Source organism: Henckelia pumila, chromosome 3 (assembly GCF_033568475.1).
Source record: "Henckelia pumila isolate YLH828 chromosome 3, ASM3356847v2, whole genome shotgun sequence".
Classification (NCBI taxonomy): domain Eukaryota; kingdom Viridiplantae; phylum Streptophyta; class Magnoliopsida; order Lamiales; family Gesneriaceae; genus Henckelia; species Henckelia pumila.
The window spans coordinates 148,583,671-148,655,759 of record NC_133122.1 but is presented as its reverse complement, the minus strand read 5'-3'; the positions used below and the strand labels follow the sequence as shown (position 1 = coordinate 148,655,759).

At 34.1% G+C, this 72,089-nt stretch overlaps 3 protein-coding genes across 4 annotated transcripts; all 3 read right to left on the bottom strand.

Moving 5' to 3' along the window:
• Positions 1–18,648: 18,648 nt before the first annotated feature.
• On the bottom strand, positions 18,649–19,544 carry LOC140893046 (RING-H2 finger protein ATL79-like). Its single transcript, XM_073302119.1, has one exon. It carries the CDS (start codon positions 19,496–19,498, stop codon positions 18,968–18,970), a length of 531 nt encoding a protein of 176 aa, XP_073158220.1. The 5' UTR covers positions 19,499–19,544; the 3' UTR covers positions 18,649–18,967.
• Positions 19,545–39,523: 19,979 nt separating this feature from the next.
• Positions 39,524–53,338, bottom strand: LOC140886820 (protein SEMI-ROLLED LEAF 2). Of its 2 annotated transcripts, XM_073293688.1 has the most exons (20): positions 53,202–53,338; positions 52,367–52,751; positions 51,867–51,944; positions 49,566–49,681; positions 48,845–48,959; positions 48,593–48,721; positions 46,435–46,482; positions 45,235–45,413; positions 44,960–45,156; positions 44,560–44,837; positions 44,266–44,415; positions 43,746–44,162; positions 43,203–43,349; positions 42,784–42,859; positions 42,004–42,131; positions 41,699–41,899; positions 41,458–41,598; positions 41,259–41,387; positions 40,926–41,162; positions 39,524–40,118 (listed from the first exon to the last, which is right to left on the bottom strand). In XM_073293688.1, the coding sequence occupies exons 2-20, from the start codon at positions 52,511–52,513 to the stop codon at positions 39,972–39,974; spliced, it is 3,060 nt and encodes a 1,019-aa protein (XP_073149789.1). In that variant the 5' UTR covers positions 52,514–52,751; positions 53,202–53,338; the 3' UTR covers positions 39,524–39,971. The 2 variants fall into 2 exon arrangements, with proteins under 2 accessions (XP_073149789.1, XP_073149790.1); XM_073293689.1 differs by lacking the exon at positions 51,867–51,944.
• On the bottom strand, positions 52,655–58,590 carry LOC140889711 (uncharacterized mitochondrial protein AtMg00300-like). Its single transcript, XM_073297435.1, has 2 exons — positions 58,256–58,590; positions 52,655–52,751 (listed from the first exon to the last, which is right to left on the bottom strand). Exons 1-2 carry the CDS (start codon positions 58,588–58,590, stop codon positions 52,655–52,657), a joined length of 432 nt encoding a protein of 143 aa, XP_073153536.1.
• Positions 58,591–72,089: the final 13,499 nt, after the last annotated feature.

Below are 72,089 nucleotides of genomic sequence, written 5' to 3'. Positions count from 1 at the left end.
TTCAGGAGGGTGATTGTCGCATTCTTGTCTAAGTTCATAGATGAAGTGAACAAATCGGGACAGCGAGTGGTGACTCTAGCCCGACTTCTTAAGGGGGGTGTAGTGATGTTATGGGATATATCCCGAGATATCGTCTGATATCTCGGGATATATTTATTTTTTCACATGAACTTAGATCGGAATTTGTGACCATCAGACAGATTATTGGTGGTAATTGGTGTTTGATAATTATTATTGGATATGGACCTCTCAAATATTTACTATCTATATCTGGGAATGGACTTGTCAATATTATGGGATCATGGGTCATATCCCATTAGATCATGGGCCTTGCACTCTTAGTTATGGGCTGACATCGGTGATTACACGTCTGACACGATCTAAATCACAGGAAAGTTTTATGTATACTGTTTCTTCGTGATTATAGAGGGGAGGTGGGAAGAGGCACTTTCTTCCCCATGATGTTTTCTCTCAGTTTCTTTCATCTTTTCTCTCATGTTTCTCTGACTGACTTAGGAATCGGAGGGGTCACGCCGGGAGAAATCCTGACGCCCCCAAACCGGTTTATTCATAATTTTTAGGCAAGAACAGCCGGAGGATTCACAAAGATGACAAAGGAATTTTCGGGATGTCATCAATAGGTAAAATGGAAAAAAAAATAAAACTATTCAAATTATTAGAATAATGAATGAAAACTATAATAAACAAAATAAAACTAAATAAAATAACAATCAAGCGACAAAATAAAGTTAATAAACTATAATATGTTTAGACAAGGTTGAAGATTAATATTTGTATAGAGAAGTAGTCAATAGATTATGAAGAAAAAAAGAGGGGAAATTTTTTTGAAGAAGAGTTGAGAGCGAAGAGAGTGGAGGCGGCATATGATCGAATCTATTGTGTATAATGTATATACAATGTGCTATAAATATAACCCTAGCTAAATACCACTATACACGGCGGTGCGGTGCGGTGCGGGGCGATTTAGACCAAAAATTATAACCGAACCATGGCGGCGGGGCGGTTTTCATTTTTTTTAAAAACCGCGGTTATTTCAAAAAATGAAATACGACAGCGCAGGGCAGTACGGGGTGGTCGGTTCGGGCGGTTTTTGAAACTATGTGATCACCCCTATATAAAAGTATCGAGAAGAAAATATTGGATGAAGAAAATTCTAAAAAAATAAAATCGTAGGAAAGGAAAATTTAATGTGGCCATTGCGTCGATTGGGCTTCTACAAAGTAACGTGGGTCATTGAATGGGATAGGGAGGGATATTTACTGGAAGGCCCAAAAATAATATACTCGAGTCTTCCCATACCGTGTATCTTGCTTTCATCTATTGGATGCCAAAATTATTACGAAATAAGAATACGAGATATTTTTGTTGGTAGAATAGGTGAATATCTAATGATTTACAAGTTTGATTTCTTATCAACAATTATTTGGGTCAGCCTATTGGACATGATTTACCTGGTGGCAAGCATAGATTGTAGACTAGTGTGTTAGCTCATAGATTTACTCAGTACATGTTAGGGAGTGTTTTGGAGATCTTTTACTTATTTAAAAGTAATTCTAGTTGAGATTATTTTGAAGTTGGTGAGAAGCTAAAGTAGAGAGTGTTTGAAGATAGAAGTTGAAAGCTAATACAAGCTAAAATTTAGCGTTTGGAGACTAATTGCTCCCAAGCTTAATTTTTTAACTAAATGACAATCATACTCTTATTTGATTATTTAATTTTTGATATTCACACTAAAAAAAATAGTTTATATATTATTTTATATTATGAATTTTGTATCAAAAATATTTTAGTTTATATATTATTTTATATTATGAATTTTGTATCAAAAATATTTTATTTTTTAAAAGATGAATACTTGAAAAAATATATAAGACTAATAAAAATAAAAATATTAAAAATGAAAAAATTGTATAAATATACAAGATATGTACAAAAACGTATGAAAATTCAATATATATATATATATATATAAATGCTTGTAATAATAGAGTAAAATTATAAAAAATATTTTTTAAAAAATGCTTGTAATAATAACGTAAAATTTAAAAAAAAATTTAAAAAATACTTGTAATAATAATGTAAAATTAAAAATTATTTTAAAAAAAATAATAAAAGCATATGTAATATGATAAGTTTATTAAGAGTATATATGTCAACTTGTAATTTTATATCTTAAACAAAAAAACAGAAGCTAAAAAAACATTAAATTTTAGCTTCTTGCTTTTGGGTAAAATTTGTAGAAGTTAAAGCAGAATTTAGCATTCAAAAACACTCAAAAATACTTCTATGCAACTAAAAGCTAAGAAGCACTTTGTAGAAGCTCTATCAAACACTCCCTTAAATGATAGCGATTGTGGATTCCATCTTTATTAAAAAAATAAGATTACCATTTAATTCCTAGCTCAAAACCCATTAATTATAAATCGAGCTCAATTATATTAGGTACCGTTTGGTTTGAGTCATAACATAAATAATACATAGATAAATAATATAAAGCATTAAAACTAAATAAGAAATGATAGTTAATATATATAGTATTGGATTTGATGGATAAATTATAGTATACTTGATTTGATTGATTAAATTTTATATTAAAATAATAAATTATAATTTGTCCTTATAACAATAAATAAAATATAAAATAATATTATTTATAAGGTGTAAAATAGTAATTTAAATTCAATGATTTGATTGATGTAAGATAAATTATTAATGATTTGATTGGTGTAAAAATAATAATTAACAGATGGATAAATAATATGACGAGAAAAACGCGAGATTGAATGAAATAAGTTATACATAGATTAATAGTAATGCCTACCAAACGGTGCATTAGATTTTCTAGCTTATGTTTGCTATATTGATTAACATTTCTATGGAATCAAATTATGTATATTTTTCAATATACAATAAAATTTTACAAGAAAAATGCATATACACACACATACTATGTGTAATAGTTGAGCTCCTTTGAGAGAGATCAGGACGTCAACTTTTTTTTTCCTTTCAAAATTGCCCTTATACTAAATAAATATGTACATTTGATTCTATTTGTACATATTTTCATAATGTTCTCAACTAATAATTATAAATAAGATAAATAACTTCTAAATTTATTAAATTATATGGTTTTATGAAAACAAAAATATATTATTTACATATAAATTATATTGATAAATATATTATATTATTTTATACACATGTATCGCGTGTGAACGGTTATGCTAGTATATATTAAAGATTGGAGTCTGGAGAGTGTTATTTACACTGCAAAAAGTGTTAATAACAATTCACCTTGTCTGATTAATTAATTATGAGACAATATTGCCCTTCTAATATTGTTCCTTATATAATAAATTTTTAATTTCTAACACAATATTTTTGTATGTTAACAATTAAAATTTTTATTCACAAAAATAAAATTAAATATTTTCAAAGAAAAGTTCACGATAGTTAATTTAGTATATATAAAAAATACAAATAAAAACAAAATTTAATATTATTTATATTTTATCCCAAATTTTAGTATGTATATTCAAAATGTGGAAAATTGTTTTTCAAAGCATAAATTATTGGGATGCAAAAAATTTGATTTACCAAAATTTTATTAAGTTTGGGATAAAATACTAAATATCGTAATAGTTTAGATTAAAATTAATATTTTTGTATTTTATATTAAATATCGTAATAGTTAAATTAAAATACTAAATATCGTAATATTTTAGATTAAAATTAAGATTTTTGTTATTTTTTTATAAATATATATATATCTTCCAGTGAATATTAACATTATTTTTCTATGATATAAAGATATTATTTGAATCTATTTATATTATGTAGATAAACACACAAGAAAATAATTTTAATCTGTTTTTTTTAAATCAACTTAATACACAAATATATTAATTATAAATTTGATAGATTAAAAGAACAAATTTTTTGGCTAAAAAAAAGAACAATTTTTTTTAGTAGATGTCTCTTTCAATAAGATATTATGATTAATATAAAAAATTATAATTTTTAAGTTATGATAATAAAATTAAGAATACATGTAATAAAAAATTTTAAAAAAATAACAATGATAATGGGAAAGAAAACATAAATTAAGATGAACAAAATTATAAGTTATTTTTTAATATTATTTGGGTATCTTTCTATGATGTGAGTAAAAAATTACAAATTTAACTATATGTTTTGTAACAAATTTAAGAAATAAAAAGTTTATAAAAAATAAATACAATCAATTAAAGGGTATCATATTCATTGCCAATTTGAGTCCAAAACTTAAATACAATACGTGTTTAATTAATAAAAAGTAAACCGTAAAGACACTCTTCTCAAAGATTATTTTAATAGAGACAAAAATTTGGTAGGTTGGTAGAAACTAACATGGTGTATTCAATTCAAACTTTTAATAACTTTTAGTGATTTTTTAAAATGCACAGACTTTTGTGAAGTTGATAGATTTTTATTGACTTTTATAGAATGTCACAGAATTATAAAAAGAATTCTATGGATTCCTGCGGACTTTTTGACAGACTTTCATTGACATTTCTATAGATTTTATAACTTGAACGGTGTTAAAAATAGAGATAGTCAAGTATATGTACAAACAAGTACAAACTTTTTAAAATTATAGTGTATTGACAAAAAAATCTATCTATCATAATATGTTTATTTTAAATTATAATAATCGAGATATGTTTACGAAAATTATTTGGTATGAATCCTTCAAGCAAACATATCATAAATTTCAAGAAAATTCTTAACACATTTCTTGAAAACAAAAGATATTTTTATTTATAAACAAGCCAAAGTATATAAATATTAATTGGTAATACAGAACAACACGATTAAACTCCGGTGAAGTAATACCTTTTTATTACAAATTATTAGCATTTAACCGACTAAAAAAGCGATAAATAATATATTTTAAAATAAATTATAAAAAATTTAAAATAAATTACTGAACTTTTCCAATTTTATGTAATTAATATAATACTATACGTAAGTTTAGATAAAATAGAGAAAATATAATTGTTATTATTACTGTACGTAATGTAATTACTATTATGTATATAATACTGTACGTAAAATAATAGAGAATTTAGATTAGATAAAATAATAGCAATTAACGTAAGTTTATTTTATATGCTTTTCATGATTTTATTTTTATGTTTTTACATAATTTTAATAGAGATAGATCTGGTTTTTTTTTTTTTCATGTTTGGAGAAATTAAAAAAAATGATTTATAGATATTTATAATTAGAAATCTCTACAAATCTTTGGCATGAGTGGTGGAGAATTTTTAACTTTTCATAGTTGTACCTAAGGTTTCAAAATTTGTACTAAGGAATTTAATAGAAGTCAATGGAGATTTATTGACATTTTGGATACCTATAAACTTTTATATAGTTTTAAAAAGTCAAGTTTGAATATAATATGACTTTTTAAAACTCTATGAAATTCCATGTTGAATATCCATAAACTTTTGTAGAGTATATAAAAGTTTAAATTAAATATCTATAGACTTTACAAAAGTTATTAAGTTCATAAGTTGCAATAGGGCTCCTATTAATTTTTATAATTATAATATTACCTATTTTTAAAAATAAACCAAATTAATTATTAAAAAAAACTTTGTTCCGTGCAGCACTAATATATATTTATTTATTTGTTAGGTGGGATAAATTATATTGGATATATGTATGTGTACAAGTATTCTAAAAAGGCACTTAGGCGGTAGGCGGTTGCTTACCGCCTCGTTTTTTTTTTCTAGGCCATGCTTCTAAACGTTGCCCGCCTAATCTCCCGCCTAGGTGGGCAGAAATCTGCCTAGACAATTACTATTTTTTATAAAAAAAAATTAAAAATAAAAAAATAAAAGAGAGAGACGCGACGCGAGAAACAAAAACAATAGGAAAGAAGAAGCGCAGAAAAGAAAGTCAAGCAAAAAATTAAATCTCGTATTACATATGAAAAAATGATATCTATTAATATCGTTGTTGTTGTTGTTGTTGTTGTTGTTGTTATTATTATTATTATTATTATTATTAAAATTTATAAGAGTTTCGTACAAAAACTAAAAAACATAAGACATAAAAATTATATTTTATAGTAAAACTCATGAATATCTCAAGTTATTTATTATTTAGGTTTTTTTTTAAAAAAAACCGTCTAAGCCTCGCCTATACGACTAGGTGCTAGGCGGTGAATCGCCGTCCGCCTACCGCTTAGCATTTTTTAGAACATTGATATGTCCACATACGAATTGTTCAAATTCCAATTATTGGAATTTTTCGAAAAAAATCCAGAGAACCATAAATTTAAAACCTCTATTCATATTTTTGAAAGAGTGGGTGCACTGCTAGCCAACTTGTGGCTAAGGGCCTTTATGACTCTATTTGTAAACAATCTTTGTTTATAATTTACACTCTTTATTGGCATTTACTTTATCTTTTATCATATTGTTATGTTGTGACGTACTATACGATGTTTAGATAAAGACCTTGAATGTACTAAAGTGCATGTAAGATGTGATAGTGGATATGGATGACTATCATGAAACACATCTTAAAATCACTGTATATTCTAAACCAGTTCCTAGTCAATTGAGCCGTCCGCAATAAGGATAAGGATCACTCGAGATTGAGACTAGCATTTGCGATGCCGAGTGCCACGTTTTATTGGTATGGAACATAGAGATGTTCGAAGCATGCAAATCGATATTCATTGGATGGATGATCGAACTATCCTATTCGGACTTTCCAAGTGGTTTTCACTAATTGAGTGAATAAGTCCGTGGTTTTGGTTGTACACAATTAGTCCTTACTACTTGAAACAACATGGATACTTTATATGCTAGTACTGTACTTTGACTCGTTTACCGACTTCATGAGGGTCATCAAGTGTCGAGATTGGGTACGGTTACGACACATATAAGAGTCGATGATTTGTTTTCAAGGATTCACCACACGCTTGCGAGCGTGGATATCCTATGCAATCTGAGGAGATATTAGTGTGACAAATCTCTGGCCAGAGTACATGATATGCTTTAGGTTACTTGGTTTCCTAATTGCACATGCGATGTCACTATTTGATCTTCAAGATGTATTGCATAGTTATCGAATCTCGAACGACTCTCGATATACCAATGGTTGTTGATTCGATCGGGATATATGGATGAAGGGACCGTACTGTACGCTAATCGAAACCCACTGTTTCTTGCAGGCACTATCAGTGATACCTAGGGAATCATGAGGCGATATTGCTAGACGCTCTTACCATGATTCGATGGGCAAGTCGGAAATGGTTGTTCCGAGTCACAAGAAGTTGTGAGCCCACGGCTAGTTGTATCCCTGAACCATTGAGGGTCACACAAGTAATAGATTTCTAATCCCCGTTGAAATAGTTAAATTTAATGAGTTAAATTTAGCGAACGAGAAGTAGGATTTCTTATTGATGAATAGAGGGAGTGAGATTTCCTAAAATGACATGGGGATGCCATTTTTGGAAACCACTGAATTCGGATTCAGAAAATTTATCTTGACTTTAAAATGTGCAGAAAAGGTTTCTGTACACATTGGTAAAATTGGTTTATCAATTTGAGTCACGATGAATTTTATATTAATTTTTGAACATGCGGGCTTTGCTTGTCAGGCTTGAACTTATGACTAACAGGCCCTAAGCTTTAGCAGCCCATGTTATAAATAAGTTATTGTAGCTCAGAAATTAGACAATTCAAGCTCATAATTTTTGAAACCTAGAGAGCAGTCTCCCTAGGGTTTCGAAAATCCCCTCTCCTCACCTTCGAAAATTCAGTATCCTATTTTCGAAAATCCAGTCTGCAATTTTCGAAAATTGCAGTCTGGTTTGATAGATCGAATCTGTTAATTTCTCTTCGTAGAAACTTCTGATAGACTTTCTAGTGCAGTTTATCAGAGGGATTCAAATTCTGTTCGTGGACCTGATTCAGGAATTGATCGAGGCATCGGTTCCTGGGATATACAATAAGAGCAGATTTATCTGTTGGACTCCATAACCTCAAGTTGAGACTTGAGAGGTAAAATTTACTATTGTTTTATTTTACGCATATTATTTTAATCGTACGGATTTGGTACCCATGATCTGGAATCGTTCTAGATCAGAAAATAAAAATATTTAAACTTCCGCTGCTATGGGGATCTGACAGATCTGAGAACGTGTTCCAACAGTGGTATCAGAGCCAGGTTGTTCTCTGATATGATGATTAAAATTACATCGATTGTACAAAGCCTCGATTTTTCAAAAAAACAAAAACGAAAGAAAAAAAAAATTTTGAGGATGCCCTGCACGCAGATGGTCTGCGCGCAGCTGGGCCGCGAGCGGCGGCTCTGCAGCGGGGCTGGGCCCCGATAGTCAGGGGGATGCCCGGGATCGTCCCGGGCAGCCCAAAAAAATTATATTTTTTTATTATTTTGAAATTATGAATTTCGGCCCGTTAATATTTATTGGGTCCCAGTTTTTGGTCCGATCGAAAGTTGTTTCGGTTGGTCCACGAGGCAATGAGTCAAAATTGTTTGAACCCGAAATTTTTAAGAATATTAATTTTTGGATGAATATGAATTTTTGGAAAATTTATAAATTTAATCCAATAAATTAAAATTTTAAAAATTATTTATTTTGGTACAATTGATAATAAAATATGATTTTATATATAAAATATGATTTTATATATAAAATTAGATTTTATGTATAAAATATGATTTTATGGATAAATTAGATAAAATATGATTTTATATATAAAATGGGATTTTATATATAAAATATGTTTTATTTGTTTAAATATATTGTCATTTAGAATTGCATGTTATCCAATTATTTAATTGAATTAAATAATTGGATAAAAGGATGATCGATTGTCATGATCAATTTTTTAGGTGTATGCTAGGTTGTTTACATTTGGTTTTTATTTATTTTTGATGTTGGGTTTTATTAATGGGCTTGTATTATGGCTCAATTTGATTTATCATTTGTAATAAAAGTGGGTCTGGTTTATGGTCCATTCCCACCCTTAAATATGTATCTCCTACTTGTCATCAAAATTTATTGTAAATTTATTAAACTTAGTGGGAGATAAAGATTTGAAGATATTGGTGGGCCCAACAGACAATGATAAAAATCGAAGAAATGTAAATTGAAAGCTCAATGTAATAAGATTGCATTGCATACTTGCATATCACTTAGGATTGAACTTAGACTCGTGATTGGCAACCACGGGTCGATTAGATCTAGGCATCGATCATCTTTTATTTAATTTTTGATATTATTGTTATATGCATGTTTAGACTAAATTGCATGAATCCCTCAAGCATACAAATTAATTAAATGATGAGACAATTTTTCAAAAATTAAAATCCCTCATTTTAAATATGATTTAAAATTAATATCAAGTTTTAAAAAAGGGAAATTAAATATAGTTTATATTTTCCTACCTTCCATCAACTAGCAGTGCATGATAGATGCTACCCGCGACCGTGGTTCATCTCATATTATTGGGAAGGCCTGTTCGCCGAAAAGTTGTACATTGAGTAGAAAATTATTGTAAGTTGGGTGGAACTCCCATGGGATCGCCTCATATTATTGGGGGTCCACATGACGACCGTCCATCACAACTTAATATTGATGGATCAACTTGACATATCACTTTAAACGGCGTCATATTATTGGGCCCTTTATTGGATATGAGGTAAAAACATGGAGGTTGCTCTAGCATCAATTGATCAACTCTACCTTTTTAAAATCATAATTGGCTGATTTTATTCGAAACTATAATTTGTAAATTGGGCACCATGTTCCTACTAAAGAAAATAGTTTTCTCGTTTTCACTAGAGGGTGGTGAAATCGTTAAAATAGTGGGAGAGTAATTCATAAAATTAAACTCGTCTTATTTTATGTCTTATTAAATTAATTAAACAATCACTGATTATTGTTTGTTATTTTTCAGTATATCATTATGATGAATTCGTGTAATCCACTGTTTTTTATTCTCGAACAACACAAACTGACTGGCGCAAACTATATGGAATGGTTCCGTAAGTTGAAGATTGTCTTGTCCTCGGAGAAGATTTTCTACGTGTTAGAAAAGGCTCCTCCGAAGGAATCACCGGCTAATGTGAGTGCGGATGAGTTGGCAAAACTTGATAAATGGTGGGACCATGATATCAAGGCAAAATGCTACATGCAAGCTTCAATGTCTGATGAACTTCAAAGGCGATTTGAGGATGCCGTGAATGCTGCTGACATACACATGCACCTCAAGGATCTTTTTGGGTCTCAATCAAGAGCTGAGAGGTACTCCACTGTCAAAGAGCTAATGACGTGCCGCATGCATGAAGGGACTTCGGTCCGTGAACATGGGGTACGCATGATTTAGCTCATTGAAAAGTTGGTGACCCTCGAGTTGACGTTGGAGCACGAACTGTGTGTGGACTTATTGCTTCTTTCTCTTCCTCCATCGTTTGACGGTTTTGTGGTGAACTTCAATATGAACAAGCTAGAGGCCACCCTTGAAGAGATGGTCAATATGTTTGTCACTTATGAGGCCACATTCAAAAGGATAAACCGGTTCTCTTGGTGTGCTCCTCTTCTTCTGCTAAGAAGGGGTCAAGTGCAAAGGGTAAGAAACGTTCTGCCCCACCCAAGAAAACTGGGCCCAAGAAGAAGCACAAGACCAAAGCTTCTAACATGAACAAGTCTGAAGATGTTTGTCATCACTGCAAGAAACCCGGTCACTGGAAACGTAACTGCAAGAAATATCTCGAGCAGTTGCGAACTGCGAAGGGTATGTTTTATATTGAAATAAATGTTTCACTTAATACTACTTCTTGGGTATTGGATACCGGATGTGGATCTCACATTTGCAATGATTTGCAGGTGATGTCAAGAAGTCGTAAGCTGAGGATGGGTGAAACCCAGTTGAGGCTCGGGAATGGTTCCAGAGTTGAGGCCAAAGCTGTGGGAGATGTTTGTTTAATTTTGCAGAACAATTTTAAGTTATTTCTAAGAGATGTTTTATTTGTGCCAGATTTGGTTAAAAACATTATTTTTGTTTCTATGCTTGATAGAGATGGTTTTTCTTGCAATTTTGTGAATGAGATTTGCAATATTTATAAGAATGAATGTTGATTGGATGTGAACAACTTGAAAATAATCTATATAACTTAAAATTAAAAGACGTACCAGTTAATTATGTTGATAAACCGGCAACAACAATGAAAAGGAAAAATGATAGTCAAAACCCAGCAAACCTTTGGCATGCTAGGCTAGGTCATATTTCCTCACGGAGTATGAACAAGCTAGTGGGAGAGGGCATGTTTGATATGTCAAATATAAACTCTCTACCTACTTGTAAGTCTTGCCTGAAAGGAAAAATAACTAAAACACCTTTTAAGGGGAAGCCTGAGCGTAGTCAAAATCTATTGGATCTGATCCATACAGATGTTTGTGGCCCATTTAGTATTGGTACTAAATATGGTCACACCTACTTTATTACATTTACTGATGATTATTCTAGGTATGGGTATTTATATTTAATGAAATATAAGTATGAATCATTTGAAAAGTTCAAAGAATTCAAGACTGAAGTAGAAAATTAGCTAGGTAAAAGTATTAAAGCACTTCGATCTGATCGAGGCGGTGAGTACCGAGTTTTTAAACTATCTGAAAGAAAATGGAATTCTTTCTCAGTGGACTCCTCCTGCCACACCTCAGCTTAATGGTGTAGCAGAGCGTCGTAATCGAACTATGTTGGACATGGTTCGATCCATGATGAGCTTTACTGAGCTCCCACCTTCGTTTTGGGGCTATGCACTTGAAACGGCAGTATTGTTGTTGAACAATGTCCACACTAAAGCAGTGAATAAAACTCCATACAAATTATGGACTGGCAAAAATCCTAAGTATTCGTACTTGAGGATTTGGGGATGTCCTGCTTACGTGAAGCAGACAGTGGGAGATAAGTTGGATAGTCGATCCACCTTGTGTTATTTTGTAGGGTATCCGAAGAATTTGATAGGATATTACTTCTATCATCCTACTGAAACAAAAGTGTTTCTTTCTAGGAATGCCACCTTCCTTGAGAAGGAGTTCTTACTTGATAGAAAAGGCAAAATGATGGAACTCGAAGAAGTTCGAGAAGAACCCGAGATACAGAATAACTGTAACACCCGATATTTTTAAATACGTAAATCTGCATGCATAATTAGGGAATTTAATTATTTAAATTTTAGATTTATGGGTTAAATAATTATGTGAATTATTTGTGCATGATTTAATTTATTTTTAAGCATTTAACCCATAATTAGTGATTTTTTATGATTTTTAGTATTTAATTGTTTTGATCGAGTAGACGGGACCGTGGACGGACGAGATGACAACTTTCTATCCAAATTATTTTATGAGTCTTTTTAGAGCCCAAAAATATTATTTTGAGTTTTATTTCCCCAATATTTTTAGTATTTAATTTTATATAATTTTAGGAGTCCGTTTTTATTCAAAATAAGCCAAAATAGTGACTTTTAATTATTTTTAAAATTCCCTTAATTATGTATTTCGGGATTTTTAAATTTATTATCAGATTTTAGTTGTTAGTTAGAGTTTTTAAGTTATATATTTTAAATTTAATATCCTTATTAATATTTTAATTATCCTAAAACCTATTTTAATTAAAAACTTAAACCTAAACCTAATCTACCCAAACCCCACGTTAATTTCCCATCAGCCGCCTCCCTCCCTACTATTCATCATTCTCATCGACCGAGACACCTCCAAGAACACCATAGCTCGATTTTGAAGCTTCCAAGTCGGTTGTCATCGCCCCGTCGCCCCGGAATCGTTCTACGCACTCCTTTCTCTTCAAACTACGGTGCAAGGCATGTTTATTTCTCAAAAATTTCGTACTATATCAGTGGGTAATAGTGTGGGTGTGTATGCATCAGATTCTTTCAAATAATTTTCAGAAAAACGATTGATTTTGTGGGTTGAAGCTTGTGTATTCGTGGTTCATTCATCTCACGTTTTTATCACTCTTGGATCGGTACTAGCTGCTGGTCAGGTCCATTAGGTGGTGTATAAGAGGTCTAGGCTGGAATGGCTCGAGTGGCTCGAGCCAAACGAGCCTAGAACCTTGGTAGAACAGTTCGGCCGAGGAAGGTGCAGATTAGGGTTCTCGGGAAGGGGGTGCTGGGCTCTGTGCGTGGGCTGCATGGGGTCAGGGTTAGGGTCAGGTTCGGACCGCCCAGACGTGGGCTACGTCTGGGCGGCGGCGCTCCGGCCAGGGGTGGCCGGAGCAGGCCGGCAGCAGCCAAGGAGCGGCTGCTGCTCATGGCCGCAACAGAATCGGGAATAGGGGGTTCGGGCTAGGGTTCCAGGGGGCTTCCGGGTCGGGTTCAGTGGTCCGGGTCAAGTCAGTGGGTCGTGGTTCGTGTTATTTGGGTTCGGGTCCGGGTTAAGTTAGTTGGGCTCGGGTATTTTATTTTTAAGTTAATTAATGAATTTAAGGGTTTAATTGGGTTAATTAGATTAATTTAATTAATGGGCTTCACTTAAGTTTATTATTTGGGCGTAATTAATTTAATTAAGTGAGTCCAATAATTTTATGGGCTTTAGGGCCCATGGAAATTATTGGGCCAGTCTTTGGGTTTTTGGGCCCATTGGGCCAGATTAATTATTTAATGGGCTTAAGAAAATTAATTGGACTTAGAATAATTTTATTGGGCTTAAGTATGTTAATGGGCCAGTCTCAGTGTTAATGGGCCAGATTTAAGTAAATGAGCTTGAGAGTTTAGGGCCAGCAGTCCAGTACAATCCATGAGAAATTGCATGTGTCCTGATTATATATTTAATTATTTTTATGCATCGAAGTTATTTTAATATGTATATGTTAGTATGGAATTAAATTAAATATATATGAAGGACACACACATTTTATGTAAGTACATGCATTCATGAAATAATTTTATGTATGATTAAATGTTTAAGGTTGAGCAATAAAAAAATATTTTATGTTGGAAGTTGAAGTAGTGTGACAATTTGAGATTTGAGGGGGATTCGTCCCTATATGTGAACTATTGAAGGGCAGTTTACTGCCAATTTAAGAGATGATTCGTCACCGCCACGTACGTTGGTTTCCATGCTGATCAGTATTTAATGTATGATTTAAGGTTGCACTACGGATACAACCATGCGATGTTAGAAAATAATTTGTTCAACAATATTTATGTGCTATGTTATTTAAGATAATTTAAGTTATGATATGTTATTATGTTTTTAAGCATGCACCTTCATGTATATGTTATGTATTAGTATTAAATTGATTTAAATTATTTTGAACCCTTGTTATGTTAGCATGTTGGGCCTCTAGGCTCACTACACTGGTATGGTGCAGGTGAGTTCGTAGAGGAGGATGTAATACCCACCGGAGGCGAGGACGTATGAGCAGACTGGCAGTGATCCCCGTGATCGTGTTAGATGTCTGAGTCACGTTGCATGTTTTTGAATATGTCAGCATGTTACACATTTTTAAGTATTTTTCAGTGGTTGGGTTTGAAATATTTTATTTAAATACTTTCAGTGCATGCAAACTTTAATCATTTTATTTATGCAGTATTTTAATTCAATATTTGACTCAGATATTTATTCTATTAAGGAATGCATTTTTATTTGAGTTATTTATTTATTTATTTATTCTTAAATCTTTTTATTCTGTGCATATATGTATGGGCATATATGTACATATTTTATTTAGTAAGTATAAAAAAAAAAAAATTTCCGCATATTTATTTATTAATTATAGAGTTAGGGTCGTTTCAATAACAACCCCACACCTCAGGAACCAATAAATGACACGCCACTTCTTAGAAGATCCGAAAGGGCTTCTAGACCTCCTGTTCGACTTAATCTCCTACTTGAAGGGGATCAAAGTGAACCCGACATTGGATGTGATCCAAGAAACTTCAAGGAGGCAATTTCTGACGCTGATTCGAATTTATGGCTTGAAGCCATGCAGTCTGAAATAGACACCATGCATGCAAATAAAGTTTGGTCTTTAGTAGATCCTCCCGATGGAATTGTTCCTATATGGTGTAAATGGATCTACAAGAGAAAACTTGGGCCCGATGGTAAGGTACTGACCTACAAGGCACGATTGGTCGCAAAAGGTTATACTCAAAGACAAGGTGTTGACTATAATGAAACTTTTTCATCAGTCGCAATGTTCAAGTCCATAAGAATCCTAATTGCCATAGCAGCATGGTATGACTATGAGATATGGAAAATGGATGTGAAGACTGCGTTCCTTAATGGAAACATTAAGGAAGAGATCTATATGATGCAGCCCGAGGGATTCACATCCATGGGAAGCGAGCATAAGGTATGCAAGCTTCAGAGATCAATTTATGGTCTCAAACAGGCGTCAAGAAGTTGGAACCAGAAATTTAATGAAACAATAAAGGACTTTGGTTTCATCAAGAACCCGGAGGAACCGTGCGTGTACAAGAAAGTAGTTAATGATGCTGTGACATTCTTAGTGCTTTATGTTGACGACATCCTACTCATTAGGAATGATATAGGGATGTTGCAGTCAATAAAGATATGGTTATCAGGTAGATTTTCGATGAAGAACTTGGGTGAGGCATCCTATATTCTAGGAATACAGATCTATAGAGATAGGTCTAAGAGAATGATAAGACTCACTCAAGAGACCTACATCGACACCATATTGAAGAGGTTCTCTATGGATGAGTCCAAGAGAGGACATCTACCTATGTATCATGGAGTTTCTCTATCCAAGTCGATGTCTCCCAAGACTGACGAAGAGATAGAGAAAATGACACACGTACCATATGCGTCAGCTATAGGTAGTATCATGTATGAGATGATATCTACCAGACCGGATGTAGCCTTTGCTCTGAGTGTCACGAGAAGATATCAGGCCAACCCCGGTCAAATTGAAAAGCTGTGAAGGATATTCTTAAGTACTTGAGAAGAACTAAGAATATATTCATGGTTTATGGGGGAAGAGAATTGAAATTGGAAGGCTATACCGACTCTAGCTTCCAAAGCGACGTGGATGACTCGAAATCAACCTCTGGATTTGTATTCATGCTCAATGGCGGTGCTGTCTCTTGGAAGAGTTCCAAGCAGGACACCACAGCGGATTCCGCCAATGAAGCAGAGTACATTGCAGCATCAGCTGCTGCTAAAGAGGCCGTTTGGATGACGAATTTTGTCCAAGAGTTGAGGGTCATTCCTGAAGCTGTTGGTCCATTCCCGGTGTACTGTGACAACACTGGTGTCGTTGCTCAGGCAAAGGAACCAAGGTCTCATCAAAGATCCAAACACATACTGAGAAAATACCACATCATCCGGGAGATCGTGGAAAGAGGAGACATTACTTTCGAGAGAGTGGCCTCTGCAGACAATATCGCTGATCCACTTACTAAGCCCTTGCCAGGACCATTATTTGACAAACATTGCGAAGCAATGGGACTACGTAGTATGACTAGTTGGCTTTAGGGCAAGTGGGAGATTGAAAGAGTGGGTGCCCTTCTAGCCAACTTGTGGCTAAGGGCCTTTATTACTCTATTTGTAAACAATCTTTGTTTAATATAATTTACACTCTTTATTGGCATTTACTTTATCTTTTATCATATTGTTATGTTGTGACGTACTATACGATGTTTAGATAAAGACCTTGAATATACTAAAGTGCATGTAAGATGTGATAGTGGATATGGATGACTATCATGAAACACATCTTGTAATCACTGTATTCTAAATCACTTCCTTGTCAATTGAGCCGTCCGCAATAAGGATAAGGATCACTCGAGATTGAGACTAGCATTTGCGATGCCGAGTACCACGTTTCATTGGTATGGAACATAGAGATTTTCGAAGCATGCAAATCGATATTCATTGGATGGATGATCGAACTACCCTATTCGGACTTTCCAAGTGGTTTTCACTAATTGAGTGGATAAGTCCGTGGTTTTGGTTGTACACAATTAGTTCTTACTACTTGAAACAACATGGAGACTTTATATGCTAGTACTGTACTTTGACTCGTTTACCGACTCCATGAGGGTCACCAGGTGTCGAGATTGGGTACGGTTACGACACATATAAGAGTCGATGCTTTGTTGTCAAGGATTCACCACACGCTTGCGAGCGTGGATATCCTATGCGATCTGAGGAGATATTAGTATGACAAATCTCTGGCCAGAGTACATGATGTGCTTTAGGTTACTTGGTTTCCTAATTGCACATGCGATGTCACTATTTGATCTTCAAGATGTATTGCATAGTTATCGAATCTCGAACGACTCTCGATATACCAATGGTTGTTGATTCGATCGGGATATATGGATGAAGGGACCGTACTGTACGCTAACTGAAACCCACTGGTTCTTGCAGACACTATCAGTGATACCTAGGGAATCATGGGGCGATGTCGCTAGGCGCTCTTACCATGATTCGATGGGCAAGTTGGAAATGGTTGTTCCGAGTCATAAGGAGTTGTGAGCCCACGGCTAGCTGTATCCCTGAACCATTGAGGGTCACACAAGTAATAGATTTCTAATCCCCGTTGAGATAGTTAAATTTAATGAGTTAAATTTAGCGAACGAGAAGTAAGATTTCTTATTGATGAATATAGGGAGTGAGATTTTCTAAAATGACATGGTGATGTCATTGTTGGAAACCACTGAATTCGGATTCAGAAAATTTATCTTGACTTTAAAATGTGCAGAAAAGGTTTCTGTACATATTGGTAAAATTGGTTTATCAATTTGAGTCACGATAAATTTTATATTAATTTCTGAACATGCGGGCTTTGCTTGTCAGACTTGAACTTATGACTAACGGGCCCTAAGCTGTTAGCAGCTCATATTATAAATAAGTTATTGCAGTACAAAAATTAGACAATTCAAGCTCATAATTTTCGAAACCTAGAGAGCAGTCTCCCTAGGGTTTCGAAAATCCCCTCTCCTCACCTTCGAAAATTCACTCTCCTATTTTCGAAAATCCAGTCTACAATTTTCAAAAATTGCAGTCTGGTTTGACAGATCAGATCTGTTAATTTTTCTTCGTAGAAACTTCTGATAGACTTTCTAGTGCAGTCTATCAGAGGAATTCGAATTTTGTTCGTGGACCTGATTCAGGAATTGATCGAGGCATCGGTTCCTGGGATATACAAGAAGAGCAGATTTATCTGTTGGAGTCCATAACCTCAAGTTGAGACTTGAGAGGTAAAATTTACTATTGTTTTATTTTACGCATATTATTTTAATCGTACGTATTTGGTAAGCGTACTCTGAAATCGTTCTAGATCAGAAAATAAAATTTTTTAAACTTTCGCTGCTACGGGTATCAGATCTGACAGATCCGAGAACGTGTTCCAACAATTCTTTTTTGCAAATTCATTTTCTAGATAGAAATACTCTGAAAATAAAAATTAGCTCTGCACACAAAATCCTTGCACACTATATATATAATCAAAATTGTAATTTTTGGGGATTCGATTGTATTTATGAAGTTATAATTGTTAATAATTAATTTCTTTCGCTTTTCAATAACTTGTTGAATGAATGCATTAATTCAATACTCCTAAATCTAGAACAAAAACAGAGATAGCACATTTTTTTTTGAAAGAAAAAAAAAAAGAAAAAAAAAATTGCTTGAATCGCATATTAATCAAGTACAAGAAATATGTTTGAGCAGTTCAAAACAAAATCAGTTAACTTGATTGGGCCAAATCGAAATCTTCCATTATGAAGGGACCAATTTGCAATTTACGCTATGTTTATCCACCACCCTCCATCGAAGGAATATTGCTGCAGAAGCTAAATCTAACCAGTAACCAAGAAACAGAAAAATGGCAGCCATGGATGAATAACGTTGGATATATTTTCATGAATGAGTGGAGGATTTCACCGAACACTTGGTTCTGCAAGTAGGGCAAGAAGAATGGAGGAGCAGCCATTGTTGGATACACTTCACATGGAACCCATGCTTACAATCCTCCAAAACCCTCAGTTTCTCCCCAATCGCGAACTCCGATAAGCAGATTATGCACTCCGTCTCCTCCCCAGCCAGCTTCATCCCCTCCGTGTAATCCAGGACCCGGATTTCCGCCTCCGCCCGTCCCGGCCCGCTCTCGAGGTCCGGCTTCCCTTCCTCCGGTCGTCCCCTCCGCCGGCGGCGTCCGTAATGCATCCGGATGACGTAGCGGATGGCGGAGTTGAAGGCGAGGCCGCAGATCAATGCGCAAATGAGGATGACGATGACTAAGGCCGTGTTTGCCTTGAATTCCTTGGAGCTGGAGTACGGCCACCAGGGACACCTCTGCGCGTCGCATTTGGACGGCGGCTCTGCGGCGGTGTAAGCTGGCGGAGATAAGCGGCTGTGGAATTCGTCCAGAGAATAAGGTGCGTCCCTCATTTTCTTCGTTTCCGGAGAAGGAATATTATAGGAAGGAATTGGTGATGAAAATAATTATATATATATATATATATATATATATTTATTGATAATCATATAATTTTAGGTGTTATGTGTAATCTAATGTATAAAATTCCATGTACATATAGTATTACGCTATATATAGATGAAGAATGAATGAAATGTGCGAGAGGTGGCGGGTGCAGACAGCATCTTGCAATTAATGTTTACTGGTGATATGTTACATGCACTCACTGATATATCGTCCCGTCTATTCTACGGAATAGTTCCATTTATTTCAAGGGTATTATTAAAAAAAAAAAATTGACAAAAGAGTATTATTTTAATTATTGGCATGAAAATCTAATACTTTAATGATTTATCATATTATGTTTATGTGTTAAAATATAAATCATATATATATGATTTGAATACTATCCGAAGTATGATATCATTAACTCTATTTTAGGGATGATGCGAGTAATAAACGTAATAAAATAGAGATTAATATACTGTGTAAAAATATTCATCATGCGGGTTTAAAAATACATGTCAAAATTTCAATGAGACGGTCTTATAATTATGAGATGGAATTTTTTTATTCAATTTCATTTATAAAAAAATATTATTTTTTATTGTAAATATGAGTTTGGTTGGTTCGTCAAAATATTTAAATATATATATATATATATATATATATATATATATATATGTAGAGTATCTTCTAAAGACTAAAAGTAAATAATTTCTGTATAAAACTATTTTTTAAAGAAACTATATTATAATTAAGAAACTTAGAAACACGGCAAACTATGCAGGTTAAACTTTAACAGATTTCTCATTTCAAGAGGGTGATATATTTACATTTTTTGAAAAATAGAAATAAATTCCAGTATAAAAAATTAACAGATATTATATTCAATTTTTAAAATCTTTTCGTTGTGAATTAAATAGAAAATAACCTTAAAATAAAAAATGAAATAGAAAAAGATATATTAATTAAATAATCTAGAATAAATTTATATATATACACAAATCACAAATGTACTGCTTTGTTTACTGATGCTAAATAATTCAATGGGTTCTACTATACAACATATTCTCAACTCGAGCACAAAGTTAATTAATTAGTTATATTTAGCACTACCACGTGGCATAATAATACGTGTAACTAGTTTTCTTTTATAAAATGTTAAGTATTTATATATTTAATTTAAAATATATAATTGACATGACTCATGAGCTCCTTTCATGATACGTTCCATTGAATGCGGGTTGATAAATTCTACTGTTTTTTTACTCACAATGACTTTTGTAAAATTATGTCACGGATTAATTTTTTAAGATTGATTTTCGATTTAACCTGATTCATAACAATATTACATGCCATAAGTTTTACTATTCATTACAAATATAAACAGGAGATACAAGAAACCTAATCTATTTTTACTAAAGAGTTGAACGGATAACCCGAAAATTTGACAAACTGTTGTTTTTATTAATTGTTCGTCTTTCAACTAGTTAAAAATATCTTCCATCGTTTTATTTTTCTTTTTAACAAATTAAATTTAACTTAAAATATAATAATTTACTTCGACTTGGAAACTACTATAAAAATGATTTTTAAAAAATAAAATTTTCATATAATTTGAGAAGGTTAGATTGGTCGAACGAAGGTCATGTACTTAAATTTCTCAAGCTGCTATTCAGATAAATTAATAACTCCATTTTTTTTTTAATAATTACGGTTCAGAATAAAATTAAATTGATTGATTGCTTATATCAAAGTGACATGGTGTATTCAAACACACAAAATTAAAGACACTGGTATTTGTCCATTGCTTGTCGCAGTGATAGAGGACTTTGTAAAGAAGCTTCTAGCTTTTGAATTATTAACTAGCTACTTCTTTATCCATCAAAACTTGAAAGTGGCACGAAAAGTATTTTTTTGGGAGACAAAAAAAAACAAAGAAAAATTTACAATTTTCATCTTATACGTTTGCTTCTCTGCGGCGTAAATCCATGATCGAAAAATAACAGATTAAAATTAAAATTTGATAACCCATATAAATGATGAAAATCACAAAATAATAAATATAAAATGTCAAAAATAAAATAAATAAAAACAAGTGTTTCATTAAAATTTTGTGTTTTCTATAACATCATTGATAAGAACTTTGTGCACATATTTATATATACAGGACATAGAGAAATTTTCAGCTGCTCAATCATGTTTTTTCATTTGGTCCGCGACCACTAAAACTCGATAGTGGGTTTTAGTGGTTTTTGTTTTTTTTTCGCATCACTAAAACCGATAGTGGGTCGCGGACCAAGTAAGAAAACATGGTTGGACAGCTGAAAATTCCTCATATATATATATATATATATATATATATATATATATATAAATCTAACATTCATTCTTTTAAGTATTGAACTGAGATATTTTATTTTTAAATTTAAACCCCATATCATTGACAAATTAAACTAAATTTAATGTATATTAATTGTTTTTCGGGCCAGGGTATGCCAATTATAACGTGCATGCCTCCGCGCTTGTTCCTCAAAATGAGCAATAAACATCTAATAATTTCGATTATGACTAATATTACATACAAACGGGGGATCGAGGGGGTTGTCTCCTTGATCCAATTCCTTTTTTATGAATTAATTTGTATATGCATAACAAGGGGTTGGGGTTGATTGCATGAATACTGCCAAATCAAATATACATTTGTTCTTAAATCATGATTATCCAAGTTTGATAAAATATTATTTATTTTAATGAAATATATACCATCATTTACATTTTCCGTCATATATATTTATCTTTTTTTATGATTTCGGTTTTCAATATTGTAAAATTTAAGTCACAGGTTGTAATTTTTTTTTCAATTTAATTTTTTTCGGACATCGTAGTGATGTGATGTCGATATGATATTGATGTAGTGTCATATCCGCGTTTCGGCCCGAAAAAAAAAGATTAAATTGCTAAAAATGAAAGATACGTAATTAAATTTTAAGTTTGACAACATAAATGATCAAAATCACAAATGATTATAAATATATAAAACTAAACCACAATTTTTCATATATATATATATATATAGTTTTGGCATGATGAAACACATATTATGATAACTTTATGTGAACAATTACGAAATTGATGTACACATATTAGATGTACAAAATGTCATCTCAGCGATACTCGTATAATATACACACTAAATGTTAACTATGTCAAAACTATATATATATATATATATATATATATATATATATATATATATATATATTTATATAGAGTTCTTTTATGGTGTCCAACACTATATGTCCACTTCATACCCACCATGTACAATAAATGAGTTGACCGGTACAATATATGAGTTGACTTGTACATGATGGGCATAAAGTGGGCATATAGTATTGAGCACCATAAAAAAAAACTATATATATATATATATATATATATATATATCAATGAATGAATGGTAAGTTGCATGCACTTGTTTTCTAACTTAAGGATAACTCGTGATTTTATTCAATCATGCGGGCTACGTGTTACGATTGTTGTGGTTAAAAATCAGAGCCAAGGAACAAAAAGACAAATTCCAAAACATTTTTTTTTTGAATAAAATGTCCATTTTGGTGTGAAAGGGTCCCCCACTAGCTAATGAGCAAAGGCAATTGCACTTGTGCCATTGAATAAGAGAATTTGTAGGCTCGGGAATTCTATACATATGCAGCATTAATTATTTCTAGCTAGCTAGCTTCCTTACTAGATCACAATTCACACGTATCATTTACATTTAGGAATTATTTATCATACTATATTACTCCCTCCCGGCTCCCTCTAATACCATATTCTCCCTTTATAATTATCATTTCGGTAAGAGTCTAATTGAATCCGGAATTTTATTTAAGAGAAAAATTGAGTTTGTTGTTCCTTCGAATAAATAAAAAATGGGTTCGATGAGATGTTCACATTAATATCTCAAGTTTAGAAAAAAAAAAGTTTTTAAATCTATGGTTGCACTACCTTAAAGATAACAATGAAGAACTCTAAATAAAGATGGGTAGTTATCACTATTAATTGAATTGGAATTTTGGAAGTTAGTAGCAATAAAAGCAACTCTCACTAAATTCCAGCAAAATCTGTTACAATCCACATGTTTTTCTGTGTGCTCTGCTTTGCTGATGAAACCCCAAACTTTCTTTTAGTTTGTTCCTTCTCTCAATTTTTCACTTCTCTTGTCCTTACCTTGATTTTCACATTTCTTTTTTCTTTTTCTTTTTCTTTAAAAAAAATAATCAAAACGGGCTTTTTCATTTTGCGGCTTTTATCATTTTCTTATCATGATCAAATTTTTTTATCATTTTACGTAACGTTATATGTAACTCGGATTTATAACCTAGCTAGCAAACCTACAAATCACTCATTCTTTCATTTTTGCCAGAATTTTCAAGGAAAGTTCCACTAAATGATATTTCAAAGAATTACTTTGTTGTTTCAAAATTTTCAAGGGAGATTAGAGTGATTAATGCGCGCAACTTTTAAAATTTCATTCAGAAAAATTAATGAACATCAAAATTTACAAATAGTTTAAGGGAGTGTTTGCAATAGATTGTGCTTTTGTACAAGTGATTAATTTATAGATTATAAAAAAGTTAAAAAAAAATCAAAAGTTGGTAGTGTTTGGAAACAAATATGAAAATCTAAAAATCAAAGTTGAGTAGTGTTTTGATAAATAAGTGATTAAAGTTATTTTAACATTTAACTTCTTATTAGAATCACTTTTGGAGAATCATAATCACCATATGACTAGCTTTTGGATTTCAATTAAGTTAAGCATAAGCTAACACATAATCTAGGTTTAAGAAACACGCAAAAATAATTTTTTTAAGCCAAAAGCTAACAATCACTTTTTTTAGTGATTGCAAACGCTCTCTGAGTATGCCCAAACAACAATAAAAATATATATCAAATGTCATATCTCTCATACAAATATATCACCTATGATTGTTTATATAACGAAATACATGCAATTTGATGTAAAAAAAAACCTATCTAAATATGCAGAAAAGTCTTGGAATATCTTCTCGTTTCCGGCTATCCAAGTAAGATAGACCATGGCACAGAAAATGACAAAGCTCGAGTCATCATATATAGATAGTGTTTGGAAAAGCTTATAATAAGCACTTCTCAGTTTTTTTTTTTAACTCTCAAACGAATTTTGTGAAAGAAAAGTTGAGAAGTACTTCCTCAAAGCTTTCTCAATCGCTACCATATATGCGACAAGCCGTGATAAATTTTTTGAATCACTTCAAGGCTCTCCGCAAGTTTGTCACGACGATTATATATTGAAGCTGAAACCAAAAATGTTTCTCTGAAATCTCCTACCCAATATTGCATCATTGCATGTATATAGATAAAAGGTGATTGATTAGCCTCATGTGAATTCAAATCTACGACATGGGATATAATACTATAGTATAAAAATATTTTAGCACAACAAAATTATTATAAAGTACTTGAACATCTTCAAAAGTTTTCTTTGACGCACATATGTCCAAAACGGTGGTGTCACAATCCAACAATCTTTGGATGATTTGTTCCACTTTATACAGGGCAAGCTACAGAAATTATTCAAGTAGCAATAGCAATTCCCTCGAGAAAAGGCAACTCATGAAGACCCATAAAAATTTAATAACTACTTTATCCAAACCATTTTTTTTAACTCTATATCGAATCCAAACTAATTTAGGGAGTGTTTGCAATAGATTGTGCTTTTGTAAAAATGATTAATTTATAGATTATAAAAAAAGTTAAGAAAAATCAAAAGTTGGTAGTGTTTGGAAACATATGTGAAAATCTAAAAATCAAAGTTGGGTAGTGTTTGATAAATAAGTGATTAAAGTGATTTTAATAATGACCTTCTTATTAGAATCATTTTTGGAGAATCATAATCACCACATGACTAGCTTTTGGATTTCAATTAAGTTAAGCAAACATATAATCTAGGTTTAAGAAACACCCAAAAATAATTTTTTTTAAGCTAAAAGCTAACAATTACTTTTTTTAGTGGTTGCAAACACTTCCTTAGAGTTGGGTTGAATCGCGCTTATCATGAAAATTATTTCTCCCATTTATCTTTTTTGTTCATAATACTCGAACATGATATCTTATTCATAGATGATTGAAATGAATGAAACTAGAACATGATATCTTATTCAAAGACGATTATCGAAATTTATATAATTCACAAGTAATATATATTAATCACGATCGATGTAGATAAATGATAGTTAAGTTAGGGACAAAGTGTTAGGTGGGGAATTGGGATTGTTGGTTCTTTAATTTGTTCTACGTGGATTGACGTTACACCACCATTACCATACAACTCCTCTACTCTACGTATAAGCCAGTACGAAATATGGTCACCATACTGATTTTAATGTGACAACTGGTGTGTGTCTATATATATACATATTACATATATAAATAAATATATATATATATATAGAGTTTCTTTCAAGTGCCCAACTACCATGCCCACCAATGATGTGGCACTATTCTATTGGACCTACAATTTATCACATCTTTATCACATCCAATATGACTCAAAATGTTTTTTATGATACTACCATGATCAACGAAGAAATATTAAGGATTAATTGTCAATCACTCCCTAAACCAATTTTTAACTTATTTATAAATTTCTACATAAATAAAACTTACTTTCAACTCCCTGGAGAGAGAAACTTTTGTTTATAAATACCAATTATACCCTTATCTCTTAAAATTTTTTTTAAAAAATAAAAAATATATGAGAGAATGGATAAAAACAAAACCAATCCAAATAGTATATATATAAAAATTCAAATTAAAATCAAAGAACATAAACCATATCATATACATGCTTATGTTGATACAGGAGCAAGTATGTGTTTAGAAAGCAAACATATACTTCCAAATCATTATTGGAAGAAATATGATAAAGGATTAAAAGTTCGAATTAATAAGAGATGGATCAATAATCATGCTTGATATAGTAGCAGAAAAATTAAAAATAGAAATTGAGGAAACAAAATTTGTAATACCCATTATATACCAAATAGAATCAGGAATGGACATTATAATAGGAAATAAATTTTTAAGAGAATATCTTTCTTTTACACAATTTGAAAATCACATAACTTTAAACAAAGAATCATCAATGATTTATATTCCTAAAATACGAACAGCATTTCGTGTAGGAAATGAAGGATTTACAAAGAATTTTCATAAACGAAATACAAATCCAATAGAACTAAAAATAGAAAATATTTTAACAATTAATCATGAAAAAAAAATCATGAAGAAATTTCATGATATTTGTTCTGAAAATCCTCAGGACAAAATTAAGAAAAAAAAACAATTCATTGCTTCAATAAAACTTAAAGACCCTAATATCACAATCCGTGAAGCACCAAGAAGATGCAACATGGATGATGTAAAAATATTCGAAAAAGAGGTTCAAGAATTACTAAAACTTAAGATAATCATCCCAAGCAAGAGTCCACACTCTTCACCAGCCTTTTATGTCAGTAAGAAAGACACTGATAAGAAAATAATGGTAATTGATTATCGAAAAATGAATAATGCAATAATTATGGATGTATATTACATCCCAAACAAGAATGATTTACTATCTTATATAGGAGGAATGAAATATTTCTCCAGTTTAGATTGTAAATCAGGATTCTGGCAAATTCAGCTAGAACCACAAACACAATTACTTACATCATTCAGTTGCCCAAAAGGACAGTATCAATGGACAATATTACCTTTCGGACTTAAACAAGCACCAGGTATCTTTCAAAGATATATGGATGAATCTTTTAAATCATATGTAGATTTTTGTTGTGTTTATATAGATGACATATTAATTTATTCAAAAATACTAGATCAACATTATAAAGACCTCATGACAGTATTAGATATTTGTCATAACGATGGAATTATACTTTCTGAAAAAAAAAGTACAATTGTTTAAAACAAAAATAAATTATTTAGGATTATAAATAGAAGATGGAAAACATTGTTTACAACAGCATATACTTAAGAAAATTCACGATTTTTCTAGTGAAATCAAGGATAAAGATCAATTAAGAAGATTTTTAGGATTATTAACTTATTCTGGAAATTACATTAAGAAACTTGCAGAAATCGAAAAACCTCTTCAGACAAAACTTAAACAAGACTATAAGTGGAAATGGTCTAAAGAAGATACTAATTATATTGACACTATTAAAAAGAAGATAATTAGTAATCTTCCCGAATTATATTTTCCTTCAAATAAAGACATAATAATAATTGAAACAGACGCCTCAGATGAATACTGGGGAGCATGTTTAAAAGTTTATACATGAGAAAGAAATTTAGAAGAACTTACTAAAACAGCTACTAGGAATAATGAAGAATTATGTAATTATACATCAGGAACTTTTCAAGGTGCACAACTAAATTATCATTCAAATGAAAAAGAATTATTATCTTTAATATATACAATTAGAAATTATGAGATTTATCTTATTTCTAAACCGTTTTTAGTAAGAACGGATAATATGAATTTAACATATTTCAAGACAAGAAAAATATCAAGAAATGCAGGGAGAAATGCAGCAAGGTTAATTAGATGACAATTGGAATTGAACCATTATCAGTTCGAGATCCAGCATGTCAAAGGAACGGACAATTCATTACCCGACGCATTAACTAGAGAACTTCATCCAAATTATACTATCTGTAGTACCAGAATAACAAAAGAGATCCTAAGTGATCCAGAAAATGACTGTGAGTCATCCGAACATGCCTTAGAAAGCATGAGGAATATAAATTGATGAAATGAGATTTATATTCAAAAACATGAATTATTTTATGACTTCAAGTCATCCGAACATGCCTTAGAAAGCATGGAAAATATAAATTGATGAAATGAGATTTATATTCAGAAACATGAATTATTTTATGAGTAAAATAATCAATCTCATGAAGATTGGTTCAATTCTTGCAAAAGAATTCATAAATGCAATGATACGCATAATAAAACTATTCGAATTACTCACGATAAAGAGTTAAATTTCTAACTATTTTATATATATATATATATATATATATATATATGTTTCTTGTACAGGATGGAGCAATTAGATCAATTAAAAGAACAATTGATTGACATAGATGAAGAAATTCAGATTCTTCAACAAAGGAAAAAGAATATAAATGAAAAAATTCAGAGGATAAAAGAAAAAATGACAACCTCGTCATCATCATCCTCACCAAGAACACCAATCAAGTTAGCAACTCCATTTGACAAAATAATGGAGATGAATGAAAAACAATCAGTGGTCACAGCCAACACTGATAACAAAGAAAAAGAAAAAGGAAAAGAAAAAGAAAAGAAGAAAGAACCGGTGGTCACAGCCAACACCGAGAAAAATGAAAAAGAAGAAAGGACGTTTAAAAGAGCCCTTGAAACAAGAGAAAGAAAGATGGTCAACCTGCGACCACAAAAACCAATTTTTGAAAAAACAAATTTTCCAGAAAAACTCAAAACTGAATTCTTTGAAACACTAAACTATTTGAGAATAGCCAAACCATCTGCAGGATCTTGGCTACAAACTTGTGACACACAGAGCATATCAAGAGCAAGAACACTACAAGGTGCTCATGTAACACCCGGAAATTTTAATACGTAAATTCGCATGCATAATTAGGAGAAATTAATTTTAAAATAAGGGTTAAATGAATTTATGTGTTATTATGTGATTTATATGCATGATTTAAGTTATTTTAGCATTTAACCCAAAATTAGTGATTTTTGTGATTTATGGAAATTAATTGGTTTTGATCGCGTAGACGGGACCGTGGACGGACGAGATACCAAAATATTTAGCCAAAATTAGTCTCTTTATTGACTTTTATTAATTTTTAAAATTTGCCTATTTAATAATTTCGAGATTAGGAGATATTTTATCAGATTTTTATTATTATTAGATAGTTTTAAATTATATTTTTCTATGGTATATTATCTATATTAATTAGTTAATAATTATGATACACAAAAATTATCCTAAACCAAACCCTACACTCTAAACTCACGCCTAAGCCGCCTCCATCCTCTCCCTCCCCTTCTCCTTCATCGGCTTCAACAGAAACAACAGCCCCATAGCCGAAAGCTTCGAGTTCTTTGAGTTATTTTTGGAGGTTCGTCGTCCCGGAGTCCCGTAAACGCATCGTTCGTTGTCAAATAATTACGAAAGGCATGTTTAATTCTTTTCTCAACACCATATAAGCTATTATTTTGGTTTTTACAGCAGAAAGTTTGTGGTATATATGTTTGTTGTTCAGAAGTATATGCAGATGGTATTTTCCTTTCCTTTTTCTCACGTTTTGCTTGATCTTTCATGAGTATGATCACGTTTTTTATGCATGGTAAAGGTCCAGGCGGCTAATCCACATCTGAGGGCATGTCTTAGGGTCCTTGTGGTCGTGTGGTCCTGTTGGTTTTGTCCATGGCTGGTCTGAAACGAAGCACTTCTCCTCTAGTGCACCAGATCGCGCAGATTTGTGTTCTGAGGGAGAAGGCTTCGTTCTCCCTCCTCAGGCCACTATTTTTGGTGAGGTTTGTTGGGTTGGAACCTACTAGATGTTGGCTGAGTTTTGCAATTGGTTTCGCGATTTTAGGTGGTCGGAATCTCGAGAACGAAGCAAAATGCCACAGCTGCTCCTGTCTGCGCGCGAGCTGCGGGTAGGCAGTTTTGCAGAGCTTCGTTCTCCCTCTATACTTGATGGTTTGGGCTGGTTCTTACATGGTTGGAAACGTCTTGAAGAGGGCTAGAGGTAGGTGGTGGTGCTCTGGCCAGTGGACGGCCGGAGCATGGCGACAACTGCCCCGGAAGGCTGCTGCTCGCGCAGCCGAGGGCAAGGAGAGGGGGGGTGTCGGGTAGGGGGGTTCTGGGTGGTTCCGGGTCGGGTAAGGGTAGTGGGTCGGGTCAGTAGGGTCTAGGGTCGGGTCAGTCATGTCCGGGTCCGGGCTAGGTGGGCCGGGCTCGAGTATTTTAATTTTTAAAATGTTTAATGTTTTAATTGGATTTTTGGGCCATTTAATTAGAAATAAAATTATTTGGGCTTCCAATTAATTTATTTGGGCTTTTTAAATTATTTTTAAGTTAACCCAATAATTTTATGGGCCCGTGGGTCCATTGGAATTTTTGGGCTAGTCAGTGATTTTATTGGGTCAGTCTAGGAATTTTTATGAATTAATTAGTTATTGGGCCTAAATATTTTTATTTAAGCCCAATAACATTTAAGTATTTTATTTTAGTAAAAATTATAATTTTTAATATTAGTTATTTAATTATGGGCTTTAAGTTAGTTAACAGGCTTTAAGTCAGTTAAGGGGTTTAGTAGAGAGACCAGCAGTCTGGACCAATCCATGAAAATAAACTAAGTTCGGAATATATATTTAATTATTTTTATGCATGAAGTCTATTTTAAGTAAAAGTATATTTATTATTAAAATTAATTAAATATATATTACGGACATATTTTAAGTGCATGCATACATGAAATATTTTATGATGTGTTTATGATTAAGAATTGAGCATGAAAATATTTTTATGGAAATTGAAGTGATGTGACAGCATAGAAGTGGGTTTTACCACTGACACAGAGGTAGTTCTACTACCAGCATAGAAGTGGGTTTTACCACTGACACAGAGGTAGTTTACTACCAGCATAGAGGTGGATTTATCCACCGCCACGTACGATGGTTTCTAGACTGATCAGTCGGCACGGTTATTAGTCACATTCATGGATATGACCATACACAGTTTTTATGTTTAAGACATGCTCAATTATGTTATGTATGATGAAGAAAGTTATGTTATGTATAAGATTTATGATTAAGCATTTATGTTATGAAAAATGTTTCCATGCATGCCCATGTACATGTATATGTATTAGTATTTACGTGATGCATTATTTTTAACCTTGTTATAAAGGATTAGACATGTTGAGCCTCTAGGCTCACTACGCTTATATGGTACAGGTGAGTATGATGTAGCTCCTACCGGTGGCGAGGACGTATGAGCGAGCATGGCAGTGGCCCCGTGACCGTCTCGCTAGAGTTTTATTTATGCATGAGTTATTTATTCAGGATATTTTTATGTTTTCAGTGGTTATGATTACTTATTGATTTTTCATGATTTTAGTAGACATAAGTTATAAATTTTCATTATAGACATTATTTTATCTATTGCATGACTCAAGATTTTATCAAATAAATGTTTATTATTTTATTAAGCGAGTTATTATTTGTAATATTATTTTTAAAGTTTATACATATATGTATGGGCGTATATGTATATAGTATAGTATAAAAAAAAAAAAAAAAAAAGTTTTTCCGCATTTAGTAGTACTAGGGTGTTTCAGCTCAAGCGCATGAAGTCGCAAGATTCTTTTCAAATGGATTATTAAGCGGATTAGGAGTCAGTCCCAACAATCAAGAGATAGAACTATTTCCATATCAACTGAGAAATAGTATTATCCAGTTCAAGAAAGCAGTTTTCAAGGACGAACCAGTGTTAACATTAAGTATTCATTCAACCCTTCCAGATTGGGAAAATGACAAATTCTATCAGCCGATGATATACATTCAATGTCGAAAAAATAAAGACAAGTTTTTATTTGAAGGATCAAATGAAGAGAAACCAGTAATGGATATCTCAACACTTCCTGAGATAAGAATAAAGACATTGATTGACATGATCTCAAAGACGGAAAAGATTGATGGAAACTCAAATGTTAAAATAAATTTTGCAACCAGTAAAATTTTATTAACCACTGGACACAAGGAGACAATCCAAAAGAAAGAACAAGCCATGTTAGCTCAATTCGAAGCTCCAATATATGAAGCAAGAGTTGACATGACCTGAGAAACCCAACAAATGTTATGTCAAAGACTAAGAACAATGATTTCCACTCACAAATGTGGACATTGCCAACCCATTCAGACAGAAGAAGCATCTGTCAAAGAGGACAAACCAGCTGTTAAAGAAAACAAACCAATAAAGAAATGGTTCGAATGTACCAGTGATTCAGAAAGTGACACAATGTGAAAACAAATGAAATCGTGGACCACACCATATGTGAAAGACATTCACTCAGATGTAAAATGAGTTGTTTTCCATTATGTAGTATGGTCCCCCTCTTCCTTTATTTTTACTACTGTATGCGTTTTTCCACGCCTATAAAAGGAGATGTTTGTGTTGTAAATGGATATGTGAAGTTTGAGTATCTCTCTCTTCTTAAGTTTCTTACAATCTGGTTCATACAAGGCGTATAAAAACTATCAAAAAGTAAGAAACATAAAATCAGAAACAAAATTAAGCCTTATGGCTAATAACTAAACAAGTAGGGCGTAAGGAGGATAAGGTTGAAAGCCAACCATTGAAGATTCATGGTTAGAGTAAACCTGAAAATCCATAAAGCAAGTACCAGTTGATCAAGTGATCGTTAAGGGAAAGCAAAGATTTGGCCTCTGCTCAAAACCAAGACTCATTCAATCAAGGTAACCTTCCCAAATCTCCTACATCCCATAATTTAAAGAAATAGTCAAAATACATTAATCATGTCATCATCCTTTATAAGAAATGGAAGATTAATAATAAAAAACTGGTTTGAAATAGAAGATGATCATGAATATATGATACATTTCATAAATATCGTTTGAATACTTCTGATTTAACCATATTTGAATCAATTTATCAACTAAAATTTGTAATAATAACCTATGAATGGAACCAAATTAATCGGAAAATATTTATCTGTTATAAATAAATCGGATCTGTAAAACATGAATGAGAAATTCATAGATCTGTAAAACATCATAGAACATGAATGAGAAATTCATAAGAATTCCGCAACCTGGTATCAGAGCAGTTAAATAAAGCAGATTATTAATGCCTGGATTAACTTTAGATATTGAGATTAAAAATTTATTTGATAAAATAATCTTACTAAAAGATTTACGTTAAATAGATCAATTATGGAATAAAATAAAAGATCTCCAAACCTTTTATTTCAAAAATCATAAAAAAAAACATTTTTCAAGCAACTGGAAAATGATAATTCAAATTTCTGAAAACGATGAAATTGAAGACATAACAATAAGTTATGAATAAGAACAAACTTTGTTATCAAAATTCGATCAACAAAAACAAAATAATAAAAGTAACAATTTTTACTAAATGAAAAATGTATGAAAATACAAAAATTAATATCTTTAATTTATATTCTCAAAATATAAATTTTGATATAGAAAATTGTGAAAACAATTTGAAACATCTTAAAAATTGTCAATCTTCAATTGATAATTTCGAAGATTTTCAGAATTTATTAGAACAGATAGATTCAACAAAAAGGCTTTTAATAGCCTTAAGAAAATTAAGATGTTCTATCATCTGTTAAAATGACAGAAGTAACAATTCCAAATCAAAATAGTCAGATTGATGAATCTGAAGAGAACCAAGAGTATAATTTGAATATTATATTTAATCAGAATAAGTTTGTTGAGATACAGAAAACAGGGTTTTCTAATTCAAAAACAAATCTAATAGACCAACCAGGAATATTAAGCAAGATTTCAAATTTTATTAATCCCAGAAAAAATTTAATTTATTATTCGATTCGTACAAAAGAACGATCTTGTAAAATAAATAACGAATCAAGGTCTAATACTCTGAAGTTATTAACAACTCAAGATATTGATACCATCATGACAAAAGCCAATGAAAAAGAACGATCTGAACTGAAATATGTTCACATTGGAGGAATCGAAATAATAGTATCAGCTCACTACCGAGAAGGAATAGATACACCAATTGAAATCACAGTTCGTGACAAAAGGATACGTAATTTTGAGGATTCTATCCTTGGAAAAATTGAAGGAAACTTATGTTACAAAAAGATGAAATTTTGTATTTATCCACAATACAATATATCTCTTTTTGATAAAAACATAAATGACGTTTTAACATTAGATTATTACTTTTATAGAAATAATCTTACATTAACAGGAAACCATCCGATCAATATAAACTATGTTGTCGGTTTAGCAATAAGTAATAATTCTCAAACAGGAATAATTTCAATAAAACCAACTATTTCTGTTGAAAGAATGTTTGAAAATATTACAAGAATTGAACACCCTCGAAAATTATTTATTGAAGAAATAAATCCCTATAAAAGATGGAGTTCAGATGACCTCCAAATCACAAAACAATCTGTACCAAGAAGATCATTATCATTTGCTAGAAATGGTGAAGATATTCTTGAAAAGATTAGAACCATGAATCAAAATATTCTTAAAATTAAACAAGCTATTGTTAATGAATCAACCTCATCGCAATGACGTCCTTAATAAAATTAAAAAAAGATCTAGGAGATTTAGAAAATAATATCAATAAGATCAATCTATTAATACAAGAATTAAAGAAAAATTTCAAAGAATATATTGATTTAGCAATGACTAGATTAATAATTGAACAGAAAAGACATAGTAATGAAATATTAAACTATCTTAAAGAAGTTCTTCCAATAGATAAAGGAAAAAGGAAAATGGAAGAAGAACCACCATTCAAAATTGAATCATGGTATAGAAATTCCCTTAGTTATGTCAAACATAAGTATGGAGATGTTTAGTGAAACAGACTCATCTGATTTTGAACAAATAGGAGTAAATACAGAAGAATTATATCATTCACATCAGGACTCAGAACAATACAGAGATATGGATATTTCAGAATCAGAATCTGAAGATGATTCTAGACCACGATTAAATCTACGAACGAATGTAGAAGGTAGTGGTGGAAGAGATGATAAAGAATTTAAATATAACAGAGACCAATACTCTGGATCTTATAAAGATGTTAGAGATATTCTTAGAGAATCAAAAACATCAGGATTTGTGAAACAGAATATCTTAGATTTAGGTTGTTCAACAGCCAAAGAAAGAAAATCAAAGATAGATCATTGGGCAAATGAACTATCAGTACAAATTTAATTAACACCATTATTAGACAAAAGTGAGAATATTCAAGTTTTAACTTATGGGATGATAAAAATGACACTGGTAGGAGCAGTAAGAACTTGGGCTGAAAACCTAATAATTACTAATCTACCACAAGAAATGACAGGACATCGATATTTCGAACTATTTGTTGATGCTTTGTACCAACCTCGATCCAGTTTAGGACTTATCCACTGCCTAAACAAGAACTCCTAGTTGCAACTCAGTTTCAGTCCTAGACTGATAAAATACAAATGCTTACAACTCGTTTTAACTTTGCACAAAGATGATCCTTGAATGATCAGAATAATAGTTTAGGTGTTTGTGCTTCGAGTTCCTTAATCAATTTGCTTCTTCAGACTTGAAGGCTCAAATATTCTCACAAGCAAGCGTTTTTCGCAAAAGTTGTTCTTCGATTGATTAAGGTGCTCATTTATAGTCTTTGGATACCAACGGTAATAATTTCGAAAAGGTTTTTGATAGAATTTGAAGAAATATACCCGTTGCGTTGTCACTTTAACCGACATACTCTGAAGCCGACATTCTCTTGGATCACGGCACTATGTCTACAAAATGTGTCAGAATATGACAAAAAACCTTATCCAATCAAATCACGTCGGTAGACTGATAATCGTGCGCGATGATAGGCTGATGTAGTGTGAGGCATTCAGAAGATCAGTTTATCACTTCGGTTTAGGTAGTTGATGACTCAGTTTAGTGTCTTCAGTTTAGTTGAACTGAGAAGGATCAATTTGGCTATCATGAAAACGTATTTTCAGTTTAGCGTTTTCTTAATAAAGACGCTCTTTTCCTTGAATATTCGGTTGAGCGATTTTACTCATAAAATCACACTTTTCTTTTCAAAGTAGTTTCAACTTTTCAGTTTAGTTTTCTTCAGTTTAACTCGTATCGATTTATTCCATCAGTTTAGCATTTTACTTATAAACACCAAAACTTAATTCTCAACATGATTTTTTTCATTGTTGTTGTTAATAACACAGTATATATCTAGTCTAGTATATGGAGAAAATAATTCTATATTGCCCCTTGTTTTTCAACCATTATTCATACCACAATGCCTTGATAAAAAAACAAATATGCTTTCTGCTTAATTTCTTCAATAATAATTCAACCGAGTTGTTTTAAAATATTTGATTTACATATATATCAAGACACATGTTGTTGTACATGCCATAAAAAATATTTATGGAGTGTGATACTTAATTTATAATTGATAAGAAATGTATGTTAAATATATTTGCAATAAAAATTCGAGCAGACAAAAAATTGATAAAAAATATTTTTTTTGAGGATGAACAAACATATTTTAAACAAGTTAAAAACTTTTGTAATTAATTATTTCAAGGATTTAAGTAATGTAGGTATAAGAATAACCTGTATGACAAAAGAAATCGATTTGAGTTTAAGTAACTTAGGTATAAGAATTTTTAAACAAGTTAAAAACTCAAATATGATTTCTACTTTTTGTCATGCAAATTTTTTACGATTTCATAACATTAATTAATTCTATTAGCCAAATATTATATTGTAGTGCATACATCAACACAAAACTTAGTTATAATTATACTATCTCTGTCCTATTTATTTAGACGACATTTATTTTTTCACCCGTCTCAATTATATAATTTAGTTTTTATATTAAAAGTTATTTTTTCTACTATTTTATCAATTTATCCCTATTAAATTAAATTCATATTATTAACTACTTGTATAATTATTTTATTTTATTAAAATTTTCATTAACTAATTAAAAAATGAGAAATTACTTTAAAAAATTCGTTTTTCTGAACACTTTATTAATATACGTGAAAACTTACACAAGCCTAAATAAGTGGGACGAAAGAAGTAATATTTTTACTTTGGACAAGAAATATCGATTTTGTTGATTACACTTTTAGTCGTTATATTTTTTTGGTCCCTAAAAAATTTTCAAAAATATTACACAATTAGTCCTCACCATTAGTTTTATAATCTCTCTTCCTAAAAGCATCAAAAAGTCTAGCTAGATTATCAAATTCCTAAAAATAAATGAATGATTGAATAAATGAGGGGAATACATTTAATTATAAGTGAAACTGAACCTCGATATATGATATGATTTCACTTGACTTGAACCAAATGGTGAAATTTAATAGTTCGATTTAATTTTTTTATTTTTCTTAAAAATTTAATAATCAAAATATTGCGTTCAAAAAATTTAAAGGAATAAAAACATAGCTATAACGATAATTTGAAAATAAGTCCACAAAATTAATAATTTTTTAGATTTATAGACAAAAAAATTAAGATAGCTTTCAATTAATAACTTTTTTAGTTTAGGACATGAATTAAGTATTAGCAATTAATATACCTTGAATAAATAAAGACACAAATTAATTACTCATTGGTTAAGCTATAAAATGACATGAAAAACATAAAAATTTCTTGAAAATGACAACAACATTAATCATTAAATAAAATAAAACGAGGACAAAACTGTAAATTCATAATCAAAAGTTCCACTTTGACATTGATATAGAATTTTACTTGCCTTGAACCAGATGGTTAAATTTAATGATTTGATTTAATTTTTTGTTTTTCTTAAAAGTTTAATAATCAAATTATTATGTTAAAATTTTAAGTAGACTACAAACATTGTGAGAATTATAAAAGTTAAAATTATTCCACAAAATTAATATGTTTTTAGATTTATAGACAAATAAATTAAGATAACTTTCTATTAATAACTTTTTTTAGTTTAGTACATGAACTAAATATTAACAATTAATCTACCTTGAATAAATAAATAGACACAAATTAATTACTAATTAACTAAGCTATAAAATGACAAGATAATCAAAATGTCATTTTATATTGATATAGAATTTTATTATTGCCTTGAACCAGATGGTTGGATTTAATTTTTGTTTTTCTTAAATATTTAGTTTAATAATCAAAATGTTATGTCAAAAAAAAATTTAATATACTAAAAACATGACGAAAATGATAAAAGTTCAAATAGTCCACAAAATTAATAAACTTTTAGATTTATAGACAAATAAATTCTTAAATTTTTAGTTAATAATCAAAATATTATGTCAAAAAAATTTACTTGACTAAAAACATAGCGAAAACGATAAAAGCTAAAATAACTCCACAAAATTAATAATTTTTTAGATTTATAGACAAAAAAATTGAGATAGTTTTCAATTAATAACTTTTTAAGTTTATGACATGAATTAAATATTATCAATTAATCTTTATAAAATAAATGAACACAAATTAATTACTCATCGACTAATCTATAACATGAAAAATCTTAAAAATCCTTGAAAATGACAACAATATTAATTATAAAATGAAATAAATGAGAACAAAATTGTAAATTCATAATCAACAGTGTTATTTTTATAGATAGATAGAAGATATAGATTAAAATAGCAAACCAAAATGTATTATTAAAGACAGCGTCTTTTATAGCAACCAATAAACAAAACCACAGAAATAAACACTTAAAATGAGCCACTACCAAAACACCCTCAAAGCTGTCTCAAGATTCTCATACGAACTCTAAATTTACAACCAACATGAAAAATGGCACAATTCCTAGAATCCCAGGTAAGAGCAGTTCAATGGCTACATTCATCGTCGCGAAGCCGTTCCCGTACGTCCTCGCAAAGACGTATGATCAAGTTACAAAGAGCTGTCTAAAAACTTATTAAACCTTGAATAATGGCAACAACGAGGAAAAATCAACTAAGATAAAAATGTCTGCGATGTCGACCGGAAGATACAACAAGAATTAACATGCTAATAACATCACCCTAGATTTAATGAGAGAATCCAAAAACAGTTGCATGACTGAAGTAGAGGATACAGACAAATTTAAATATAAAATTTAAGCGTACGCTCTTTGATTTTATTACTCATCAACATTTCTTCCATTAAGAATTAATACAAATTTGGAAAAATATGCACATTTTCTCATCACTATATATTAAGTTAGTTATGCTGAACAATGAACAAAACCGATATTTGCACATGAGAAGGTCGTGGTCGTGGTCTAAACTATTGCTACAAAACCCACACATCCTAGAAATAATTCACACCTCTGCTCGAGGAGAAAAAGCTCGAATCTAATGGTGAACTTTCACACCAGTGGAGAGGAAAGAGAGAGACTGATTAAGGAATCCGCAAACTAGGCCAATTGAAGCCATGATGCTGCTAGCCGGCTGTCTTCTTGCCACATGCTAATCTATATTTTCGGCAGCACAAAGTACTCGGAACTGGACATCTACATTCATTTTAGGATGTAGTGCAATTATGGCCGTGATGGTGCCTGGTTTTCTCCCTCTATATCAACATCCAGCAGCTTTCAAGAAATTGTCATATGGACTCGATGCTGGCAGTCTGAAGGAGTGGGGATTCTTTTGCAATTCAGCTGCACATTGTGCTGGAGCTGCGGCAACCATTGGCAGTGGTTCATTTGGGGCTCTACAAACATTCTGATGAAACAATATTTGTGATCAGTTATTTCAGTTAAAGGGCACAATATATAGAAGGTAAATCGTGAACATTGACTAAAGCTGTTGAATTTTAAAGTCATAAAAAAGTGGGAAGAGAAAAGTACGTGCGTCGACCACGATATAAACTTGATCAATTTATTACGATACAATTTAACTCTTTTCTATAGATGGAAACAACTTAAAATAAATATGATAAGAAACATTTCATATAAATAAATGGAAATGAAACCATATCAAATATGCACAACAAATCAAAATGAAGCCACAAGTGATCTTGTTATGACTATCACGCATATTTCATATGATGTAATTGTCATTATAAAAAAGATAATCTGCAATAGAGGTTTAAATAATTCACTGTTTCTCAATAATAATTATGAAAGTTTACCACAAACGTTGAGTAGATACACAGCAATTTTTGGTGGTTCTAAATATGGCAGTTCAAATCCATGAGATATTGCATCAAGAGTAAACAATGATGTTAAAGTAATCAATGCTCATGGTCCATCAGAACTTCTTAGCGGTCAGGGTGTCATCTTACCTTAAGCCTGACCTCAATGTGTGTCATAATTAACAATGTCATAATCATCGAAATTTAAGGAAAATTTCCTCGTGTAGACGGACCTTAGGAGGTACCTATGTATGTACTGAGAAATATATGTATGTCACCATCTTTAGCCTAAGATGGATTGGCAGGATAGAACACATACAAAGATGCATGCCCCAGATACATTGGTTGTAATAAAAAAAAATATGCACAGAAACTTTAGGCATCTTTTCAAATACCTTATGTATATCATAGTCAATAACTGCATGAGAAGCCCTTTTCTCGCCCTCTTCATCAATATTTGGCAAAGATATGTTTAACAAGCTTCCTTGGCTAGGATCAGTGCTAACCAAATATGACATCTTCTGTTGTTTTCCCATTAAAAGTGCCTCACAATGATTGGCCATTTCCTTGTAAGATGCATCAGGGGCAGTGCACACAGAGATTCTGCTGACATAATGCGCCGTATCCAAAACCTGCTTACAAATATTCAAAAATATTAATGCATGATACAGTTGCATATCAAAACTTGGACTGCTGCACGCAAGTCGCAAATTATTCAAGTAACTCACAGATTGCATGAGTTGATCCACACTAAGGAAATTTGGAGATTCGGCCGTTGATTGAGAATCATGTTGGAAATTACTACTTGCGAGTGAATCCGTCAGAGAAGTGTCATCAAATGCAATGGTCGAGGTCGCCTGTATTATAGTACTAAGAAATAAGATAAACACACAAAAATAATGCAGAATTCAATATAAGTAAACTTACCTTCTCTAGATTTTTTAGACTCTGAGAATCAATTCCACGCACTTTCGTGGTGCTAGCAATAAACAATTGGGCCCGAGAGGAACTCAAGTCATCAGACACAAAGTCCTGGAGCAATTGCTCTTTTATGGTAGATTCTTCAGACTGAAACAAATAGCAATGATGCACATAATAAAATTAATCGCATAACAAAATATTACACACTTTGTTAAAAAGTGTCTTAACAAGAAATTTAAAGACTTACATCTGATAAGGTGCCCAAGTTTTGAATTATAATCGAAACTAGGGATTCTCTAGTCTGGTCCTCGGTTAATTTTATTTCTGAAAGGCAAGCAAGAGCAGAAGATTCATCTTCTTTGGATCCATAAAAAGATTCTTGGTGTCCTAAACCAGGTTCAGTTATCTTCAACTTGGAGTCTTCTACCAAACATAAAAATGGATCAACCTAACACAAATCATAAAAAAGAAAAAGAAAATCATACTTTATGGTAAAAGGGACATACAGACATTATACAAATTGAAGGATCTTAGAACGGATATGCAACCCACCACTTTATTAGAAAGCGTAGCCTTCACATATGGAAGAAGGGGAAGAATGTTGAAAGCCACTGATGAAAATATAATCATAGAAGTTGAGAGCATAAAGAGAGATCTGCGACGTGATAAAGGGAGTGTCCCTGAAAATAATATAATCAATTTCAGAGGCAATTCCTTGCTGATACCAGTATAACCGAAAACGTACTAACAATAAATCCCAAATTGTTTCACCGGAAAATACAATTCTTCATTTGCATTCTTAGAATATCATCTTACAAAAAATTCCTACGGTACTAAATTTACATTATTTGCCAACCAATTTACATTATTTGCCAACCTGGTTAAACCAGACCATATTTGATATGAATTATATGTAAATTAGTGTTATTATGTTAATCCGTCTACTGAATTTAGATTCAGGCACAATATTCTTAATTATCAAAAAATAGAATCATCATGTTCAGTCGATTGAAAATTATCCACATGAAATGAGTGACATAATTCATGAATATAAACATCCACCCTCTATGGCTCTATTCATTGTTACAACATGCACGAAAAATGTGGTTCTTTGAATCTGTTGAATTAAGGTGTCTCATTAGATTCTATTATTTCGTGTCTCCAGATTAGATGCTTGCCCATTATATCATCTCTTTTATTTTCCCTCCACACCCAATACCCGCTATGGTCAGCTAAATGCAGTAGATGGCACCATTAGAAAAACGTATCAAAGGAAAGCTCTAACTACATCAACACTATCCGCCACTGAATTCTCATCATAAGAAGTCTCACCTCCTTCTGCAAGAGAAACACTCCTCAATGAAAATGCCAATTGAAAACATTGAATTAGAGCATCACGGCTTGAGTTCTGCACCCAACAAAGAAAACAATTCAGAGTTTTGACTCATAGCCCTCTCGAAAACATGCCTAATAAAAAAGAACCAATTGCAAAGGAATGACTCAGTATCTCTACATCCTTGAGCCCCTGAATCAACCACCACCTCCAGCAAGGTAATTTTTAAAAATTTGAGGGACAATATAGGATGAATTCATTTAATTATCAATATCTGTGTTCCGTACTTCCGTTGCAAGGATGATGCAAGCACTTGCGTTTATAGGGCCACAATTTACACGAAGATTTAGAGACAATTTACACGCAGATTGCACCTATAATGCTCAATGTTTGAGAAATTACTGAACCTGATATATACCTTGGCTCGAGAGAACAATAAAATCAAGCTGTATGTATGAGCAATAGCCTCATAGTTTCCGGGCACATTCGCAGTGGACAGTGATTGAGTCCAGATAGATGAAAGGAGGAGGGTTATCTGGTGGCTGCTCAGTCTGAGAGGGACATCCTGAAAGAGAAAAAAAATGGAATTTTAGTTGTAACTAATGAGAATCTTCATCCCAATTAACTGAACACCAGGGGCAGACCCAGGGGAGGCTGAGGAGGTGTGTTCCCCATGCTCGAGCAAAAAATGGAATTTAGTTCTAACTACTCTGAAATCCCATCTTTTCCCCGTTTACAATCCCTCCCACCCTCTCCCTAAAATTCCTGGGTCCGCCTATTTGAATCCATGTACCTAACATCTAATACAACAAGTTGTAAGCCATAAAGCAAAATTAAAAACAATGCCAGTCTATTGCATTCAAATAACAAATATAAAAAATGAATTATACCTAAGAATAAGAAACCAAAATCTGACATGTATAAACCTTGGAAAAAGTAGAAGAATGCCAAGTAGGCCTACCATGTCCTTACTTGACTTGGCCACAGAATCAACATCTGGCGTTGAAGAGCCTCTTAAGCTATATACCCGACTATACGTAGACTTAATTTTGTTGAACACTCCATTTGTATTGTTTCTATGTTCTCCATCACCAAAACCTTTTTCGTTTATTTCATTGAGGTTTTCCCTGGAACTGCTCCTTTTGTTTCTCAGCTTCTCGAACAGGACAGCTGATGACGAAAACACAGAAACAGTTTTTGAGAGTGTCCTCGGAAAGTCAATGTTTTTCTTTGATTCAGGCACAGTTGATTCTAAATTAGGGCAAACTGAAGATGGCACGAGGACAACAGAGAAGATCTGATGAGCTCCGATTCGGGTTTCATGATCTGGATGCACCATAGCCAAAAGCAACTGATGAAATAAAGCCTCTGGGAAAGCCTGGACATAGAACAAAAATACCATCCATATCATCAATATATCTCACCTAGAGAAATGATAAAGAAAAGTAGATGAAATCTTTTCAATTCTTTTAAGAGCTTGCCTTGTTCTGATATGATAAATTTGGCAAAAAAGCAACAATTTGAGCAGCACGATAGACAGCAAAAATAGTAGTTCTAGCCATAGAAGTAACGCTTGAGATATTCTCCAACATTGTTGCCATTACATCAAGGATTAGACCTGAATCTCCCACCTGTAATTATAAAAATAGGACCACCACCAAGAAATTCAGAAAGTCGGCTGAAAAAAGGAAAGATAGTGGTGACAACTGAATGAGTCCACTATTAAAAAACTATTAACAGTTTTATGAGAAAATATAGAGATGTAGTAATGCCACCTTCGACGACAGTCCCGTAAGGCACTCGTCAACCGCCTCGTGAAATTTTCTATTCCATTTGACTGAATCATCTTCGAGTGAGTAATGAATGCTTTTGCGCAAATGCCTCATGACATCACTTACTGCGCTAACTATAGCTATTGATGACTGGGCCTTAGTGAGTCTAGCGAGAGCAGTGACCACCTCAACAATGTCAAGCTGCATGCCAGGTTGCTTATGAACACTTTTATGGTCAAGATGCTTGACTAATAATGACAGCAACAAGTGCGTATTTTGCCCTGTGCATATAAAAAAAGCACTTGATTAAAGAAAGAAGAATAAGGAAAAAGATACACTTTTCTCTGAAACAGGCCAAAGACTGGAATACTAATTTGAAAAAATAATAATAATCAACTCTGACCAGAATTATCCATCAGAATTTGCATGTCTTTGAGCACAGGAAAAGCGATCCCATTTGCAGTATGCCAGAAGTTTCCATTGTCAAAGTAGCGGAACAAAGACTCTAAAACACGACGCATGGTAGTGGCCTCTTTTCCAAGATTGGCCATGTTATGCAGGCACACCCCAGACCAAAAGCTTGGGTCCTTGGCATCCTCTCTGTGATTTTTAATCAAGATGCAAGTTAAGCATACAAAAAAAGGGTAAAGGAAAATCCAAATTGTGAGAAGAAATTACGTTGTCACGTTTAGTTGTCCTTTATCATTAACGATCCTTGTCCAAGAAGAAACCTCCGTATTTGGTATGGGAGACACACGATCCTCTGTTTTAGGAACTTCTAGCACCGCATTATTTTGTTTGGAGTCGTTGGACTCCTTATTTGCACCTCCATAATTTTCCAAGACCACTGAAACAATCTGAACAGAAAGATTAAGTTGATATATAAAGTCAAACTAGGTGGAAGCAGATGTAAATTTGAAAATAGACTATATAAATTAGATAACAGACTTTCATAGCTTACACAGATTAAATGAAAAGTGAAGTTGAACAATACATACTTCACCTTATCAATAACAACAGCTTAGTTTGATTTTTTTGCATTACATCAACAAAAACAAAAGGCAAAAAGAGATAAAACTTAGAAAGAACAAATACACATTTATACAAATTATTATTGAGGTGGCGATGGCTGTTGATATGATCGACATTATGAATAAATATTTCAAAATAACAGGTTGGACATCAATATCTAAATGGTTAAGAAATAAATAAGAGCTCAGAAACATAGATAGGTAAAACTAAACAACTTTTTGTGCTTGAAAACAAATCGCAATTCAATAGCATTTATTATTTGGGAGCTAATGTACACATTTTATGTGTTTGTTTAAATAGGTATCTTTGGCTTTCCTTGATTTACCGGAAAGAATGGTGCAATCAATAAAATAACGAATTTTGGAAATGATCTAAAAGTGGAAGTAGTGGCTATAAAGTATGTCGCAGAAAATAGAAGAGGCATGGGATAGGAGAATCTTAATAATATTCTTGACATTCAGAAAAGGAAATACGAGATACATCTTTTATAGATCTAGTGTACCAAATCTTGAATCTGATCTACTAAACATAATCTGATAAGGAAATTAAAATACAAACTTATTTATCCTATCAACTAAGTAGATAATGATCGACCAACAAAGAACATACTTGAACAGTTAAGTAAACCTCGTTCAACTTGTCATGCAAAATTCTACAAAAGCCATAACGTGATAATGTAAATTATCGATACTGCAACGTCAATTAAGAAACTGATAAAACTGAACAGAATTTTATTTAGAAAAACAATGATAGCATAAGATACAGAGCATAATTTAAGAAAACAAAGGAAATAAACATCTTTCCTAAGAGCAGCTGACATGACTTAAAGAAAAAGACTATACTTACAGAATCAAATTCGACTGAAATGTGGGAGTTTTCACCCATGAACCAAATCTGTACAGCAAGAAAAAAAGAAAGCAAAGAGGAACAATTCAAAGCCCAAAAGAAGGTAGAAGAGCCAAAACGAAAGTATAACCATGAATGTTGAATGGCTGAAAATCCAAGCAAATACACATTTAGCATTGAGGCCCGTATCACAAACGAAAGGAACACCAAATCCATGGTTATCATTACATTCTACGAACAACTAGTAAGAAGCTTACAAAAACAAAACCAGTGTGCTCTAAAGATGATGTGAAGGATCCATTAGAAAGATAAACAAAAACCTGCTCTGTTCCAGAACCCAAGGGAAGATCACTAACTGGTGAGAATTGCTTGCTAGGGAGAGCACACCCAGCATTTAAACTTACAAACAGTGTCAGAAAATAAACATACATAGATATATCTCACGGTCACTAAATTCCTTTGGAGTTCTCCGTTTTACCGAAGTACTTGCTTAATCCAGTAATAAAAGCATTGATTAAAAACAAAAATTACAATTTAATGAGAAATGACAGGGTTTTTTCCTTAAAAAAAAGAGACTATTAGACCATTGACATGAAATCGAGGATACTGTATCTATAATGGTGTTTTAATTTGACCTTTTCCACAAATTTACCGTTTATTTTTACTGCGTCCGTAACAAAGCAAAGCCACAAGAAGCAGCCAATGTTTCAGGAAATAGATACTTTCAGTAAGCCACAACATAAACTCTGACATGTATCAATGACGTATGGTGCCCTAGCGTTGCTTAATTCAGATGGTCAGCGAAATGAAGACATAAAAGAGTAGTTGGAATATGACCCAGATCTCAGTTGCATGTCAAAATTTTCTGCTGTTCATTATAAGGTACTGGCTTTACAATTTGACGAGCAACTTGTCTGAAGAAACCCAAATCATAAAAAATAAATGCTACATTATACTGAAGGTAAAGTTAAAAGTTCATGTCCCAACTAAAATTAAATAAAAAAAGCCCATCATAGTTGAAGGAAAGAGGAAGAAAAACACCTAAAAAAGAAAGAAAAAAATGGAGAACTAAAAAATGTTGCCAAGTCATGCACTTAATGCTATCCTAGCAAATTTTTGCACACAATCCGTCCATAAAACAGTGTTCCAAAAATCGGTTTGGCCGTACTGAAAAAATGCTAATCGGCCAGCCTAGGCATCCTAAGCGGCCCAGGCTGCCCTAGGCGCCTAGAAGGCTTTTATTTTGGGCTTTTAATTTAAAACCCCAACTAAAAACACACACAAAGGTTAAAAAAATTTATCTTGTAAACCTTTTTTTTTTGTTGGGCTTTAAACGCAGCCAGTTTTATAGGCCCTAAACCAACTCCAACAAGAAAAACTATTCGTTGGCTTGCCCTATTACCAAACTTTATCTTCATCTTTCAATTTTCTGTTGCTCTAACTTTCGAACCAAGTGGGAGAAATCGATTTGTATGGACATATGGGGGTGTGTGTATTAACTGCATAATACAATTGATAATGTCAGATTACTGCTTCGATTTCTGCTTAATCCGTGGAATCCGTCTGGCGGGAACAAGACGCTAGGAGCTGGTCTGTCGCCCGACTAGCGCCTAACGAATTTTTTGGCATAAAATTAATTTTTTGTGAAATATGTTAAGGTTTAACTACTTTTTGAAGTTATATTTGAGGTTTTATTTTAATGAATTGTATTGTGTTCAAAATGGGGAGGGGTTATTTTGGGAAAACAAATTAGTAAGCCACTAACATGCTCTTCTTACTTTATATATCTATATATATATATATAGAAGTTCTCAGCTGCCCAACAATTCCTCACCACTTCATGCCCGACCTCTAAAACCCGGTGGTGGGTTTTAGTTGTTTTTGTTTTTGATTTTTTTCACCACTGGTCGGGGATGAAGTGGGAAGGAATTGTTGGGCACCTGAAAACTTATATATATATATATATATATATATATATATATATATATAGATATATATATATACTTATTTTTTTGTTTGTTTGCACGTAAATGATACAATATTCTTTGATAGGCTAAATTCAAAGAAGGAGACCTAATGGACCCGGACTCCTAATCTAATTTAAATCTATCAACTCAAAGGTATTAAAAAAAAAGTACTGAAAATGTATAGGCTATACCATAGCAGATAGAGCTTGCAGTCCAGCTGCCCGTAGATATTCCGCCCTCTTATTTTCTCCCACTTCTTGAGCCAGTGGGCATAGTTTCGGTATAAACCCTTCCAGGTTAAACATGTAAGTTCCATCTTTCTGGAAATAATATCAGAGAGGAATAAGTCTATTTTTTATAATAGGACTTTAAAGAACTTTATCCATAAGCTTAAGAAGCTGGTCATCTGGGACAAGAAAGAAATAAAATTGAAATAAACTAACCTGATTATTCACAAAATCAAACAGAGATTGACATCCAATAATTAATATTTCGTCCTGGTTTGTCTGATCCAGCAAGGTCTGCATGATGGTTAGCAGACTATTTGCAAACAAAGGCCTGACATGAAATTAAATATGTATATTTTGTGAGTAGCAGTACTTTTAGGAGATGCTATGACAAAAAAGATTTGAAAGCTCATACTTTGCAAACCAAATAAAGGATTGATTCGATTGAAACAGGATGGAAAATATTAAAGACAACGAAAGAGAAAATCATAATTTCCATATGATGTTATTCAGTTGGAAAATTCATGCTGGTGTGGATTTTCCATGGTTCATATTCTATCAATGTTTAGAAACAATTACAACAATACAAATACTAATATTTCCAGACTTATCTTAGGAAGTTTAAAACTCCATTAACTGAATCATTATGACAATTTATAATTCAGAGCACCGCAATAAAGTTCTAATATTGAAGAAATTAATTATTCAGATGCTACATCACCAAAATTATGGAAAAGGTTCATGATATGATCCTGATCTCTACTTTGTCCAATTGTTATGCCAGGGGGTGCAAAAATATATCAACAATTTCAGAAAATTTTAAGAAAATTAAATAAAAGACGATGAACAAAATGATTTACCAATAAATAAATAACAAAATCTATAACAAATCCAATAAATTATGCACCAAACATAAAAATAGCAGCATTGTACCCACATTTGCTCTTTGCATGAAAATATCAATTTCCTGTAAATGCACAAGACTGTTTTCACTGATTGAAAGTTTTCGGCTCTTAAGTACTTGTAACATCTTTGCTCAAGAGAGCTTGCAATCTGTAATTTGAAAACAAACATAAGAATAAATAATAATAATAATAATAATAATAATAATAATAATAAAGACTTACAAAGAGAATAATAGTAGCAGCACTGTGATACACAAAAATTTGTACAATAAATTCGATTTGATGCTTATAAAATGAATATGACATATGTCCAGAGCCTAACACATAAACTGAAAAGAATACGATGAAAGAAGGGTGTACAGCGTATTATTTTACATGCATCCAACTATAAAGAAGCACTTTCACATCTTTATTAGTTTCTTTGATGAATAAGGTTAATTATTTCTAAATAATATTTTATTCTTCTTGAAATCCTCTAATTGAAGAATTAGCCCCCATACCCTCAGAAGTGACATTCATCAAATTCTAGCAATTTGTCATCATCATCTTGTTTTTTAAAGGTGGCAATAAAAAAAACCAGAGGGCATGGGTATAATACTTACATATATACATACATACATACATACATACATACATACATACACACATACATACATAAATACATATATATATAAGTTTTATCATTTATTAATCTGGTGAAACACAATGAAAACCTGCAAAAGCATTAAAGTCATTAGGTCCCCAAACGCCTGCAAATCATGAGATCGTATTCCTATCAAACTAATATGAAGCTGTTTCCAGTAAAAATAGTTAGCTCACACATATCTGACAAAGCTTTTGGTGAGTGAAGAACAAGAAGGGCATTTAAACATGACATGTGACCCAAACCTCCTTATCGTTGGGAAAACTTAAAGGGCCTGTGTAAATGGAGCTTGTTGTATGGATAATGGCTGCCATTAACAGCCATTATCTAAGAATTAACATGAGAAATAAACCCTCTTGCAACAGTCCAGTTATGGAAATAATGAGAATTAAGACAGTTAAATTACAAGCGAATTCAGCACCTGTAAATAGTCAACAAATTCTCATGAGACAGAAATTTTGTAACACCAAATTCCCAACAAAAGACAATTCCAGCAACGAAAAGCTCAGTGTTTCTAGCTTTCTTGTTTTCCCAAACTCCATTCGCTTCAACGACATTTTAGCTACAACATAAGTGGTTTTCTGATTTTAAATTCAGTGTTATGTTTTAAACCAGGAAGACTCGTTACATGTTTAAAAACTCAAAATTCTGTACTGAAAACTCTGGAAACAAATATGATGAATACATTCCTATTTTCATCCTTTTTTGAACCTGACATAGAGGGTTATAACCATTGCTCTACGATGGTAGGAAATCGCCGTTTTGACCTTATCCAGAAAGGGTGAATCTGTTGTCGGTTGTTCTAACCTCGCCTCTGGAACGGTTAACTATATATGACTTATATCAATAGCCATGAAGACCTATAAAATTCCAGTGCATTTGTAATATATTTTCTGCTCTATTATACTTTGCTTCAAAGCCAGCAAAGGCCTAAGGCAAGTTACAGCTTTGTTTGCGTTTGTTTTTTTGTTCTGTTTTCAAAATGTAGCCATAATTGTTTTTGTTTTCTGTATAAATATATTTTGTTATAAAATTTTTGTACTGGAAGGAATTGGCTCTCCGCTTGTTGAATGATTTCCTTGTCACTAACCTCTTATAACCTTCTTGCTAAGTCATATAGTTGCTTCACCATAGTTGTTTAACAATTGCTACTTTTATCATTTTAATTTATATTTATTTTTTGTTCGTTGTTGTGATTAACTTTCCAGCAAAAATTATACGCTATGCAATTTCACTTGTTTTCCAGATGTAACAAACTGTTCCTGCATTTTGATGTAATAGTAGACTAGTTTCTCGCACTTTTGTACTTGTGTGGTTCAGTTTGCTGGAAAGTTTAATTTTAATTTTCGAAAATATAGTCAATGTCACATCCCAAATGCCATGATTCATGCTTGGGGTGTGACGTCATGAGTTTTGTGACTTGAACTATGCTATTTTTCTTGTTCATGCTACTAGATTGAACTTTAGCATTGTCTCCATAAAGCGCAGGAGACAAAGAGTTAGTATGATTATCCCTGATCCCAGACTCACAGCTTTCTCTAAATTCAAAAACTCATCAATCTGAGTTTAACATGAATACTAAACGAACCATGATGAATGAAAAGCAAAAATAGCTGTGTATGACAGAATTTTCATATGATTTCAGTGGACAACTAACCAGGACAAGAAATTTATGTCAGTGTAACAATACCTTGGGGATGCGCAAAGGATTCTTAGCAGCATATTCGCACAGTTTGCCAATCTTTCTATCATTTGGTTGTTCTTCATGCTATGTAAGTAAAACAAATCGAAATAATTTAATGGCAGCAAGTATGAAAAATAAAGAGAGAGACACAACATCAGCAAGCCAAAAAATATCATTCCTCATTTGATACAAAATTTTTGTTGAAGAAACTAAATCCAGTTATTGCTTATCTTACATAGGGTAAAACGCATATCACGATAATAACATCTAACATTTACTAGGATTAACATTTCACAATCAATGCAAATACTCTCCAAACTAAGGCCAATTTCTACGGAATTGGTTGGCCACAGCACTTCAAGTTAAATATATACCATGACTACTGTGAGGATCACAAATTTAGTCATTCACATGATGCAAATTGACCAACAGTACTGAGCTTTTCTCGCCAAATTTCTAAACAAACAATTTTAATCCGAAACACAACATTTTGTCATGATACAGACCTGGGACCGAGGGAAAATATCCGCTATCAACTTCTTGTACCTCTTCACAGGCTGCCTGGATCTGGTTCGCAATGAGGGGCAGAAGAAACAAAGGCTGCCGCAAGCCGGCAAGATTTGTCTTGACATCACCCCAGAAACTGCACTCATATCTGTATCACAAATCAACGGATTTTTTTGCTATTTATCACCAACTCACTTTAAAACTTCGAATCTTTCCTTTCCCTTCCAACAGATGGCCTTTACTATTTCTCGCCAACTCACTTTCAAACTTTGATTTTTCCTTTCCCTTCAATCTTTTATATGTATGAGGGATTCTTGAAAATCGTGAGGAGAATTAGGAGGGAAAGGAAAGTTTGTAAGATCAGGGGAACTGTCCGGTACCAGCCTACAGAATCCCAAATCAAAAGACACCTCAAGTCAAAACCTCATCAAACCATTTCAAAGTACAAGGTTAAAAATCATCCAAGAAAATGGTTAACTTCCGGAAAATTTCATCTCTCACAATGTATCAGGTGTCTCCATATCGTTCCCAAGACATTCAATTCCAAACACACGTTTCAAGAATCTCAAGAACAGACATCACCATTTGACAAAACACGAGGTTACGTGCATCCCACACATCTTTTAAGAAAGCAATCACCAAAAAAATCAAGAATCTTGCTCATATTAAAAAAAAAACATATCATTTATCCATCGACGAAAGAACATTGATCGTACGAAAACAACATTAAATCATTCACAAACATGACAATACAGACATCATTCTCAAAATAAAGAAACATATATTGTTGGGTTCTGTCACGACACGAACAACAATGCCGCCTCAAAATTTCACCTTCGGATCAATCCCGGCAACGAGCAGACCTGTAAGGCTGTTGACCCACCAAAAATTTTCCTAATCTCTACGGGTTCCCGAAACTTACGACTTCTCTCTCTCCGCCCGCCTATTCTTTTTCCCTCTGGAATATACAACTACATGCGTGTATATATATATACGGACAGTTGAATCTAACAAAAGAGCCTTCTTTAATAAAGCCTATTTATTTTCATTTTCAAGATGGAAAAATAAATTAACTTTTTTTAGTTTTATTTTTAAAATAAATATATATTTGAAAATTTCACGTGAAAATTATAAATTAAATTCTAAAAAAAGTTATATTTTTCAACTAAACGAAATTAAAGAGCACCTTTAATTTAATTTCCAACAACGTTGGCATTAATGATTGAGTTGGGAGGATCTTAGGTGGCATTAATTGCCAAAGATCATGACGATTATTTAAAAATTATGCATCTTTTTTTGTTTTGTTTCTTTAATTCTTAAATATTTTTTTTAATAATGGTGTATGTTATTAAGTTCGACATTGAAACGCATTATTTAGAGTAATTTTCTTGTAATATGTCGATCTGATTTATATTTATCATAAAAAGTAATACTTTTTGCATAAAAGTTAACATTATTTTACGGGTTGGGTGGAATAAAAAATGCGTCTAATAAATTTGACAGTAAGATCGTTATATGAGTTTTATGCATTATTAAATATATTGTGAACACTTAATTGAAATATATTCTTTTCTTCTTAATTTTATTATCTTTATCTCTTTATCTTTTTTTACTTCTCTCACATTTCACTCCTTTTAATTTACTCTTTATATTACATTTATTTATTTAATTGTTATACAATTATTGAAGTAATACAAACTATTTAATACTTAATATAGTTACAATATTTATAAATGTATGTTATTTGTTCATTTAAAATAAATTAATTATATATATTAATTTTTTGTATAAATACTATGTTCACGCAGAGCATATGCGTTAATAGATCTGGGATACCGTACCAAAATATCGAATTATCGGGATATCGTACCGAATTTTTTTCGATATACAAACATTTTTTCGGTGTATCGAATTTTTTTCGGTATCTATCTGTACATTATCAATATGAATTTTTTTCCATATCAAAATTTCGAAATTTCGATATCGATACTGATATGAATTTTTTTCATACCGGTATTTTTAGTACGTATATACCGAAAACTCATCACTATGTGTTAATGATTAGTTTAGAGAATTTGTCTGCTTAATAAAATATTGTATACTTATTTCAAAAATTCCTGTCGTGTACTTGATTATCTGATAAGAAATCCGATGTAGTTTAATGACGAAATTTAATTTTCGATCTTGAATCTTTTTGTTTATTATCACAATGCTGATTGCTGGCGGGTTTTTGTTTGAATATGGATCCAAACTTCAACAGAATGTCATAAATGAACCAATATTTTTTTTAAAAAATAAAAATTATTATTTCTATCTCAATTATATGAATCATTTTTTCCCTCAAATATAAAGTTATACTATATTTATAAATATTTTTTAACTTTTTTACTAATATATCTTTATTAACTATGTTTTGAAAAACATACACGTTACAACCATTTTTTGAATGTATTAATTATAGATAAAATTAAGTTTTTTTTTTGAAGGAAGATAAAATAAGAAGTTTGAATATATTTTATTTTCCAATGATTTTGCTTAACATGTGTGAAAAAACAAGTCTATATATAATCATGATGAAGGTAGTGTGTGTAAACAATATATAATATTCATGATTATATAATCATGATGAAAGGAGTAATATGTGTAAACAATATATAATATTCATGATTTGTTATGTTACACATGTAACATGTGCATGTAATTTGTTATTAGAAAAAATGTTCATATAATTGTATCACAAAATAATTATGAATTTCAACCATCAAATTTACAATCATGGTGGTGGAATTTTTTTTATCTGTTTGTTCTTTAATTTGGTTAACCTAATGTACACGTAAAAAGTGAGTATTATTTTTATTTGTTCATTTCATATTTGCATGATGTTGGTCTCAGGTGCGGCATTACAAGATAGAAACTATGGAAATTAAAGAATAAAATAGACACCAAGATTTACGTGGAAAACCCCCCAAAAATTATTAAGGTAAAAACCACGGGCAAGACCAAAAGATTTCACTATAATATTTGGAGAATTACAACCTTTCTCTGTGTTTCCAAATAGACAATCACTCTCTTATACAGGAGAAAACCTATCTCACAAATATATAGAAATAACTAGGGAGAGAAGAAATGCACTCAAGAACAGAAGAATGCTTGAGGCTGAGGGATGCTGAGAATGGTTAAGGGGAGCTCTATTTATAGAGCTCCCTCCCCTCGTATGTGAGTGAAGTTTCCTTCACTCTTTCCTACAAAATTTCTTCATTGGATGGCTGCCACCAGATTGGACCGATTCCTCCAATAATTCTGCTGCCTCTGAAGACTTTGGGACATGCAATAAATGCATGTCCCCTGCCCACCTTTGCTGACATTTCTCCCACTTGGAGATTTGATTGAGAATCAATCACATCTCCACACATCTTTTCAATCTTGCCATTCCTGCTGCTTACGTTTCTGCTAGGCCACTTGAGGATCTACACCATTCAAACTTCTCTGCACTCACTGGTTTGGTCAGAATATCAGCAATGTTATCCTTCGTATGGATCTTCTGCATATTCACACTTCCTTCCTCTACTACTTTCCGAACAAAGTGAAATTGAACTCCAATGTGTTTAGTCCTGGAATGAAAGGCTGGATTCCTTGCAATGTGCAAGGCACTCTGACTGTCACAAAACAGATGAATCTTTTCTTGTTTGTGCCCAAGCTCCTCCAATAACCTTTTAATCCATATTGCCTCCTTGCAAGCTTGAGTAGCTGCCATGTATTCTGCTTCCGTTGTAGATAATGCCACAACTGTTTGCAGTTTTGAAACCCAGCTGACTGCACCTCCTGCAACTGTAAACACATAACCAGTAGTAGATTTTCTCTTATCTGGATCACCTGCGTAATCTGAATCCACATAGCCCCTGAGTGTAAAATCTGATCCTCCAAAACATAATGCAGCATCCGAGGTACCCTTAATGTATCTAAGGATCCTCTTAACCGTGCTCCAATGCTCTTGTCCAGGATTCGCCATATACCGACTGACTGCTCCCACTGCTTGTGCAATGTCTGGTCTAGTACAGATCATAGCGAACATTAAACTTCCCACTGCTGATGCATATGGTACTCGAGACATCTCCATCTTCTCTGCTTTACTGCTAGGACACATCTCAGAAGATAACTTGAAGTTAATAGGAAGAGGGGTTGAAACTGGCTTACTATCTTGCATGTTGAAGCGCTGCAAGACTTTCTTCAAATAATTTTTCTGGGAAAGCCAAATCTTCCTATTGCTTCTGTCTCGGTGAACTTGCATCCCTAGAATCTTGTTTGTTGGTCCCAAGTCCTTCATATCAAATTCCCTAGCCAACTGTGCCTTCAATTCTTGGACCCGATCTTTGTTGGGGCCTGCTACCAACATGTCGTCCACGTACAACAGCAAAATGATATAATCATCATCACCAAACCTCTTGAAATACGTACAAGGGTCTGCACTGAGTCTGTTGTACCCAAGGCTCATGATATAGGAATCAAATCTCTTGTACCAACACCTCGGCGCCTGTTTGAGACCGTACAGAGATTTATTCAACCTGCAAACCAAGTTCTCTTTGCCTTTTTCTGCAAAACCTTCTGGCTGGAGCATATAGATTTCTTCTTCAAGATCGCCATGAAGAAATGATGTTTTCACATCTAGCTGTTCCAGATGTAGGTCAAACACCGCACACAATGCCAATACTACTCTGACTGTTGAAAGTTGAACCACAGGAGAAAATATCTCATTGAAGTCAATACCTTCTTTCTGAGCATACCCTTTAACAACCAATCTCGCACGATACCGCTCCACTTGGTTATTGCCATCACGCTTGATCTTATAGACCCATCTGTTACCTATAGCTTTCCTCCCTCGTGGTAGTGTAACAAGATCCCAAGTTTTGTTTCTGTCCAATGCTTCCAATTCTTCCTGCATCGCTGTCATCCACAGGGATACATCCGAGCTTTGAGTAGCCTCATGGAAACTCGATGGCTCACCATCCTCTGTTAACAGACAATATGCAATGTTACTTTCAGTGACATAATCTGAAAGCCAACCTGGTGGTCTTCTCTCTCGAGTTGACTGCCTCACTTTGGAAACCTCTGACTCAACTAGTTTTTGTTCCTCGTGCTCTGGTACTGCTTCACAAGAAACTTGATCTTTGTCGGTCTTATTTTCCACCTGAATGATAGTAGTTTCTGAATTCAGTGTGTCTTTGTCTCCCTTCACTTTATCTTCCTCAAAGATAACATCTCTGCTGATGATAAGCTTGTGGACAGTAGGATCCCACAAGCGAAACCCCTTTACTCCATCAGCATAGCCCAAGAAGATGCACTTTCTGGATTTGAAATCCAACTTTGATCTTTCTTGTACATTGTACAACACGTACACCGAACTTCCAAATGTATGTAATCGAGAATAATCAGCTGGCTTGCCAGTCCACACCTCCATCGGAGTCTTCAAATCAATCGCCACTGAAGGAGAACGATTGATGATGTAAGAAGCGATTTTAACTGCTTCTGCCCAAAATGACTTTGGTAGACCCGCAGTACTCAACGTGGCCCTTGTTCTGTCCAACAAAGTTCTGTTCATCCGCTCTGCCACTCCATTCTGTTGAGGCGTGTAAGCCGTCGTGAACTATCTTTTGATGCCCTTATGCTGACAAAATGCATCAAACTCATCACTGGTATATTCTCCTCCATTGTCAGTCCTCAAACACTTGATTTTCTTGTCAGAATCAAGTTCAACCCGCGCTTTGAAAACTTTGAAAACTTCGAAAACATCTGACTTCTTCTTGATTGGATACACCCAACATCTCCTAGAGAAATCATCAATAAACGAGACAAAGTATCTCGCTCCTCCTAGGGATACCATCGGTGCTTGCCAAACATCAGAATGAATCAGCTCCAATATTCCTTTGCTCTTGGCAGTAGACGTGCCAAACTTCAATCTGTGTTGTTTACTGGTAACACAATGCTCACAAAAGGGTAGAGTCACTTTTGTAAGCCCTGGCAACAGCTTCCGTTCAGAGAGAATCTTCATTCCTCGTTCTGACATATGTCCAAGCTTTCTATGCCACAACACTGTTGATTCTTCTCCCGAACCAATTGATGCAATAGCTAGTTCCGTCTCTTTGTGTGTTTTCCCCAACAATACATACAGATTTGCAGCAACCTTTTCCGCCTTCATAACCACAAGCGCGCCTTTCACAATTTTCATGATTCCTTTCTCAATACGAGTTTTGCACCCAATATCATCCAATTGCCCCAAAGACAAAAGATTCTTTGTCAGGCCCTTCACATGTCGTACCTCCTGTATGGTGCGAATAGTACCATCAAACATTTTGATTTTAATGGTACCGACCCCGGCGATTTCCAAGGCATGATTGTTTCCCATGAATACAGATCCTCCTGAGACTGGTTCATACTGGTCGAACCATTCTCTCCTTGACGTCATATGCCACGTCGCTCCTGAATCCATAATCCATGCATCACAAAATTTGTGTCTGCCTTCCGCAACCGTTGCTGCTTCGCTGAATAATATTTCACCACTTCCTGAAGTACTAGCCACATTTCCTTGAGATCCCTTTTCGATGCTCTTCGTACACTCTCTCTTGAAGTGCCCTTTACCGCCACATTTAAAGCAGTAAATATTCTTCTTCTTACTTCTTGACTTTGATCTACCATATCTGTGGCTCCCACTGGAGTCACGCTCCGTCAATCTTCTTCTCGTCATCGGTAAAGCCTCTGCTTGCTTCGACGTTGCCAACCTATCTTCCTTGTTCCTTCGACGACTCTCTTCTCCAAGAACCGCAGTTAAGACATCGTCAAAATTTAAATTATCCGAAAGAACATTGTTGGTAACATTGATGATGAGCTGATCGTATGAATCTGGTAGACTCTGAAGTAGAAGCTCCGCACGTTCTTTTTCCTCTATTTTATGCCCCATAGAGGTTAGCCGGGAAAATAGAGTATTCAGTGTGTTGATATGTTCGGTCATCGATGAGGATTCCGCCATCCGAAGAGTATAAAGCTTTCTCTTTAGGAAAATTTTGTTGTGTAGTGACTTGACCTCGTACAATTTTGTCAAAGTATCCCAAATAACTCTTGCGCTTTTTATTTCCGAGATACTTGACAAAACTTCATCCGCTATCGCCAAGTACAAATTGGCAACAGCATTGTGATTCATCTCATTCCACTTTTGATCGTCCATGACATCCGCCGGTCTATCTCCAATAGCTGCCAAGCAACGCTCCTTTGTTAGAATTGCTTGCACCTTCAATTTCCACAGCAAAAAATTGCTCCCATTGAACTTTTCTATCTCGTATTTTGCCATCATCTTGACTACAATAATCCTGCCTTATAAAATCTCAAAAAATCTTTTCTAATGTGGAAGATCAGTCACAGCTGCAACCACAGAGCATACTCATAATTTTAAGAAATTTTATGCCAAGGCTCTGATACCACTTGTTGGTCCCAGGTGCGGCATTACGAGATAGAAACTATGGAAATTGAAGAATAAAATAGACACCAAGATTTACGTGGAAAACCCCCAAAAATTATTAGGGTAAAAACCACGGGCAAGACCAAAAGATTCCACTATAATATTTGGAGAATTACAACATCTCTCTGTGTTTCCAAAGAGACAATCACTCTCTTATACAGGAGAAAACCTATCTCACAAATATATAGAAATAACTAGGGAGAGAAGAAATGCACTCAAGAACAGAAGAATGCTTGAGGCTGAGGGATGCTGAGAATGGTTAAGGGGAGCTCTATTTATAGAGCTCCCTCCCCTCGTACGTGAGTGAAGTTTCCTTCACTCTTTCCTACAAAATTTCTTCATTGGATGGCTGCCACCAGATTGGACCGATTCCTCCAATAATTCTGCTGCCTCTGAAGACTTTGGGACATGCAATAAATGCATGTCCTCTGCCCACCTTTGCTGACACATGATGCCCCCACTTCCATTCCAGATATAAAGTTGTGACATTTTTCTTGGATCTTGAATTTTGTTACATAAAAAGATTCCACTTTTTCTTTTGCTTTGTCCAAGCTTGAGATATACGTAGTAAGAAATATTTTAGTACATTTGGGTGCAAAAAAATATAAAAAAATTAAAATTTGAAAGTGTGTTCTATAATAATAATTCCATTATAAGTTTACAACGTAAGATATTATGATTAGAATATGAATGTATTCTTTGGTTCTAAAATATTATTATTTTAAAAGTATATATACTGTTAGTGTAGTAGCTCGGTCCATTTTACAATATTAATTTGGTTAAATATGTTTAGAATTAATAAAATATAATTAAAAAATTTTAATTATATCGAATGGACGAAGAAATCGGACCCATAATGTCCAAAAATAGTTAATGGGCTTATTTGGGTTTGGGTGGTTCGGAAGGTCCGAACCCAATGTTTGTAGAGTTTGGAGGGTCCGAAGTGATCAGAAAGGGCGAAGGAGTTCGGAAGCTACGACGAGTTCGGAACGTCCGAATGTGATCGGAGCTTCCGATCGTAGTTAGGTCATGCACCTTTTAACGTGTAATTGATGTCTGAACATGTAGCTGCATGCATGAGATCGGAACTTCTGAAGTAGGGATAGGAGCTTCCGATCGTGGCAGTTCAGAACGTGGCCTGCATGCGGAGATCGGAACGTCCGATTGGGAGTTCGGAGCTTCTGATCTTCGTCTATAAATATGGGGTCCGAGATTCAGTTTTGTACACCAAAATCACTTCCTTTCTCTCGTGTTCTGAGTGGTCTTGAGGGTTTCCAGCCTTCTTTATCAAGGGGCAGGCCTTGGCGAGGCGTCTCCAGGGTCGTAGCGGAGTTGTGCCAAAATTATCTTAATTGAGATTAATTGAGATTGATCTTGATATTCCGAGATTATGAAATTTGAGGATTGAATTGAATTGAAATTTGATCAGGGACTGATTTGCAATTTTTGAAGAGTTCGGGGACCAAAGTGCAAAAACTTGAATTGTTATATATGTGAGTAGGCGTATGTATCTATTATTCATCTCCTCCAACACGCCTTATTCCTTCTTTCCTCCATTTTTATTCTTCTCAAAGCTTTGATTATTCACGATCTGTCCGGCAGAATTCAGAATAAATCGTATATTTGCGATCACAGCTTCGAGGGCTTCATTATGCCGTAAGTTTTATTACGATCCAGCATGTTTTGATTTTGAGACGTTATTGGAATCGGATTTTGATTGGATATATTGGTTCTTGAGATAGTTGTGATAGTATATCTAAGACGGTTCGGAAAAAATAGCAATGATTGAATTTATTATGAATTTCTGAAGTTAATTTGGAATGTCAAAATCTGATATTCACGTTTTTTATGAGATTTTGATGAATTTATGATGATATGAGTTGAATTGGATAGATATATTGATGTTTGTTGATTTTCGGTTGATCGTTTATTAGTCGTTATGCCGTCGGTTTGAGGAGTTCTGAGTTTTGGAAGTTGATTGAATTAGAATTGATTGAGTTGATATTGAGTTGAGTTTGAATGAATGATATTGAGCATTATACATCTCCGTACATATTTGTTTGAAGGCTGTTGAACTCGGAGCTGTCAGAATTCGAATCGATACGAATTGATCGAGATTGGTAATGAGATTTACCTCGTATTTTTTATTGTGATTGAATATGATTTTGATTGAAATATTTTGACATGTAGCTTGTCCAGATTGGAACCTTTGAATCGAGAATAAGGTATAAGCTTACATCGAATCGAATAGGGATGAATACTCGAATCAGTTTTTGAAGATCGATTTCCCTGAAATCACATACTTGCATATTATTTGATCTTGAATGAAAATTTGAAATATTGATTTATTATATGATCTTATTTGAAATATTATGATATTAATTACTTGAATTATGATTGGATGCATTATGATTTATATATGCATTCATCTTGAACCTAATTATTTGATTTCTTTTTGAATTAGACGTTTTGGGGACTATAATCGAGTGGCCTTGGTTATTGAGCTCTTTCAAGAGCTCGAATACTCATTATAATTGCACCATAGTCTAGAGAATTGAGATATACATCATCCACCTCGATCAGGAGAGTTATTGTGATATCTTGACCTCGGGATCCCAACCAAAGAACCGAGTTTTCCCTTGATTATCCGATTAGATAATCCCAAATTTTAAATACATGCATTTCATTCTGTTTATCATTTAAATATGTTGATGTTATATCATGATTTTGATATACTATTTGATATTGCATGTTATGTCGTTTTTATTGGAAATATTATTCTCACTGGAGTTATCCGGTTGTTGCTTTGCTTTGTATGTGTGTATGGTAATAGGTGGGGCAGGAGCTGGTCAGAGACGTCATGATTAGCTCGGGACTGAGAGATAGACGTGGGGCATCGGGTGTAGAATTTGCGATGTTCAGAACTCTTTTGTAATAGATCGAACTTGTACTGTAGCATGTTTTTGCTTTTGATTGCGTTTTGAGATTAGATTAGCACTTGAGATCCTCACATTAAGTGGTATCAGAGCGATAAGTTTCTTGGACTGAATTAAAAGTGAGCGGGGTAGATCGAGTCCGCTTGATTATTTCTCCGCATGTGATTGAATTCTTTATTTGATTATTTAAATTCCATGCGAGCATGCTTTATGGTTTAAAGAATTATTTGAATTACATGAAATTATGATTTAAATTTTGAAGCATGATTTATTTGAGTTACGAATCAGAAGCAGATTGTGATATGAATTTGAATGCTCTTGAGATCGAATGAGTATACCGATTGGAAAATGATGGACACCGAATTGTTGTAATTGAGTTTATGAGATATTTGTGTCCTAACCTTTTGAATATCAGATATGCCTCCTCGTCGAGTAATAAACAGACAACAGCCAAGGGAAACCCTTTCGAATGATCAGGGTAGTACTGAGACTGATGCGATGGATGTCACTACGACACCGATGGAAACCTTGCTGAAGAAGTTTCAGTCTTTCAAACCACCGACTCTGAAGGGCACCGAAAATGCACTTTATTGTGAAAGTTGGTTGGAAGACATCGATCGGTTGTTTGATTCTCTAGACTACACAGACAACCATCGGATCCGGTTAGTTGTTCATCAGCTTCAGGGTATTTCAAAAAGTTGGTGGATTTCGATGAAGAAAGCCCTAGAGAATCGAGGTGCGATTATTTCCTGGAGTTTGTTTAAGGCAAAATTTTATAAGAGTTTCTTCCCAGTCTTTTACAGAAAATATAAAGGGGCTAAGTTTGCTACCTTGAGACAATGAAATCTGAATATTGAAGAATATGTGGCCAAGTTTGATAGTCTGTTGAGATATGCACCACATATAACTGATAACGAGGAAGCAAAAGCTGATCAATTCATAAATGACTTGAATCCCGATATCTTTACGTTGGTGAATACTGGAAGGCCCGATAATTTTGCTGATGCACTGAATCAAGACAAAGGAGCCGAAGCAGGTTTGATGAAACATCGAGGAGATCATTTTGTATCTAAAAAATCGAGACACACTTTCAGAATCAACCGTCTCAGTTTCAGGATCATTCACCGATATATGAAAGAGGAAGCAGTGGCAATAGCAGAAGATATAATTTTTGACCGAAAGGGAAGCAATTCAAGAAGCCAGGGAGAAGTTCTTCTTGTTACAGTGGCTCAAATCAGTTTGGTTCTAGATAGAGTTTTGGATCTTCGGGTATGTTTTGCAGTAAGTGTGGAGGTCGTCATGCTAGTGAGCAATGTAGAGGAATTTTTGGCAACTGCAATATCTGTCATCAGACTGGACACTTTGCCAGAGTGTGTCCTCATCGTAGTTCTGAACAAGCTCAGAGTGGGAATTCTTTTAGACCAACAGCTCAGCCTGAAAGGCAAGCTTCTGCAGTTCACTCCTTTTGGTCACAACAACAAAATCTTCAGGGAGGTAATCAGAATGTGAATCAACCTTCGAGGCAACAGGCACGAGTCATTGCTCTTATCGAGGATCAGGCTCAGGCTGCACCGGATGATGTCATAGCAGGTAACTATTTGATCTTTGGTTATTCTGCTCATGTGTTGTGTAGTATCCCGTACCCAAAATTAGTGATTAATTGTTAATCAATCCAAAAAATCATGTTATTTTAAGTTAAACGTGATTAATGTAACTCTTAATGGATTAACGGAGTCCGAAAATAGACCCAGAATGATCAGAAATGACCCGAAGGGTCAGAAGGAACGGACGCAACGTCATAGGATTGGACGCAATGTTCGTGCCAGCAAGAATAAGTCATTTCTTACGCACATGAAGTGACTAACGGACGCAACGATGGCGAACGGACACAACGATGGAGGAACGGACGTTTCGTTCGATGTCTATAAATAGGGGTGCCGAGATTCATTTTCAGACGCACCAATCACCTCGCTTCTCTCGATTCCTTAGTCTTCTAGCTTAGATCAAGGGAATTCTAGGCATCCCATTGGGAATTCGAAAGTGGCATAATGATCCAGGCGTCGTAGCGGAGCTGTGGCCTAGTTTTGAGGCAAGCGACAGCAACGGGCTGACGATGGACGCATGTATAGCTTTTTCTTCCTAAAAATATTTAGGAGTATGCAATAGCTTAGTTAAGGCTTTTAGAACACTATAATGATATTAGTATCATTTCGCAGTGTAGTGCGGAGTTTAGGCGTGGACTTAGAGTCGGTAGAGCTTGCCTAATATTTGAGGTACGAAAGTACTGTTCGAGATATCCTGACTGAGTATTATGTATTATGTGATTGCATGATTTATATGACATGATTTTATGCTGCATACATTTGCATATTGAGCTATCTCTTTTGAGATGTCTGGTAGTAGGGTTTTACCCTATCTTGTTAGTGGATGGACTTCCATCGATTTGGGTTCGAAGAATCCACTGGTTTTCGGTATGTGAGCCACCTCCTGAAGCGACGGCACAACGTGCTACATACCAAGGCCCGATCTGTCTTTGTTATCTGATTCTTGGCCTCTAGTTCAGTAGGCGATGCACTTGCATTCATGTATTTATATAATACGATATACTCATACTCTTGTGCTGAGCGTTTTATGCTCACGTCTCGTACCTTGTGTATCTGGATATCCTATTCCATGAGGCATGCTTGCGATTGGATGAGGCGGGTGGATCCAGGAAGGGCTAGGCAGTGGACGGCTAGTTGGGATTTTGCCTTGGTTATTTTATGATGTATTTGGATAATACAGTATTCGACTTGGTTGTATAAATATTTGAGTAATTGCAGATTTCTTTCCTTGGGATTGTATTAATGTTTATTGCTTCCGCAGTTTATTCTGTCTTATTGTTTTAATTAAGTTATTTGCATGCTTAAGTTTCTGATTAGTAGGTGATCTCGGTAAGGGTCACTACATTTATGGTATCAGAGCATGTATAGTATTATTGAGATTTAGATTCTGCAGAAGATAACCATGAGGTAATTTTGTAGATGGCGGATCGCGATGATCAGAGTAGCCATGGCAGTATAGGTAGACGTTGGGGCGATGGTGATCGGGAGCGTCGTCGGGAACGCCATCATCGTCGTCATGATGATCACCGTTTCAGTGTGCACCAGTTCTTACAGATGGGTCTTAAGCCCTTGGTTGGAGACGAGACTCCTGAGGATGCAGAGAACTGGCTAGATCGCATGGAGACTTGTTTTCAGACATTTCACTGTACTGAGGTTGTAGTACCCCGTACCCGAAATCAGTAATTAAGGGATTAATCATAATTACTTAATTAGAGTTCGGAAGCTCCGAAGGTATGTTCGGAAGTTCCGAACAGGATCGGAAGCTCCGATCATATTACGTCATCCATGACGATTGGTTAGATCGGAAGCTCCGATCAGGACCGGAAGCTCCGATCACCCCTATCCGGAGTCAACAAGTGATATTTTAACACGTGGCAGATCAGGATCTTCGGAAGCTCCGATGGCAGGATCGGACGTTCCGATCAAGGATCGGAAGTTCCGATCGTTGTCTATAAATATAAGGCCGAGGCTTCACTTTCATTTGCCAATTCCGAGTTCTCCTTTCCATTCTAGTCCTTTTGGAGCTATTCTAGTCTTCTTAGGCTTGGTCCGGAGGTCGGCGAGGCGTTCGGTAGTCGTAGCGGAGTTGTGCCCAAGTTCTGAAGGCACCGACATCAAAGGGCTAACGACGGACGAAGGTATAGCTTTTGCTTCCTATAAATATTTAGGAGTATACAATAGCTTAGTTAAGGCTTTTAGAGCACTTTAATGATAGTAGTATCATTTCGCAGTGTAGAGCAGACTATAGGCATGGACCTAGAGTTGGTAGAGCTTGCACTGTGTTGAGGTACGAAAGTACTGTTCGAGATATCCTGACTGAGTATGCATGTATTATGTGACTGCATGATTTATATGCCATGATATTATGCTGCATTCATTTGCATCTTGCTGTATCTCTTTCGAGATGTCTGTTAGTAGGGTTGTACTGAAACGACCCTAACTCTATAATTAATAAATAAATATGCGGAAATTTTTTTTTATATATATATATACTTACTAAATAAAATATGCACATATATGCCCATACATACATGCACAGAATAAAAAGATTTAAAATAAATAAATAAATAACTTAAATAAATGACTAAAATAAATAACTTAAATAAAAATTGCATTCTATAAATAAAATAAATATCTGAGTCAAACATTTAATTAAAAATACTGCATAAGAAAAATGATTTAAAATTTGCATGCACTGAAAATATTCAAATAAAATATTCAAAACTCACAACCACTGAAAAATAATATAAAATGTGTAACATGCTGACATAATAAAAAACATGCAATGTGACTCAGACATCTATCACGGTCACGGGGTCACTGCATGTCCGCTCATATGTCCTCGCTGCCGGTAGGAGCTACATCCTCCTCTACGAACTAACCTGCACCATACCAGTGTAGTGAGCCTAGAGGCCCAACATGCTAATATAACAAGGGTTTAAAATAATTTAAAACAATTGAATATTAATACATAACATATACATGAATGAGCATGCTTAGAAATATCATAATATATCATAACTTAAATTACCTTAAATAACATAATACATAAATATTGTTGACAATTAATTTTCTAACATCGCATGGTTGTATCCGTAGTGTAACCTTAAATCATACATTAAATACTGATCAGCGTGGAAACCAACGTACGTGGCGGTGACGAATCACCTCTTAAATTGACAGTAAACTGCCCTTCAATAGTTCACATATGAGGACGAATCCCCCTCAAATTGTCACACTACTTCAACTTCCAACATAAAAATATTTTATTATTGCTCAACCTTAAACATTTAATCGTACCTAAAATTATTTCATGAATGCATGTACTTAAATAAAATGTGTGTCCTTCATATATATTTAATTTAATTTCTTACTATCATATAAATATTAAAATAACTTCAATGCATAAAAATAATTAAATATATATTCAGGACACATGCAATTTTTCATGGATTGTACTGGACTGCTGGCCCTACTCTCAAGCCCAATTACTTAAATCTGGCTCATTATCATGTTTAAGCCCAATAAAATTATTCTAAGCCCAATTAAATAATTAAAGCCCATTAACAACCAATTCTGGCCCAATGGGCCCAAAAGCCCAAAGACTGGCCCAATAACTTTTACGGGCCCTAAAGCCCATAAAAATTATTGGACTTACTTAATTAAATTAATTTAAATCCCAAATAATTAAAATCATCCCAAAATAATTAAATGGAGCCCAATAATATTTTAAGATTTAATTAGGCCCATTAAACCTTTAATTAAACTTAAAACTTAAAAATAAAAATACCCGAGCCCAACTAACTTAACCCGGACCCAGACCCAACTAACTTGACCCAAGACTTGACTGACCCGACCCGGACCTAACCACCCGACCCGGACCCTTCAAACCCTAAAACCCGAACTGCCCTACCCTCAACTCCTCTCGGCCGCGAGCAGCAGCCCTTCTAGGGCTGCTGCCGCCCTGCTCCGGCCGCCCCTGGCCGAAGCCCCGCCGCCCAGACGTAGCCCACGTTTGGGCGGTTCGAACCTGGCCCCTAAACCTAACCCATGCATCCTGGACCACCGAACCCGAAGCCCATTTCCCGAAACCCTAGACTGTGCACCAAGGGAGGCCGAACCGCACCAGCAGACTTCCTGGGGCCGTTTGGCTCGAGCCACTCGAGCCATTCGGTCCAGACCCTCCTCACACTACCTAGGACTCTGACCAGCAGCCATACCAGCCATGGTGGACCGAAAACGTGAACATGAAAAAGGAAAACAAGGAACCTTGCGCATACAACCGAAACAACCGAACCATTTTCTGAAAAACTTGAAAATTTTCGATGCATACACAATCCACACAACATAATATCTAATAGGTACGAAAAAAATGGAAGAAAATCATCCCTTGCACCGAAGAAATCGATTGAGCAACGTACGTAGAACGTTTCCGGGACGACGGGACGACGAACACTCGAAGTTTCGAAGGAATTCGGCTATGAAACCCCCTTGGAGATGTCTGGCCGAAGAAGATGATGAAGATGGTGGGGTGAGGCGGCTGAGTGAAGGGAATCGGTTGTGGGGTTTGGGTAGATTAGGTTTGGTTTTTGTTTTAATTAAAATATAGGTTAATTAAATATAGAAAAAAGGTTTTAAATATAAAAATATACAACTTAATCTTTCAAATAAAAATTAAAATCTGATAACTCAATTTAAAAATATAAAAATTCCGAAATTACAAATTAAGGGAATTTTAAAAATAATTAAAAGTCATTAAAATGGCTAAATTTGAATAAAAATGGACTCCTAAAATTATATAAAATTAAATACTAAGAATTTTGAGGAAATAAAACTCAAAATAATATTTTTGGGCTTTAAAAAGACTCATAAAATAATTTGAATAGAAAGTTGTCATCTCGTCCGTCCACGGTCCCGTCTACGCGATCAAAAACAATTAAATACTATAGATCATAAAAATCACTAATTATGGGTTAAATGCTTAAAAATAAATTAAATCATGCACAAATAATTCACATAATTATTTAACCCATAAATCTAAAATTTAAATAATTAAATATCCTAATTATGCATGCGGATCTACGTATTTAAAATACCGGGTGTTACAATTCCCCCCCCCCCCCCCCCCCCTTAAATTGAATTTCGTCCTCGAAATTTAAAGTACTTACCCGAACAACTCCGGGTAGCGAGTCCTCATGTCTGCCTCAGTCTCCCAAGTAGCTTCCTCCTCTGAGTGATTTAGCCACTGGACTCTGACCATCGGTATGACCCGCGTCCTAAGCCTCCGCTCCTCCCTAGCCAAGATCCGCACTGGCCTCTCCTCATACACTAGATCTGGTGGCAACTGCAAGGGCTCAAAATCCAACACATGCGACGGGTTAGAGACATATCTCCGAAGCATGGATACATGGAAAACGTTGTGCACTGCCGCTAGCCCTGGTGGTAGAGCTAAACGGTAGGCCAACGTGCCAACTCTCTCCAAGATCTCGAATGGCCCTATATACCTCGGATTAAGCTTGCCTCTCCGGCCAAAACGCACTACTCCCTTTATAGGTGACACTTTCAAGAATACGTGATCACCTACAGCGAACTCCAAATCTCGTCGTCTGGCATCTGCATAACTCTTCTGACGACTCTGAGCAGTCCTCATCCGATCTCGAATCTGAGTCACAATGTCAGCTGTCTGCTGCACAATCTTAGGACCCAGTAAAATCCGCTCACCATCCTCATCCCAATGCACAGGAGATCTGCATCTCCTCCTATACAATGCTGCATAAGGAGCCATACCTATAGACGACTGAAAACTGTTGTTATAGGTAAACTCCACTAATGGCAGTCTAGTCTCCCAAGAGCCCCGAAAATCAATGACACAAGCTCTCAGAAGATCCTCGAGAACCTGGATCACTCTCTCAGACTGACCATCTGTCTGGGGATGGAATGTTGTGCTGAACAAAAGCCTAGTCCCCAATATTGTGTGCAGACTCTTCCAAAACGCAGATGTGAACCTCGGATCTCTGTCTGACACAATCGACACTGGGATGCCATGCAGTCTAACAATCTCCTTGATGTAAAGCTCTGCATACTGTGTCAAAGAATAAGTAGTCCTCACCGACAAGAAATGAGCTGACTTGGTGAGTCTATCCACAATCACCCAAATCTCTGTGCAACCTCTGGCACTCCTCGGTAAGCCAACCACAAAGTCCATCGTAATATTCTCCCATTTCCATTTCGGAATAGGAAGAGGTCTAAGAAGTCCTGCTGGACGCTGATGCTCTGCCTTGACTTGCTGACAAGTCAAGCACTCTGACACCACTCTCCCGATGTCACTCTTCACCGGGCCACCAATACAATAGCTGCAAATATTTGTACATCTTCGTACTTCCAGGGTGAATGGAGTACGGAGATGTGTGAGCCTCTGCTAAAATCTCAGCTCTCAACTGATCGACGTTCGGTACCCACATCCTACCACGGTACTGAACGATACCATCCACCACTGTATACAAGAGGTTACCCCTAGCCTCATCTCTCTGTCTCCATCGCTGCAACTCCTCATCAGTAGACTGTCCATCCCTAATCTGATCTCGCAGAACTGGCTGCACCGTCAACACTGACAAGCTCGGTGCATGACCACTCGGATAACACTCCAAGTCAAATTTCTGAATCTCGCTCTGTAGTGGTAACTGTACGGTCAAACATGAGACCCCTGACGACTTCTGACTCAAAGCATCTGCTACTACATTAGCTTTACCCGGATGGTAGCTAATGTCACAGTCATAATCTTTCACCAACTCCAACCATCGGCGTTGTCTCATGTTCAACTCCTTCTGTGTGAAGAAGTACTTGAGACTCTTGTGGTCTGTGAAAATCCTGCATTTCTCTCCATACAGATAGTGCCTCCAGATTTTCAAAGCGAAAACCACTGCTGCTAACTCCAAGTCATGCGTCGGGTAATTCTGCTCATGAACCTTCAGCTGCCTCGACGCATACGCAATAACCTTGCCACACTGCATAAGTACTGCGCCTAAACCTAGCTTAGACGCATCGGTGTACACCACTAACTCCTCGTGTGGTACAGTCACCGCTAACACCGGTGCAGTAGTGAGTGCTTTCTTCAGCTGATCAAAGCTCCTCTGACAGTCTGAACTCCAGATAAACTTCGCATTCTTCTTGGTTAAGGAAGTCAAGGGTACTGCAATAGAGGAAAAACCCTTGATGAACTTCCTATAATACCCTGCCAAACCCAAGAAACTGCGAATCTCCGAAGCATTCTTCGGAATACCCCAATTCTGCACTGCCTCAACCTTCTACTGATCAACTGCAATCCCATCTCTCGAATTAATGTGGTCAAGAAATGCCACCTGCTCAAGCCAAAACTCGCACTTGCTGAACTTGGCATACAAACGATGCTCCCTCAAAGTCTGCAAGGCTGTCTGAAGATGCTGTCTATGCTCCTCGATGCTCCTAGAATAGATCAAGATATCATCAATGAAGACTATGATGAATTGATCTAGATACGGCTGAAAGACTCGGTTCATGAGATCCATGAAAACCGCTGGAGCATTGGTCATCCCAAATGGCATCACTAAGAACTCATAATGTCCATATCGTGTCCTGAAAGCAGTCTTGGACACATCTGTATCTCTAACACGCAACTGATGATAACCAGATCGCAGAT

Coding starts and splice junctions, on each gene's coding strand:
- LOC140889711 (XM_073297435.1), bottom strand. CDS start 58,590: ATGAAAATTGTGAAAGGCGCGCTTGTGGTTATGAAGGCGGAAAAGGTT. Junction 52,752..58,255: donor CTGATTCATTCTGATGTTTG/GCAAGCACCGAT, acceptor GGGATTCTGTAG/GCTGGTACCGGACAGTTCCC.
- LOC140893046 (XM_073302119.1), bottom strand. CDS start 19,498: ATGAGGGACGCACCTTATTCTCTGGACGAATTCCACAGCCGCTTATCT.
- LOC140886820 (XM_073293688.1), bottom strand. CDS start 52,513: ATGAGTGCAGTTTCTGGGGTGATGTCAAGACAAATCTTGCCGGCTTGC. Junction 48,960..49,565: donor TTTTCATGCAAAGAGCAAAT/GTGGGTACAATG, acceptor ATTTCATGTCAG/GCCTTTGTTTGCAAATAGTC. Junction 41,599..41,698: donor ACTTGGGCACCTTATCAGAT/GTAAGTCTTTAA, acceptor TATTTGTTTCAG/TCTGAAGAATCTACCATAAA.